This window comes from Acomys russatus, chromosome X (assembly GCF_903995435.1).
Source record: "Acomys russatus chromosome X, mAcoRus1.1, whole genome shotgun sequence".
NCBI lineage: Eukaryota > Metazoa > Chordata > Mammalia > Rodentia > Muridae > Acomys > Acomys russatus.
This window is the reverse complement of record NC_067169.1, coordinates 78,841,560-78,913,648: the sequence shown is the minus strand read 5'-3', so window position 1 is coordinate 78,913,648 and position 72,089 is coordinate 78,841,560. Positions and strand designations below refer to the sequence as shown.

The 72,089-nt window shown below is 42.1% G+C and overlaps 1 protein-coding gene, 1 long non-coding RNA gene and 1 other non-coding gene across 4 annotated transcripts; 1 reads left to right on the top strand and 2 right to left on the bottom strand.

Annotated features, from left to right (window-relative positions):
- Positions 1 to 7,833: 7,833 nt before the first annotated feature.
- On the top strand, positions 7,834 to 7,939 carry LOC127185984 (U6 spliceosomal RNA). Its single transcript, XR_007830248.1, has one exon. It is a non-coding gene; the product is annotated as a U6 spliceosomal RNA (small nuclear RNA).
- Positions 7,940 to 13,222: 5,283 nt separating this feature from the next.
- Positions 13,223 to 28,743, bottom strand: Plp1 (proteolipid protein 1). Of its 2 annotated transcripts, none has more exons than XM_051141620.1 (7): positions 28,597 to 28,743; positions 19,813 to 19,999; positions 18,857 to 19,118; positions 17,636 to 17,804; positions 17,044 to 17,117; positions 16,167 to 16,232; positions 13,223 to 15,236 (listed from the first exon to the last, which is right to left on the bottom strand). In XM_051141620.1, the coding sequence occupies exons 1-7, from the start codon at positions 28,598 to 28,600 to the stop codon at positions 15,165 to 15,167; spliced, it is 834 nt and encodes a 277-aa protein (XP_050997577.1). In that variant the 5' UTR covers positions 28,601 to 28,743; the 3' UTR covers positions 13,223 to 15,164. The 2 variants fall into 2 exon arrangements, with proteins under 2 accessions (XP_050997577.1, XP_050997578.1); XM_051141621.1 differs by having other exon boundaries at positions 18,962 to 19,118.
- A 3,568-nt stretch (positions 28,744 to 32,311) lies between these two features.
- LOC127185099 (uncharacterized) lies at positions 32,312 to 69,045 on the bottom strand. The gene is made up of 6 exons (XR_007830181.1): positions 68,976 to 69,045; positions 63,518 to 63,653; positions 54,854 to 54,994; positions 48,871 to 48,986; positions 34,972 to 35,120; positions 32,312 to 32,476 (listed from the first exon to the last, which is right to left on the bottom strand). It is a non-coding gene; the product is annotated as an uncharacterized LOC127185099 (long non-coding RNA).
- Between the last annotated feature and the right edge of the window lie 3,044 nt (positions 69,046 to 72,089).

Below are 72,089 nucleotides of genomic sequence, written 5' to 3'. Positions count from 1 at the left end.
TGTCAGATACTTGGGAGGCAGAGGCAAGGAGACTTCAAATTTAAAGCCCGCCTCTGGGTTACAGGGGGGAGTTTTTGGTCCCCTAAATATCGTAACACCTTGTCTCAAAAACAAAAGCAAAATAACTGGTGATATAGCTCAGAGGTAGGGCATATGCCCGACACACAAGAGACCCTAAATTCACAAGGTACACTGGATTACTTAGTACTGCAAAATAAAAAAAGAACTTCATTAGCTATGTTCTTGTAACCATTGGCAAAAAAATAAATGCAGTATTTGGTGGTTACAAAAAGTTCTTTTAAAAATAAATATGTTACTTAGGGGAGTTTAGAAAAGGGACAAGCGATCCCATGAAAAGCATGGTGATATGTATACCATTTTTAGAGTAAATGTTGGAACAGATTCTAAAGCAGGAAGATCCAAAATGCTAAAAATGTATTTGGAAGGATGAAAACAGATCACTATGGTAAGGAAGTAAACAAGAGAGAAAAAGAAAAGTAAGTTTTTGGGCTAGAGAGATGGCTCAGAGGTTAAGAGCACTCTTCCTAAAGGTCCTGAGTTCAATTCCTAGCAATCACGTGGTGGCTCACAACCATCTATAGTGAGATCTGGTGCCCTCTTCTGGTCTGCAGGTGTACATGCAGGCAAAACACTATACAAAATAAATAAATCTTAAAAATATATAAAAGAAAGGTAAGTTTTCAATTCTAAGCAAAGTAGGGTTTAGGCTTCAGACCAAATTTTATAAAAGAAAAGAAATCCCTGGTGGGGATGACTTCCAAGAGCCTATCCCACATTCTTTCATACAATACTTTATGTAAACATAGAATAAAGATGGTTATTAACAAAGTCAATCATGAAATTTCTGCTTAAGCAGTGACTATGCAGCAGTTGTTAGGTGCTGTGAACTACACTTAAAATTGTTATTTTGTCCTCTCTGTGATCATATTTGGAAGTGGAGCCTTTGGGATTGGGTTACGCAGGGTTAAAAGTGGTCAGGAACCGGGTAGAGTCTTCGTAATAGTGCCTTGTAAATAGAGGAAGCAATACACTTCTCTCTCTCTCTGTCTCTCTCTCTGTCTCTGTCTCTTTGTCTCTCTGTCTTTCTCTGTCTGTCTGTCTTTCTCTGTCTCTCTCTCTGTCTCTGTCTCTCTCTCTGTCTCTGTCTCTCTCTCTGTCTCTTTCTCTGTGTCTTTGTCTCCATGTCTCTGTCTCTGTCTCTATGTCTCTCTCTCTCTCTCTCTCTCTCTCTCTCTCTCTCTCTCTCTCTCTCTCTCTCTCTCTCTCTCTCCTCTCTCTCTCTCTCCCTACATGTGAGGGCACAATAAGATGGCATTTATCTAGGAAGAAGAGGATTTTTCTAGACATGGAATGAATCTGCCGCTTCAGTGATCTTACAATCCCCAGTATCCAGATGTGTTGCATGGTACCAGTTAGATTGTTAGGGATCTTTGTCTTAATAGGTATATTACACATTAAATAAAGCATGTAAGATATCTCTACTTGGTGCCCTTTTTTCTCTCTCACTATACTTTCTAGTTATTGTAGTGAGAATAGGTTTACCTCATGTTCTTCTTTACTGGAATTTATAATTTTCAATATTATGGAGAGGAATCATGTTCATAATGTTGTCCCCTGAATGCTATAGGGGCCAAATTTGCTTTCTGGATCACTGAAACAATAAGTGAGATTGTTGTAGACCTTTTTGTAGTAGGGAAAATAAGCATTCCATGTATGGTATGTGTAGCAATAGAAGTATGTATGTATGGTAACAGCCACATCTCTCTGTTTCCCTTGAATGCAAAGTTTATTTTATTTCCAATGTCACCTTGACTTCCTCCATAATACTTTTATTGGGGCAAGACAGAAAGTTGGAAAATTTAAAACATGAAGATGGAAAGGACCCACTCATGTTGCGATCTGGCTGAAGCCTCTTGACAGCTGAGTGTGTGAAAATGTTTTTAAATAAATATATAAAAATCAAATAAATATATAATATAAAAAGGATTCAATAATTTTATCACAACTAACAATTTAGAGGCAATGCTCCTTTTATAAAGAGATATTTCAAAAACAATGTTTCTGGCCTATAAACTTTTACTTTTTCATTATATATATATTTTTGGTTTTGGTCTCATGATACAGCCCAGACTGTCCTTGAACTCACTACCTAGTGAGGATGACCTTGAACTTCTGATTCCCCCTCTGCCCCCCAACTCCATTTCAGGAGTTCTGGGATTACATTCATGTCATACTGTGGATTTAAACCAGGACTTTATGTGTGCTTATGCAATCACTGTACCAATTGAGCTACATTCCCAGCCCAAACTTAAAATATTCTAGGAATTTCACAAGAAAACCCATTCACAGTGAAAGACATGCATTCACCCCCTTGTATAACCCTTGTGACCCGTGTTTTTGTCTTATTAGATTGCAGTCCTATCCAAGACGCCTCTGCAGCTACTCCATAATCTTATTTACCATAAATGAGGGGGGGGGGAAGAAAAATATGTTTCTTAGTAACTCTATGAGATATGTCTTGAAAACCATCAAAATCATATGTACAGCTGGCTACTTCTAAGACAGCTTCTCTAGGAAGTCTCATCCACAGGGGAGCGTGTTTTAGTCTTTCTCTGAGCACCTTTCCTTCTATTAACTGCCAGGTTTGAATCAGTGTTAAACTCTCTTCCCCAGAAAATTCAACTATACTTTCTAATGGCTCACTCTGAAATTCCTTTTTTTAACTTTAAAAAAAATTAAAAATATATTTATTCATTATGTATACAGGTCTCTGCCTGCATGTACATCTGCACGCCAGAAGAGGGCATCAGATCTCATTATCGATGGTTGTGAGCCACCTTGTGGTTGCTGGGAATTGAGATTAGGAGCCTTTGGAAGAGCCACCTCTCCAGCCCAACCTGAAGCTCCTTTTTTGGAGCAATAAGAAATCTTTTCATTTCAATAGAGATGGCTGAAAGAACTCTGCAGACTTCTTCAGGTAGCATCATTGAGCTTTCTCTCTCTCTCTCTCTCTCTCTCTCTCTCTCTCTCTCTCTCTCTCTCTCTCTCTCTCTCTCTCTCTGTCCTGTTCTCCAATGCCATTGGCAAAATTATTTTTAAAATGGTAGTTTATGGGTTGGGAATGTAGTATAGTAGAATGCTTACCTACTATGTTCAAGGCCCTGAGCTCCAGCACAAGAAAGAACAACAACAACAACAAAATCCAAGAGAACAGAAAGTGTGTTCTCATAAAAACTTGCACACGAATCTTCATTGCAGCATTATTCACAATACCAAGCAAGTGGGAAAACCACAAGTATATGTTAAGTGAAGAAACAAAATGTGGCATGTCCATGTGGTAGAATATACACTATTCAGAAGATTCACGGTGCATTCCTTGACAATAAAATGAACAAACTGCTGATATAAATGTGTGACACTGATAAACTTCAAAAATATTATGCCAAAGGAAAAAAATTCCCAAAAGATCACATATGACACCTTGCTATTTATATGACCTGTTTAGAATAGATAAATCCATGGGGACAGAGGTTAGATTAGAGCTAGCCTGGGCTGAGAGAATAAGCAGTAACTGCTAACGGATATGGAGTTTCTTTGAGTGTGCAGAAAATGTTCTAAATTTGATTGTAGACATGTGAGCATCCTAATATCCATTGAATTGTACATCAAAACAGATCAATTGTGTGTGTCACATTTCCATAAACTTGTTATAAACTAATATGTCACACAGTGATATTCTGTTGCATCTAAGTAGAAAGATAAGCAGAAACAATGAACAACTTAGTCAATTTCCAGTAAAGAAAAAGCTAAATCATTTCATCCTTGAGGTTATTGATTTATTTATTTCACATAACATAAGGCAGCAACACTTCTTCCTCTTCTCTGCACAGTGGCATTTGTGCTGATCCCTCAGCATTCCATTTTTTAAAATTTATTTTTAAAAGATTTATTTGGTTTTATTTTATGACTATGGATGTTTTGCTTGCATGTATGTCTATGCACCACATTTGTGCAGCACCAGCAGAGGAGACCAGAAGAGGGCACTAGATCCCCTGGAACTGGAGTTGCATAAGGTTGCCAGCCACCATGTGGGTATTCACGAGGAAAGCTCAGCCTCTGCAAGAGAAGCTAAGTGCCCTTAACTGCTGTGCCATCTCTCTAGCCCTCAGCATTCTATTCTTGCAAGTCTTATTTTGTCCTTGTTGGGTTTTTTTCTCTCACTATAGACAGGTCAGTTTTGTTATGCTATTTTTATTTAATTTATTCATCAGTGTGTATATGTTTCTGTGTGGGTGCATGCAGGTGCTAGAGTTACATGTGTTTGCAGGACATATGGCCGGTTATATGGATATTGGACTCTAAACTCCAGGCTTCCTGATTCTATAGCAATGCTCTTAGCTGCCAAGCCATCTTTCCAGACCCAGTTTTGTTACATAAAATGTTTGTGAATGTGTTTGTGTGCACATCTGCACATGTGCATTCAAGGTACATATGCATATATACAGTCAGATGTCAACATCAGATGTTTTCCTCTGTCACTTTTCAACTTCTGGTGAGGTGGATAGATGGCAGGCGCCAGGTCCAACATTGTATAGGCTATTTAAATCATGGTAAAACTCAGTCTTGCCTCAGTCTTTTCTGTAAGCCCAGGAAAGCGGGCATAGAAAACCTGAGGCAAAACCTACAGAGGAGTCACGCTTGTGGTAACTCTTTTAAAACTATACTGTGCACATATTTTAAAATTGAAAATCATCACTTATTTTATTTCATCTAAAATACACTAAGATATATGGCTTTAAAATAGAATTGTATTAAATCTTATATTTAGCATTTTTCCCTCATATTCCTTGAAACTTCAAATTGTTGAAGACGTTGAACATAGCTTTGGGAATTAGCCACTCTTAGTTTTTATTCTAAGCAGAATGGAATGAACACCACCAAAAGTCTTTGTCAGTCATGAGTAAATTATTGGGGCATTCGAGCTTTAGATTCCATTTTGCAAGTATTTCAGAAGTGTTTTCCAGATAAAATCCCTTCTATGTTAATTTAACAAAGTAAGCAAAATTCCTGAAGTACTTTATTAGGGCAGGAACATCAATCTTACTCAAGTCTGGTTGACAGAAATTAATTCATCAAACATGAGTCCATTTATTAAGTTACAGACAACTACATCTATGCTCAACACTTTTTTTCCAAGACAGGTTTTCTCTGTGTGGCCTTGGCTGGCCTGGACTCACTTTGTAGACCAGGCTGGCCTCGAACTCACAGCAATCGGCCTGCCTCAGCCTCTGCCTCTGCCTCTGCCTCCTAGAGTGCTGAGATTACAGGCGTGGACCACTGTGCCTGGCATAAGCTCGATACTTTAAGGAATTCTGAATATAGAGCTTGAAGTGAGTGAGGCTATTGATGAAGAGATCTATAACTATCTTCTTTCGATTCTCACTGTCCTGAGCACTGTTACAGAAAGGAGAAAGAGAATGAAAAAAGAATCTGATAAATTAGCTTGTTTTAAATTAATTGGAAGCATTTAGAAATAGAAACAATTGATGTGTCCACCCTCAGTTTCCAAAGCACAACTATATTAGCTGGCATGATGCCATTCATACTGAACTCTACCATTCAAAGTACATCTGTTTTGTTATTGAGACAATAGTGTAGTAATATCTCCTCTGCTGCTCCCTTGGTAGTATGAGTGATCTGCAAAAACATGGTGAGCAGAGCCTCTGGAGCGTAGGGTTGCATTTGAAAAACAACCCTTCCTGTAAGTCACTGCCATCACAAAATAGAGAAGTTCTTTAGAAATAATTCCATGAGAGCCACTGTGGAGCCACTCCAGTATGATGGCACTTGTTAGTCTGGCTTAATTCAGGAAGATGTTTTTGGTTCTAAGCCTTGCTCCTCAGTCCTTTGGAAGCTGGGGAATAAAATAAAGACAAGGATTCTCTATGTCCATTGGAACATCTAACACTGTGTATAGACGATGCAAATTCATTTTAATGTGCTACAGATTGTTGGTGGGTGAACTTAAGCAAGGGCAACAGTACATTTGGTGTGTGATATTCCTTTGTGAATGTCTAAAGTAAGAATTTGAGAGTGTGTTATTAAACTCAATGCAGTTTTAAAATATGTTCTCAACCAGTGGACTAGAATTGTAAGACCTGTTTTTAAAGTGGCCTTAGAAAGAGGTAGAGGAGCCGGGCGTGGTGGCGCACACCTTTAATCCCATCCCTTAGGAGGCAGAGGCAGGTGGATTGCTGTGAGTTCGAGGCTAGCCTGGTCTATAAAGTGAGTCCAGAACAGCCAAGGCTACACAGAGAAACCCTGTCCTGGGGGGGGGGGAGAAAAAAGAGGTGCAATATTTTTTCCTTTTCCTTTCCTTTCCTTTCCTTTTCCCTTTCTTTCTTTCTTTTTCTGTTTTTCTTCCCTCCCTTCTTTCCAATAAGTTCTTGCTATGTATTCCAGGATAGTCTTGAACTTACTACATAGCCCAAGATAATCTTTAACTTGAGATCCACACTTGGCTTAGAAATATTGCAATGTTTTGAATTTCTTATGCATTATGGTCCCTAATGTGAGATGTGTGCACTCTACAGAAGTTGTAGCATGATACATTATATGTAGTATTTATCAGTTTTAAATATTCATAAAAATTTATTAATATTAAATATAAAGACGGACTCTAGTATTCTCATTATAATCATCAAGGAAAGTTGTTTTTAATGAGTGAAAAAAATTCCTCCCAATAGTTATACGTTACAAAGAAAGCATTTAAAAATGTGCTTAGTCCTGATGTGACTTGATGTGATGGAGCGGGTTGGTGGTGGTGGGGCTCCCCTTTTCTGAGGAGAAGGGGAGGGGAAAAGGGGAAGAGAGTGGGATGGTGGGACCGAGAGGAGAGGAATGAAGGGGCTGCAATCGGGATGTTAAGTGAATAAAATAAATTAATTCATTTCTTTAATAAATGTTTGGGATGGAGAAATATAATTAAGTGCACTGGTACTTCCAGAGGACCTGGGTTTAGTTCCCAGCACCTACATGGTGGCTCACAACTGTCTGTAACTCCAGTTCCAGGGAATCAGATGCCCTCAGTGCTCATCAGGCCCACTCAGCACACATATACATGTAGGCAAAACACTCATATACTCAAAATCAAAATAAAATAAAACAAAACAGATATTTAGGGTCTGGAAGATGGCACAGCAGTTAAGAGTGCTTACTATTCTTGTAAATGATTCAGGTTTGGTTTGCAGTACCCACATGGTGGTTTACATCTTTAACTCCAGTTCTGGGGAATCTGATGCCCTCTTCAGGCCTTTGTGGGCACCAGGCATGCATATGGTACACAGACATACAAGCAGGCATTCACAGATACAAGTAAAATTAGTGTTTAAAAAGTAAAACTAAAAACAGATATTTAAAAAAGTTTTCATTGTTTTATAAGTATTGCTAAAAACTGAATCACCAATTTGTCCAACTTAAAAAAAATTATTTTTATTTTATGTTTATGTGTATGAATGTTTTGTCTGCATATGCATCTGTGCACTGTCTATGTGCCTGTTGGCCAAGGACTACAGGAAAGGTCACCAGATCCCTTTGAACTGAGGTTAAGGGCAGTAGTAAGCCACCATGTGGGTGTTGGAAACTAAACTCAAATTCTTTGTAAGAACAATGAGTGCTCTTAACCACTAAGCCATCTCTCTATCCCCTATTTGCCTTAACTTTAAAGTATAAAAAGCAATCGGGTGGTTTTCTTAAACTTCCTCAAAACTGTACATAATAGTTTAAACTCATTTATATTAATATTTTGCTTTGGTGCTCACTATGACGGCACATATACTTAAATTGGAATGGTACAGAGAAGATTAACTTGGTGCTTCCCAAGGATGACATGCAAATTCATGAAATGTATCATAGTTTTCTAGAACAGTTTGTTTGAAGATGCCATGATATCTATTTTTTTGCCATGATATCTAATACCTTGAATATTAATTAAATTTTTTTTAGAAACAAAAGGAGTTTGATAAGTAAACTACTCATTTTTATGTTGTCAGAGTCACTGATTAGATGTTAGGGAGAATGAAATTTAATAAATCAAATTTCACCTAAAAACTTTAAAATAACTGTACAGTAAAACTGAAAAAAATTCAGTGACACACTTTTCTGAACACATCTATATCTATTTACATACGTGAATCTTTGTGAGGTTTCATTTTCAGCTATGACATACATTCAAGGCAAGTATCAGTTTGAAATGAACTCAGCACTCTAGAATATTAAAGCATGGCTTCACAGTTAATGAATAGCATAGTCAGCTATACTGCCCCCACTAAAATATTAACACTAACACATTTAAGCTAAGATACATTCTATAGCCATCAAAGAAAAATCATTTAAGAGATAATTTCACATCTTTCTCACACTTTAAAATATTATTTTACATTAAATGTTAGTATAGAAGTACATCAGTACATGAATATGGTGATTTTGTTCCTTTAATTTATTCAATAAGCACCTGCCAAGCACTGCCAAGCCATGGGGGTCTACTTAAATCTGAAGGTCCATGGAGATACCGAGATAAACAAAGCAGAAAGGGGATTTGATGTGTCATGGTTCTGGTTCCTGTGGGAGAAAGGTCAACAGATAATCCTGAATAAAAAGAACAGACCAGAAAAAGTATGAGCCAAATACCTGAGCTATGTACATATCTTGAAGACAAACGTTTTTGACACAAATGAACATCTAACACAAAGAACCTGAGGTCAGAGTCGGCTTTGTGGTTTTTATCAGTAGAAAAGACAGTAGAAAAGTGAGGAGTAAGCTGAATCACACACAGGGTAGGAGATGAGCAAGGCAAGGCACAGGGAGGCCCTTGAAATCATCATTTTCAAATGTAATACAAATCGTTTGTATTAGTGACTTTTATCTGAAAAAAAAAAACCTGCTATTGACTATTGAAAGGAAGAAGGATTTATCTTATCTTGCCCACAGTTTCGGCGGGTTCAGTTCATCGTGGTGGAGAGGCTGTAAGTAGCCCACCCATGACCAGCACTGTTCCCTGTTCCCTCTGCTACAGTGGCATCGCTACCACCTTCGTTAAACTTTCCAGTGATGTCTTGGTTAAAAGATAAAATATCTTTCCCTGTCTCACATATTTAAACAATTGATCCCCAAGTGCTTATGAGACATTTAGAAAGTGGGGGCCTGCCTGGAGGATGGAGGACAGTGTATGTTTATGAGCTTTGAATCTCACATCTGCTTTGTTCTGGCTGTTTCCCTGACTCTCCCTCTCCTTGTGATTTTAAATAGTGTAAATATTAATGTTATCTATTTTAATGCATCTTATAAGATTAGACAGAGAAAAAAAACCAATTTTAATTACATAGATGTCATTGTGGGATATATACTGCTAAAAGCTGGTTTCTGTTCAGCGGCTTATCCTCATACCACATTTTAAAGCAGTAATGTCAAGTTTACTAATAGGGTTGCACAATTAGAAATGTTTGGAGATTGCTGAGAAAAATGAATTGACAGTGACTGGAGAGATGGCTCAGCAGTTAAGAGCGCCGCCTGCTCTTCCAGAGGTCCCAGCAACCACATGGTGGCTCACAGCCATCTATAATGTGATCTGCTGCCCTCTTCTGGCGTGCAGATATGAACTGACAACAGTTCTTTGCTTCTCTCAGCAGAGTTTTCGAAAGAAATGGAACTACCATCACTGCTTATTTATTTTTCTTTTTTTCTTTTCTTTTTTCTATTTTTTATACTTTTATTGAATGTCTATGATTTACACATCATGCACCAAAATCCCTCTCCTCCCCCCAGTAAAATAAAACAACAAACAAAAAGTCTTGTCACAGAAGCTGTAGTGTATCATGCAGTCTAGCCTTTTGTCCACATAGGTTTACTTTCTAATGTTCATTGTTACCAGTCATGGGTCTGGTTGGAGGCCTACACTATCATTACTGATCCTCCCTGGGACTGCTTTCAGATATCTCATTGTTGCTGTGTGTCAAGGAGATTTTTAATTTTTGAATCTGCAGGTCCAGCCCCTTTATGTAGGCTTTCTTTCCAACAATAATTAGCTGAGCCACATGTATCTGGTAGCATTATTTTTTAAGTTTTTAACTCTCCTGTGTGTGTGTGTGTGTGTATGTGTGTGTGTGTGATATGTGTGACAGAGTATGCATATTTGTAGGTCAGAGGACAACTTTGTGGAGTCAGTTGTCTGTCCTTTCACATTTATGTGGGAAATAGAAATCAAACTCAGATTAGGCTTGCACACTTAAGGGCTTCACTTGCCACGTCTTTGGACCTTTTAACCTTTTTGGTTTATTTTCTTTTTAATTTTTACATTATATTATTCTCATGCTTATGTGAATAAGTGCATGTGAGTGCAGGCATGTGCACAGGCACAGCACGCCTACGTGAATAACGTGCATGTGAGTGCAGGCATGTGCACAGGCACAGCACGCCTATGTGAATAACGTGCCTGTGAGTGCAGGCATGTGCACATGCACAGCACGCCTATGTGAATAACGTGCATGTGAGTGCAGGCATGTGCACATGCACAGCACGCCTATGTGAATAACGTGCCTGTGAGTGCAGGCATGTGCACATGCACAGCACGCCTATGTGAATAACGTGCATGTGAGTGCAGGCATGTGCACATGCACAGCACGCCTATGTGAATAACGTGCCTGTGAGTGCAGGCATGTGCACATGCACAGCACGCCTATGGAGGTTAGAGGACAATTGCTGTGCATCAGCTCTTGATATAGGACGGTAGTTGTTGCACTCTCATTTTTGTTAATTGTGGGCCAATCACATTACCCTTACTTTTTAAAAGGTTCTGCTCTATTAGGACTCAAATCATCTATGAGTTTTCAAGTATTAAATAGCTTGGTTTCAGTATTGAAACCCTTAGACTCCAATGTTGTGGCTTTCCTTTCTGATGTTTTCATGATAGCACTTCCCAAAATACATAGTGTCAGTGAAACTGGCTTCTCTGGAACCTCTATCCAGGTTAATTTTTATGTGGATAAGTGAAACAGTTCAAGGCTATTAGATATTTCTCAAATGCTAAGTATCATACCACAGCAGGCCTCCTTTTTCTACATACACACTTGCATTTCTATCATATTTTATGTCACCCGTTGTTTCCTTTGCTTCTCATATTAACCCTTGACTGAGAGAATGCGGCAGGCTGAATAGTTTACATAAGTACTGAGCCATGTGCCCTCTGACTTCTCAAATGACTACGTGGGTGGAAGCAAGAACATGCATTGTGCCAGTGTACGCATAAATGCTGTCACATGTAAGACAAGAAGCGGGGTGACATAATGCAAGTCACAAGTTGTCAGGAGCTCTAAATTGAAGTTTTGTTTTTATCAAGGTCCCAGAAAACCAAAGCCACATGAAGTCATGACCCTCAACCACTGCCTCTCCCACATACTGAAGGGCGGGATCAGATGCTCATTGCAGCCAACCAACCAGATTGGTTTTTCAAGCTCCCTGCTTCCACTCTAGTCCATGCTGGGAGACCCCTCTGCTATAGCTGAAGGGGACAGAGATTGAGTGTAAGACCATGTCTGTATGATTGTTTTACCCACAAAACCCCCAAACATGAACCTCCCAGGGTTCAGCACAAAGCTAGTTTTCTCAATGAATGTATACAGAATGAATGCATGTCTCTTTGGGGGGAAAAAAGGGGCAGCTTCCACACACAGTATAACTGCACTCAATACTGACCCTGAAGAAAAGCCATACAACTGATGTTGTAAAAAATATTTCTTGTTTCTACTGCTGTATTTTAATTTTTGTAGCTGATCTGAGCACAAAGAGAGTTCTTTCTGTTCAGAGAAAGGTTTATGGTGTGTGGGTGAGCTAAGAACAATGGCTCAATTGATAAACCAGAGATGCTCTCAGCTTCTGAGAGCCTGGAAACTCCATCTATAGACCCATCCCAGAGGGCAGAACTAAATAAGGACAGATGGAAAACACAGCTTTCTTGGCTTTTGCTCCTCTGAGGCAAAAGTACATTCACTCTGTAGCACCCCGAGTCAGTTTTCCAAAACGTGGTGCTGTGCCCTTGTTTTCCAGTGTCTAAAAATAAATCATATTTTTTTTACTCCCTTTGTCTTAAAGTTATTCGACCAGACTTACTTGCAGAATATTAATTGTGATGAAGCAGAAACTAGGAGACTACAATTGAACTACTTCTGAACAGAGCTCCTTCACTGATGGCTTACATGTTGCCTACAGCTAGTCTCCTTTCTTGTGTTCCTTGTCAGCCACAACTATGAGACAAATCTTATTTTAAGTTAGCTTTCTTCAGGCTGGTCATCAGACTTATGGTCCATGTTGTGTTAGGTGGCTTTGTGGGCTGGGCACTAGAGGGTAGTAGGTGTCACGAACTCGTTTTCCTCCTGAGCAGCCACAGCATGTTAGTTTATATCATCCTTGGTATATCTTCTCTGCCATAGACACTCAACTTCAAACCTTTTATTTACTACTTCCCAACTGAAACTGTGTATTTTTCAAGTGGGAAGCACCAGGGTATCTTTATTGAAATAGCTAAACAATTTTGAGAAATAGTAAAAATAATTTAATGGCACTTAGGCAAGTAAACCATGCTGAGTTGGCATGAGCAAGACACTATGAAACCCATGAGAAATTAAACATGAAATGAACTGGTACAGAGGCCTGGGTTCAGCCCAGCATGGTAGCACATGCTTTTAATTCTCTCTCTCAGGAGGCAGAGGCAGGCAGATCTCTATGAGCTCAAGGGCAGCCTGCTCTACATGGAGAATTTCAGGACAGCCAAGGATACATAATAAAAGCCTAGATAAAAAAAGAAAACCATATTCAAATTCAGAGAAGTATTTATTGGGTTTCTCTAGGTAAACTGTTTTGCATTTTGCAACTATTTCTTAGTATCTTTAGGTATAAAAAAAGAAGTTATGTATGTATCTATGACATTTTTCACAGTAGTGTAAGAATAACTTACATAGCCTGAAAAATCCATGTGCACCTTGAGCTAACTATAATTAAGTTCCTGTTAGTGAGGTCAAAGAGAACGATTCACTCAAAGGACACCATGTTTGATTGAGAACATTCTTAATTTTATTTTCTTTAATTTTATAAAATACATTTTGTAAGATGAGTTTCTAAACGTTTATTCTTTATGTTGTTAAAATCAAAATTCTATATCAGAAATGAAGGAAACACTTGCAGTTGATTAACTCTCTTTGTATGTGTATGTGCATGTGTGTGCGTGTACATGTGTGTGCATGTGAGGTCTTCAGGGAATGGTTGGTTATCTGTTATGCTATTAAATTAAAACAAAATAAAAGATATAGGTTATTTCACGTTTCTTGATCTTGATTGGTTTCTTACAGATCCTTTCCCATCTCACCACCCTTGTGCTTCCTGCTAATCTACCTTATATACCGGCCCAAGAATAACTCTCAAAATGTCTTCTTGCAAAGTCATATCTCCTTCAACACAGAAGAAACCACTTTGGGGAATAACAACACAAATCTACAATAAAAGGTCTATAATCGCTTTCCCATCAATCAAAACAGATCAAGGGTTTGTTTTTTAACCAAAAGTTAACAAATAGAGGGTAAGCCTGAAATCTGGGAGTTGTTCAGGTTTCAAATTCTTGCTGTCTGTCCTCTCCATGTCTTCAGATCTCTGTGGAAGCCTACCAACTGAACAGCTGACAGCTGGTACAACCTATTATGTGACCTATATATACCAAGAGATAACAACCTCTATGCTAAACCTAATTCTCAAAATACTGAGATAATATTAGCCAGTTAAATCATCTGTCATTTGTTAGGAAAGAAAATGTTGGACAGGTAACTCAAACTGAAGTTTAAATTTACCAAACAAACCTACTTCTACAAATGGCAGAATGTTTGTGGAAAACCCAATAAATTCATGGGACTAGACAATTTCAAATATTTTGTGATGCTTACTGTCCAGTTTTCCTTTTCCCCCAAAAAAGACCCATATTCAAAGAATCATTCTCCAAATCTTTCTGATACAACTCCAAAGAAGAGATAAACAATTGGAAAATATGAAGCATGAGTCATTCTGAAACGAATCAAGATCTTCAAATCACCTGCTATGAGTGAATGGATAAACCCCAGGAAAAGAGCACCATTGTGAAGATATGGACACAACTAAGTGACAGGGAAAGAAAGATATACTATGCAAAGAGTTAACTATCTTGCATCTACCCGAGGGCCAGCTCAAATTACACCTTTAGCCTCCACCCACTGCTGCTCCTTAGGTCACAGTCTTATTTCACATAAGCTAGTTTCCTTCTATTCTCAGCTCCTTGGAAACCACAGGGTTGTCATGGTAGCTGTTATCAAGGAGAAGGGAGTAAGAAGATCCTGACAACACTGCTTCTCTTCCTAATGAGGTGTAAGGACAAATGATGCCCCCTTTGTCTACACAGACACTGTGCTCCCTTATGCTGTAAGGCAGGTAGGCTGAGTGAGGGCTTAAATAGTCCAATGCCACTGGGGTCAAAGCTCTCTTTCTAAGGGTGAAAGATCCTTGCTTTGACCCCCTTCTCCCAGCTGCAGGAACACATTTGGGCAAATGGTATTGCTCTACTAGCATGCTTTTATTTTCTTCTGTCTTCAGTGGAAACAGGAAGATAAGAGTGAGTTCTTCATTTTGTGCATCAAGGAGAATATATTTGGCTCCTACTGATGACAAGGAGGCCAAGGACATTCCTGCTCTCTACCTGAGAATCTTTCTTTCCACTTTGTTTTCCTCAATGGAAGAGCCCTTTGAGAAGGAAGCACATCCTGGGCTTCAGGAGATGCTTGCAAACTCAACCAGAGCTTCCATTCCTCTGTGACTTGCAGCTGGGGAATCACCTTCTCAGGCGTCCCCCACTTCTAGCAGGAACCAGCTGTGGAGCAAAATGACTGAAAGAGGTACATGAGAGGGAGAGTCCACAGAGAGAGATTAATCACCACAAGACTCTCCTTTCTGGTTATACTCATCAAGTAAGAAGAGGGCCAATCAGTGGCAAAGGCAGAGTTAAGATAGGAGACACAACACTGTAGGCTGTGTGGTTAGAGCCTCGCTATTAGATCAAGGGGGATTTCTACGGGAAATCAGAACTTGGTGCCTCGGCCCATGAGTTTAAGGACGGCGAAGTTGTACGTGGCAGCAATCATGAAGGTAAGCTGTAGGGAACAGAAGAGAAAAGGTAAGTGACAGCAGAGAGGGAAGTTCTCTCTACTCAAAACCCTTTGGGAATGAGGGAGAATTGAAATCAAATCACAACTAAATGAAAGGTCTGTCTGCAAAAAAAAAAAAAAATGTAAAGAGCACATCCCTAGTGTTTTTTATTATATATATATATATGAACAGAGATCTTGAATTAGACACTTCCACAATAGCCCATTTCATCACGAACCTAATCAATAAAGATGTACTCCACAGACAGGTTCTGCTAACCACTGACCTGTCGTTCAGGAAGGTGGCTATGTCTGTGCTGTGTTCTTTCAAGATGTCTAAGCAACTTGGAGTCATAAAGTGTCTGCTGTATACACACAGCTACTTCATGCGGCACAGCCCTCCTCTCTCCTTTGCAGCAATTGATTTCACAGAGTAGAAGTGAGGGGGCTTTTTGTGAAGGCCTCTGCAGTAATGAGGATGCTTCTGGGAGATCCTCTTTGTAGTTAAGTGCTACCTCAGAGACTTGCGGTCCATCACCTTGCCCCATGGTACATGCGGTTTTGTATCTGCACAGTACACTACATTGGCACTGCACTTACATTATCCTCAGGACCTGGGGCACAGGATTGCAGCAGAGTGCTAGCAATTCTAATGTGAGGAGGTCCCTCCAGTTTCCCTGGGAGTAGTTATGCCCACTAGAGACTGTCTAAGATGTTTATACTCTCTAGACTCCTGGGATACGGCAAATCCTGTTTAGCCCTATGCTCTTGTCAGTACCTTGACAATGCACAGCAGACATACATAGCCCCACGCCTTGCTGCCCCTCTTCATAGCTTCTCTCCAGCCTTCCAAAGTTGGGAGGAGTCTTTCAGCTTAACACTACTCAAGCTACCCCTGGAGCATGCCTTTTCTAATAATATCTTAAAATAACTTACCAGGGAAACTAGTGTGGCTGCAGCACCCACAAACGCAGCAATAAACAGGTGGAAGGTCATTTGGAACTGTAGGAAAATGTGTGAGAGAGAATGATTTCTTACAACAGAAAAGCAAAGCACTCCATTGTAGTGAATGCAGTTGTCTGGATGGGCTGACATCTTTCCTGCACGTTGATTTTGTATCTATAAATTTTCACTTCCCTAAGTGTCAACCTCCCATTTGCAACTGTCTATTATGGTACCTCACACCCAGAGCATGTACAAGACTCAGAAAAGAGATTAATGATCCCAAATAGTCAATTCATTTCTTATAGTTCTTCCCAGGATCCCAAATCTTTTTTTCAAAGATGTTTTTCTGACTTCCTCCTCAGGATTGGCTTTTATTCCTTTGCTGTAATGGCACGTCTGTTCTCTTTTTTGCTTTTTCCAAATGTACTTATTTCACCTCTTATTGGAGATTAAGGAGTTCCAAATTAAAAATATTTGATAGAGCTCATGTGTGTGTCTGTACGTGGCTCATTTTCTTGGTAAGTTTTTAACCAAAATGGAAATTTTCATTAGGGAAATTTTATTACTAAGCACTACCTTTACTTAAGGCTCCACATTTTTCTTTTAATGAGGGGAGCCTGGGAAAGTAAGTGTTTCGGGGCAGCTCTGGGGTGAATAGGTGCTTGTTTGTACTTTAATCAGGATGCTCATTGGTTCAGGTACACTTAGCCATCAGTTTGCAGAAAGAAGTCTGCTAATTCAGAGTCCAACAAGGAGATACTATAACCCTTGAAGTTGAAGTTCATAAAGAGAAACTTCTGTTATAGGTAGGATTTTCTGTGTTATTAGCTAAACTATTTCAAAATCAGCCCACTCATCATTTGCTTACCTCAGCTGTTTTGCAGATGGAGAGGAGGTTGGAGCCACACACCTTGCCAGGGAAAGCATTCCATGGGAGAACACCTAAGGTGCAAAAGCAACCAGAGTAAACTTCATGTGGACTTTCCCCAGAGCCTTCTATCTTCTCTATGCTGCCTGTAAATCTCATATCGGCAGCAAGCATGACCCTGTTTTCTAAGACTTTACATGAAAGTAAAGGTGGTATTCGATGTCTGAGAAACTGTATAGTAGTGAAAGGGGCTGCTTTACATTCTTGATAGCAGTCAGAGAAAATGAGTGAGAGCAGCCAAGAAAAAGGAGAAGAGGAGGAGGAAGGAGAAGGCAGAAGAGGAGGAGGAGGAAGAAGAGAAGGAGGAGAGCAAAACAAAACCTCCCCAAACTTCCATATTTCCTTGATGTGTATGTGTGTGGGGGGGAGGGGGGAATCTTAGTTTCCATGGAATAAGATTAATAAACTAAGATGCATTTATTCATTATCTTATAATATTTCCACAATCACCATCCTCTTCACCCTAAAACAAAAACAAGTACATGTTGCTTCTCGAGATGTTAGGCAATTAAGGCTCCCACATCCCACTCACCATACATTCTGGCATCAGCGCAGAGACTGCCTATACTGGCAGAGGTCTTGCTAGGGAAGGCAATAGACTGACAGGTGGTCCAGGTATTGAAGTAAATGTACACAGGCACGGCAGAGCAGGCGAACACCAGGAGCCACACAACAGTCAGGGCATAGGTGATGCCCACAAACTAAAACAATTGACATGGGGTGGTTATTAATCAGCATCAATTTGCAGGCCTTGTAACAAAAACTGGGAGATCCTGGAGTGGCATGTGCCAATGAAGTCAGATTCCAGGCATCTCCCTCAAATGGAATTAGTGAGCGGGGCACTTCTGTGAGGTATCACTGGCAGTATCTCTTAGAGAACTGGCCCCAACTGCAATGGAGGGTAGAGTGAGTGGGTGGGAGTTGGAGAGAGGCGGATCCCTGGGTTAGAAGGGCTTCAGGGGATTTGGAGGGCAGAGAAGGTGTAAAAAAGTTAAAAAAAAAAAAGTCCTGAAAGAAAGTTGTGCCATTTTGTGCCTTAGGCTGAGCTTACAAGATGTTCTTTGCCACAGGATTTTTGTTCCCCAGTCACTGAACAATGCCAATAGGAGATTTAAATTTCAGATCTAAAACCATTCTAAGCTAACTGCTGGTCATAAAGGTCATCACCACAACACACTCATGTTCAGGCCCCAAAAGATCTTTAACTCTAGAGACTGAAAACCAATGGATGTCTTTCTAAAACACAGCTAGCCCAAAAGTGTGTGAAATATGCAGATCTAGCCTAATTCTCTCTGGAACCCCCAATAGTATAGGATCCCAGAATATCGTGAGTTGGAGTCAATTCTTTAATATCTATGATCCACCCTCCATTTCAAGTTGTGTGTCTACATTTAAATCCCCTGACTAGCATTTTAGATTCTTGTAGTCTGGCCCACTCTCGTAATCCTTGCTAGGAACAAAGTAAAGGGATACCAACAGATTGGTTAGAAATGGTCTTATTGTACAAAGATCCTACAAAATTCATGCTTTTCAGTTTGAGATGAAATTTTCTAGGGAACCTTTGAAAGGTGAGGCTAAGCCGGCCAGGCACCACGTTCTTCCTGACCATATCGTTCGGCTGTAGCCATCGCTTCCTCACTCAAAAGCCAGGCCTCTGGAGAGGACCCAACCTTGGGTGGGGATGAGGCCACAGACTCACGCCCACTTGTTCCCCCACCCCTTGTTATTGCCACAAAATCCTGAGGATGATCACCTTGTCGGGATGTCCTAGCCATTTTCCCAAACAATGACACACCCGCTCCAAAGAATGAGCTTGATGTTGGCCTCTGGAACCCCTCCCCTTCTGGCCCCCTGTTACCGTTGCGCTCAGGCCCTTCCCGCAGATGGTGGTCTTGTAGTCGCCAAAGATCTGCCTGACTGCGCCGGTGGTGTAGAAGCCCTCAGCCAGCAGAAGGGCCCCATAAAGGAAGAAGAAAGAGGCAGTTCCATAGATGACATACTGGAAAGCATGGATCCTGCATTGACAGACAGAAAAGTTCAGATAGCCTTCTGCAGAGGACACTGCTCTCCTCGTTACTTAGTAAGGTACATGCCTCAGTGGCTGGGGGTTCTTGAGAGGGATCACTAGGTTTTTCATATGTTGCAATAAATGGCGACAGAGCAGGTGGCCAAGGGTACATTTCCCCCCTATTCCGTATTACCCTGCACCCTAGAGAACCAAGTTTGCCACTCCTCGCTTGACAAGTGCTACTCCATAGGAGACATATGCTAGGCAAACGGAGAGATGCATGAAGGAACAGTAGCCTAACTTGTTCTAGGAGTGGGACAGACTTTACTACTACGACTGGGTACACATAAGAAGTATCAGACCAAAACCAGGGATTCCACTGTGCCCAGTCATTGGACTGTCACCTGCCACTGTGGAGACAATTCAAGCAACATTAAGCATACGTAGCAGAAATCAGGCCATGCATGAGAAAACAGGGAGGAGAAGAGGAAGACCTCCTTTCTGAATCTCACATTGTCTCCTTATTTAGAGCTTCCAACATGGCATGGTAAAACCTGTACACACAGAGATGTGTCAGGAATTCTATCTGGCTCCACACTGGTCTCCTACTAGTCACTAAGATGCTGATGTGTTTTATACCTCCAAGACAGGGTGAGGAAAAAAAGGAGATGAGCCTGGGTGTGGGGTGGGGAGGTACTTACACATTAATGAGATACTCGTAGTCCTGGTAGTTTTTGGAGAAATAGGTCTCAATGAGCTTTTCTGTACCAGTGAGAGCTTCATGTCCACATCCACAGAACAGTGCCACTCCAAAGAAACACAGTCCAGTGGCCACCAGGGAAGCAAACGGGGCCCCTACCAGACATCTTGCACAGCACTCTAGTAAGCCTAGGGAAGAAGAAGGGGAAAAGTCAGAGGTGCAGAAGAGTGAACTTGTCCACTCACACTACACTGCTGGGCCAAGACATCCATGCTACCAAGCACGGAGAGTGGTTATCTTGGTAGTTCTAAAGGAGACTCCATAGGTTTTAGCTTTGCGGATGTGAGACTGACCTACTTTTTGTTCCATTCTTAAAAATGAGCCCACATCGTCAATGCTCAGAATGTATGGGTTTTAAAGAGGAGTCAAACAATTCAAGTGGCAATTCAGGGAGGCAGTGAGATTAGCCCCTTTTGTAGTCTGTTGACTTGTTTTAGTTATTCATTGACTGGAATAAATGTGCCAAGCATTGTACATGGGATTTGAAAACAGGAAAGGTACAAACTCTGCCAGATTGAGTCTTTAGTTCACTGAAGAATGAATGAATGAAGTCAATGTAATATTTTCCACCAACAATTCCAGGAAAGCAAGTAAATGGCTCCAGAGAGTAAATCTATTTAGGATTTCAGAAGGGATGAGTGCTAACCATAGATGTCAGGGTTTTCAGACACAATTTGAACTGAACGAGCATCTCGGGTGGAAGATAGGATGGAAATGGCATGCTTCAGGATATTCCTACCCATGATGCAGATCTGTTGCAAGAAATGTCAAATCCTTCTTAGTCTAGATAGAAGGGAACAACCCAGAGAAGAGAGAAACTAGCACAGGACAAGGAGTGGTGCTAGGAAAGATGCTTTTGCACACAATAATAAAAATGCAGGTGTGGGGCTGGAGAGAAGATGGCTTGGTAGTTAAGAGTGCTTGCTGCTCTTCCACAGAATCCACATCAGACAGCTCACTGCTGCCTGTAACTCCAGCTTCAGAGGATGTGATGCCTTCTTCTACAAAAAATATTTGAATACAGGCTTGATGATTTTTCTTTCCACTCCCTGCTTGACCCTTCAGAAGCGCTAATCCATAGGAGACATTATGCTAGTCAAACTGAGAGACGCATGAAGGAACAGTAGCCCAACTTACTACTACACCTGGCTACACATAAGCAGTATCAGACCACCACAGCTTGGCCATTTTCTATACCACCCAAATGACATAGCTAGGTGTGGTGGCACATGACTGTAATCCAAGCACTCTGAGAGGCAGAGGCAGGCAGGTCTCTGTGAGTCAGGAGCCAGCTTGGTTTCCAAAGTGAGTCCAATACATTACCACACAGAGAAACCCTGTCTTGAAAAAACAAAATAAAACACCCTGAAGATTCTGTTAGTTCAGCCACAAAGAAACATTCTGTCATGGCCACAATGGCTTTCTGGCCTAAGGAAAACACACAGGTGTCTTAAAGTGTTAAGAGTGTCTGAGCTCCCAGACCTGGCACCTCTCAGCCCTGTGCTAGTGTTGCTGCGAAACAAGAAAGGTACATAAAGTAGTCATGGACTCTGGAAGCAGCTAGGGCCCAAGGTCTGGAATTATGTCAAATGAGACTTATCAAGTGCTAAGGAGATGGCTGATGAGACAGATAAACATGTGCTTCCTTCTGGCCTCTTGACCAGATCTGCAAATGGTGAATAAAATGAAAATGTTAAGATCTTTAAATAGAATGTATATGCATTTATAGATATGTCAGATAGTGTATATAGACACAATATATGTATGTGCATATATATGTATTTAGAATGTGTGCATATACATGTATGCATATATATGCCAGGTTGATTATATATCTATTCCTATAGTGCATGTACATGCAAATAATCAAAAAGTGTTCCTGAGAAAGTACTAGTATGTGATAAGTATGGTATAATTCCTTATCTCCTAATAGAACAAAATCAATTTTATATTCATGTATTGCTCCAAGCCAAGTTTAATGACTTACAAAACAGTACAAAGGGAAATAGAAGTCCTCTGCTTTATCCCCTTAACATGAGCTCAGTTTTTATTAAAACCCCAAATGCTTTAAAAATGTGATTTCCACAGGTAAGTTGAGCAATGTCAACAGATGTTGAAAGATCAAATTATGTGTATCATGGAAAAGTTGGGACAGATGCATTTGTCCTTTTTATCAGAACTGTAGAATAAGTGAACACTATTATCCACCATTCACTGAAACGACAGTCTTTCTTTCTTTGAAGTTCCTTGGACATTGCATTAGAGATAAGGCTCAGAAACCCAAGCCAAAGTATGTAGTAGACATTTGGTGCAATACCGGGTCCCTTTCACTTTCCTCAAACTGAAGCAGCCATGCCAGGAGATGCAGCCTCTCTGAGAAACACATGATGATGGGTTTGGAGCTGTGCTGCTCTGAGCAGAGGCTCAGTTCACTCAACATGAGCTTACCAAGAGAGGGTGCTCACTACTGGCCTATGATGGCATGTACACACTTACACACATGTGTACATGACACGCATGTGTCCACCAGAGAAAAAGGAAACAGCTGAAGCTGACCACTGCCTTGGGGAGACAATCCCAGAAGCAGATCTTTGCTATCATTAGGTTAAGGTGCTTGGAAGTAAACAGCACTACCATTTTCATTCTCTGCCCTTTTAACTTCTCTCCACCCTCCAACTCTTAGACTCTTGTAGTAAAGAAGGTCTCTGAGGCCTGAGGTGGGGGAGGGGAGGTTACTGACCCCACTGTTCCTTCTGTCTTCGGCAAAGGGTCAAGCCTTGGACACAGCCCTCCATAACTTTCCCCAGACAAAGAAGCCTTGTTTTCTCCTGAGATCTCAGGAGCCTCATTGGTATTCTGCAAGGCCTTGGAGGCCTGGGCGTGGGGAGGGGGTCAGATCCAGTAAACAATGGCAGGACTGTTTATTTAGCCCAGGGTAAAGACAGCCATCTACCCTAGCAAGTGGTCATCATGTGCCCATTCACTTACTCCAGCATTTTCACTATGGGATGGTTAATGATGAGGCAGGTGTGATCTGGAACTTGAGCTCTTACAAGCCTAACATAGAGAGCTACTCAATGCTTTAGCTGATGTCCCCTCTATATCATCTACACTAAGGACAACTTTTCCTTTTTATCATCAAGTGATGGAATACACAAAGTGATTTATCTTCTTGGACATATGATCATTTAGTAGTCATCAAAATAACCAGAAAACGTCACATTTAGTGTTTTTACTGGGTGACAAAACTTTGGGGGCAACTTGAGGTCATCACTTGATAGTTTATTTTCACACACATTTTTTATCAATTTTCTTAGAGCTCAGATAATAACTTGCCATTCCCCTTTCTGCTCTAGTGATGTTCAAAGCAGAGAACAAGGACATCGGCTTTGGTGAATGTCCAATGTGAAAGCCAATACAAATGCCCTTACAGATATCTATCACTGTTAGGTTATAAAATAGTTCAACAACATTAAAACAAGCATCAGATGTTAAAGTCCTCAACATTCAGATGAAATGTTTGCTCTAAGGGCATTTAAGTTCAATAGAACTAAAGAATTGCAGCTAGTCTGCCCAAACAAAAGTCAAAATTTGAATTCTAACAGGGGAAAACTCAGAACATATAAGAGATTGTCTTCTCATCAAAGTAGCTGACAGTCAAAGCATTCTGAATAAAAGTCCATTGGGTTCACTTCGATTTTTCACAATGAACTGGGCAATAACAGCCTAAAACTATAAGCTCTCTGTTTCAGAATGCCTCAGAGTCAACAGGGTTTTGAATGCTAAAAGGCATTCTGTCATTTCCCAGCTAAGAATAAACGGTGGAGTCAGTATAAAAGAATTACACAATACTAATGCTACTCAATGAGATTGAAAGGCCTCATTTTGATGTGTGATCACAGAACTAATGACCCTTTCTGATGCTTTCTTTTCCTTTGTGTTTAAGTGGCTTGAGGACAAACATTAAACACATTACTAGTAACAAAGATGTTGCAAGAAACAGAAAGAAAGTAGGAGCCCAATTTCTTTCCTCAGAAAGCTTCCAATCCTGTTTGGGAGAACAAATTTATTTCTTAAATTGAAAAGCAGAGCTACCTATTATCTAGCATTAAAATTGATGGAGCCAAATCCTCTGGTAAAAATATAAGTAAAGACAACAGTTTCAGACTGGGTTCTATTTATCTCCACATCCCCCAAACAAGCATGATCAGCTGTAATAGGACTTCTCATCTGTGTTTTCTGCTAAGATCAGCAGTACTACTGTGAGGCTCACATTAGCTCCCATTCCACTCACTGGCCTGATCCTGATGCTGTCTCTTTAAGCAGAAGCCAAATGCCTTAAGCCCTCCCTCCTTTCCCATGCCCTGGGCACACCTCAAGGACCAGCTCCATGATGGAAATTCAGTGTGAAATCTGGGAACTCATCAAAGGGAGGAGAGGAAGGGCTTTCATAGGAAGGAAGGGTAGAAAGAGACCAATTGTATCCCACACAATTCCCAGCTTGTCTGTTGAATCCAGCTGACAAAGGGAGAGATAGAAGAACCCTGTACAATAGAGCTAAACAACAGGCTAGCTCTTTGAGGGAGAAACTGGTCCCATCTCCCTAAGTCTCTAATCTACACTGCAGTCTTCCCCTCCTCCCAGAGTCCACCCCTTAACCTCAACCCATGAACAGAGGCTTCCTTGATCACAGTCTAGAGCCATTAACATGGCCATGATACTAGAGCCGCCGTGACTGGTACTAAAGATAGAAGGCGATCAGTGGGTGGGGGTTCTAGAAGTAAAACAACAATTATCAGGAGGTGACAGAGACAAAGACTTTTGCTGCTGGCCTGATCTTGTTAGGACAAAGCTCTGCCTATGATTTTGTCTTTCCTGTATGGTATTAGCACATATACCACATTCAAGAGTTCAAAGGGACTCTATAGGCACTGAGGCCTAGGGATTCAAGCCTGTTTGATAGTCAAGTCATGTGGACAAGGTTATATAAAAAAGAACTCCAACCTCCTTATTACACAGGGATTATTACCACTGCTGCTACTCCTAGTAGTACCCACTAGTAGTGGGAATTACAACTACAACCATCAGGAACAGCATCAGGACCACTTTTCTTCCTATATTCTTTTTCAGACAAAAACAGACACACAGACACACAGACACACACATACACGGGTAGGGGGGCAGAGAAAGGGGCCAATTTATGTGTAAACACTTGGAGGCCAAAATATAAGCTTGACTGTTAAAATCTGTTCCTTGAACATTGTTGTGGCCTTGTCCAGTATGAGGAAATAAAGAACAATGTGTCACTAGAGGTAAGTGTAGCTGCATCTTCTGGTATCATAGCCCCTCTTTCCTTGCTTAAAGTAGGATGACCTGTAGAATCTCACTCTCTTCGTGGTATGCCATTGACTCTTTTTTCAAAGCCTTAAACAACAAAGAGCTCTGAGGTCAATGACAGATCATTCCTAATCATTTGGCAAAGGCTAAGGAAGGTCTTGCTGAACTTTGATGTGACTCTGACACTGGGTAGGCCTGTGAGTGGCAAAAGATGGGAGTACTCTGTTCACTGACCATGGCTTATGACCTTTCCTTATCAGGTCACTCCTGACTTAATCTTCTGTGTCTTTTTCTTGCAAGACAAAAAGAACTGTACTCAAGGGATGATTTTTAAAACTATATAAACTCACACTCTCTCCCTTCTGTCTCTCTTTCTTTTCTGTCTGTCTCTCTGTCACTCTGTCTTTGCCTGTGTGTCTCTGTCTCTGCCTGTCTATCTCTATCTCTGTCACTCTGTCTCTGCCTGTCTCTTTGTCTTACACACACACACACACACACACACACACACACACACACACACACACACCCCAAATAAACAAACAACATAAAACAGGGAAAAACATGTCCCTGGCTTCCTGGCTTGGCTGGGACCTGAAGATGTTCCTGTTCCTATTCCTCATTCCCCTCCCTGGGTCAAAGATGTCACCACTCAGAAAGCTCCAAGAGAACCTTACCATCAACTAGATTTCCTGGTGTCCTGGCTCAGGGTCAAGGTGAAGCCCCTCAAAGCAGGGGCAAATCGCTTAGTCTCTCTAGCTTTTCAAGAGCTCCTGGCTAGGCACAACAAGGTAAAAAGTGGTGTGGTGAAGGTTGCCCTTGATCCTTTTAGTCTGTCTCTAGGAAGAGTTAGTTAACATGCTGGTCTAAATCTGCTTTCCTTTTTAAATTCTGGCATTCTTGTGGTGCCTTTGATGGGATCAGATAGTCTTCAGGTAGCTCATAGAACTCAGCCTCCTCTCTGCCTCCACAGTTTGTACTTCCAAGCCACACTTGGAGGGAAGCAGTGCAGTCTGGTTGCCAGGGTAACGGCCACTGTTCTCCGATGACAACAAGCTTGAGGAAGGCGATGTTTTGCTGCTTAGTGATGGCATTGTTATTGAGCAGAAAATATTCATTTTGGCTCTTTGGCTCTTTCTTAGTTTCACTGTTATTCCAAAGACCCATATGAAGCATCTCCCTGCTAAGTCTGGATGAAGTGTTACTAAGCTGGTTACACTGCCCATAACCTGTTTGCTCAGAGACCACTGGATTCAGTACTACTCCTCAGTTCCAATCCTAAGAGATTTTGTGGTTGAGGTAATGAGCTGCCTGCTTCTGGAGGTGATTAAGTAGAGACTTGTGTATTCTTAATTTTTTTGTCAAAGAAATGAATTCTGCATTGAAGGTTGGCTCAGACAACCTTTTTAAAAAGGAAAGTCTCCCTATGTCGTTTTGCCTTTTATACTGATTCTCCTGCCTCAGGTCCTAAGGTATTAAAGGCATGTAGGACCACGCAGAGTTCCACTTCAGATTAGTCCCAATGTTCCTTTCAATTCTGGAGTCTACAATTTGATTTATCTGTTGCCATGGTTAAACGGCAGTGAACTCCACATCAGAAGCAATCTCACATTACTACCTTGTCAGAGATGGCTGAAAACTCACTGTCTCAGACACTGTGTTACGGAGTGAATGTAAAGACAATGGCTACTGCATCATGTATCCCTAGTCTGTGTATTGCTTACCTAAACATACATCCTCAATGACACCTTACTCTATGCTATCCTTCCTTGGGAGGAAGTCATCCAGCTTCTGTTACCAGAAAATATTCCTGTGATCGTTTTCTTTCTTGTTGTCTCTATTTCTTCAAGGCTTTATCCCCTGAGGAAGTAGGATTCAACTTACACTCTTCCCCCACCCCCACCCCTGTTTTGCAGGAACAAACTTCTTCCCACATTACTTCTCCCCTTGCTGTACTTAGGTGATCAGATGGTTCTTACACAAACATAGCAGGTGCGCACAAAGAAAACCTAGTAACCTTGGAAAGGGGAACATCAGCTAGGCAATGCACTGTCGCAGAATACTGGGTGTCATCAGAATGTACAGTGGTTACAGGACTTGTCTACATTGACAGGACTGCCACATCATTATTACTCGATCTTCCACCCTGAAAGTAGACAGAAGAGTTATTGTTGCCCCTGTCTTGCAGATGGTGAAGTGGTGATTCATGGTGGCATAGACCAATTTGGCAGAGTTCATGAGAGACTGAGCTGAGATCCAGACCTGGCTGTTTAGACTCCTGGTCTAGTATGCTACCCTCCTAACTACCCTGCTTGCATATATGCTTCTAACATTCCCCGAGTGACTTGAGATGAAAACAACCCAAGGTTCACAACAGTTCAGTCTAAATAAAAAGAATGCTTTTGTGGCTCTTATCAATTTACTGGTTACTATGTTACATGGCGAATCACTGGGCAACTAAATCTCTTTTCATTCAGGATGTGTGCAGCTGCTACTATTATCTTTCCCAAACGTGGGCAATATGTGCGTATCTCTGAAGCATCGTGCCTAAGGCAAAGAAGGACACTTTTGTTCCACATACTGTACTCTGAACTGACAGTGCTAGACACTAAACTTCACAGCTTCCATCTTTGTGGCACATAGAAAAGCCCTCAGGTCTCAGTCAACGTAACAAGAGCCCTTAGATAGAAGCCACCTTGTTATAGCAGAAATTGAGGCTAGGTCCATGGTACTTACTAGAAACGTTGAGCTGCATGTGTGTTTGCTCACATGCATTCACACACACACACACACACACACACACACACACACACACACACACACACACACTCCATATCTGCTCCACTGGTAAAACCACCAGAAACTGTGCTTTCATCTTCTGAACCTATAATGTCCACTATAGGCACTGCCAAGTCTGAGCCCAGTTTTCCCCACTCCTCCACATCCTTATTGATGCCAAACCGGCTCCGAGGTTTGTATCAGGGAAGCAAGTATTCGATACATACGAGGGTTAGTCAATATTTAAGTTGTCTCCAGTGGAACTTGGAGATTCCAGATAACCTGACTATAAGCAGGGCCTTAAGATCAGGGGAAAGGAGAAAGGACAAGAAAGTGAAGTGGTAGGAATCCACATGGTCACATTGTCCTGTGGGCATTCTCTCCAAGGATCTGTGGGAATCCACATATACTGCTGGAATTCATTGGCAGTGAAGCATTATGTTCAGTACAGCAAAGAAGGAGTTAATACAATTAAATGCTAAGGAATTAAAACAGAAAATAAATGCCAAAACACAACTTATTTAAGCCATTGGAAACCCAAAGCCCCAAAGTTGGAAAATCTCTTTTGAATTCCTGTGCCTGCGTCTTCGATGTTAAAGTTTTTGAAACTCACCCATGTCTTTGGCACTCTGACTCCAATTGTAGCCTGCTGGCTAGTCTGCTTTGCGGCTGACTTTGTTCAGCTGGAAGGATCCTGGTCTCTCCAGTCTCCTTCTTCTGTCCTTTACTTTTTCTCTCTGAGTATCTTTGTCCTCTTCTCCTGCAATGAAAAGGGCTTTCTGATTGACAGCCAACCCCCTTAAAGAGACAGGCTCGCTTTCCTCCTCCTCTCCTCCTCCCCTTCTCCTCCCCTTGTCCCCACCTCCTTTGGGATACTCCCTTCTTTAAGGGTTCCATCTTCTCTTTCTGCCTTTCACTTCCCATTGTTTGCCTTTTGTTTTTGAGGGCTTTTTTTCCTCTCTTTTTTTTTTCTAAAGCTTCTCTAGAATTTTGTTTTGCTACAAAGAACTCTGGAAATATGAATTGGGGGTGAGAATTAAATAGAGGGGCCCTTGAATCCTCCAACTGATCTGTGGATCTATTTGACATGTCATACTTCAGTCTGAGCATGTAAAAACATATGAAATGGTAGCTCTGATGAAGGGGTCTGGATCAAAATCATACATGCTATACTACTAAATATGCCCCACCCAACCCTCACTGCTAGCTGCACTTGACCCTGGAACCCTTCCCGTCCTCTGGTAGCAAAAGGCATTCTTCCTCCTCTTGGCACTGGAAACACAAGAGGGAAGAAAAAAATTTGTCATTTAAAATAATTTCTTCAAAACCTTTGTTTTTAGATGAAGATAATAACTCCACGAACAGATTATGACCAAGCTCAAGAAGTCCAGAATTATAATGAATATGTAATTAGTAACAAAAATACAAAGGACAGGGCAAGATCTATGCCAAGTTCACAAGAGGAAAAAAAAAAAAAAAAAAAAAAAAAGGCCAGAGTGGACGATGCAGGCGATTTTCAATGAGAATTAACTTTGAGACAAGACATTGTCACAAAGTGGGACTCAGCTAGTTAAAACTCTTCCCAAGAAATAGAGAGTTCTCATCAGAAAGTGAAGATGACACTAGAGAAGCAAGGAGCATTTAGGGGAGCAGCACTCAGAGGTCGGGAGAGAAATAGATTCTTGTCTCAGAGAAAAGTCTATGAAAACACTGGTCATGCAGTAAAAACAGGGGAATGATATATGAAATATCTATACTGGTAAGAGTGAATTCTTAAGTCTGTGAAGGGACCTGAGTGCCTAATATAAAAGGTGATGTGAGCTAGGGCAAGTGTTCTAGAACTTTCTAGAACAGGTAAAGTTTAAGGAGCATTTACATGGGTTCTTTGTCAGTCCTCAGAACCCTGTGACAGTCATAGTCCTCTTGATGTAGAAGCAAGACCCAACTCCTGAGTGACTCTAAGGAAGGTTGGTCTATAAGAAGAGCAGAGCCTGTCATCTCTACACTCCTACAAAGGGAGATATGTCCTCCTGAGCTTGTCCTGTGGTTCTTCGTCTTGAGGTAAGAGACAACAGAAGGGGGAAACTGAGCAGAACCTAAACTTTTCTGTGGAAGAAAAGAACAGATACTGTGTGTTATGGACTTCTTTTGGGATTGTGATCTCCCACATGTTTCCAGCTGATTCCACTGGCGTCCAGAATTGTAGTGTATGAAGCTGGTCCTAGAATAAATCATTTGCTCTTATATAAGTCCTTGTACCTGTGTCTTGCAGAACAGGAAAGTAGTAGTTTCCCAGGGCAGACAGGACTAAGGCCATGACTGACGGTTGAGGGTCATAAGACCCATGCCTTTCCCAGGCCTGCCCTCCAGACACAGACTCTGCCTGCCATAGAAGTGCAGCTGTAGGATCTTCCTTATACTGATGGTCCTGGAGAAGGGGTGTGATGGCAAAAAGGACTGTCCCTAAACTTTGGGCATTCCGATGCAGGGCATGAGAAAGATGATCCTTACGGCTCAAATGGCCAAGGCAGATGTGTGGACAGGGAAAGTTGCTCAGATTGAGTTTTCTCATGTATCTCACCCATTCTTAACTATATCTCTAGGACTGTCTATACTACTTAGGAGAAAATAATTCCCCAGTAAACTCCCAGACACCAACTTGTCTACCACGGTCTCCTGAGGCCTCCTTTCTCCTTTCCATGATCTCTATTGTCTTATGCTTTATGTTATCTCTGTTCTCTTTCTCTTGTCCCCGCCTCTCTACCTTCTTCCTTTTCTCACTCCTCACTAGCGGGGAAGATCATCATGCTTTTTGCATTGCTCTTATGCCAATGGGTAGGAAAGGTACTCAGCCAGGTGATTACATCACACTCTCCCTGGTGCCCTGAGGTTCCCAGTTGCCTTGGTCTAATGTATTGCACTTGCTCTGTCCATCTGACAGTCTATCTGCACATTCCCTCTGCATCCTTCTTCTACACCCTTCCTACAGTTCTTAGAGGACTTCTTTCAGGTCTTCAAGAAGCCCCCCGACCCCATAAAACTCCATCCACCCTACCCGTGTTTATAATTCTGTTTTTATTGGGTCTCCTAAGTGTGCTCAACAAAATGCTTTCCATTCCAGCGGGGCTTCTGCAATGCCCAAAAATTCCTCCAGAGGGCACCAACAGCCTTCATGGTTCCACTCTGCTCCCTGCTTTGGGGGCCAGTGAGGAAGAACAAAGCAGGACTGTATTACACTAGAGAAGTGTGCCTCAAGCAGTTTCAGAAGGACCACCAGAGAATCTGAGCCCCCTTGATCATAGCTTAATTTAGTTGTGCAACTGTCTTCAATTAACCATCAAACATTTGGATGTTCCCTTCATTCTCTCCTCTATCATCCCACAACACCAGAACCCTGAAGGCCAGAAAGCAAGCATGTTTTCTTTGCTCCACTAAACTCGGACATCCAGAAAAATGCAATGACTTTCTCCATAAAAACTAGCAAAGCACACAGGTACCTAATCTGGTGATTCAGTGCTTCATGTCCACCTAGAAGATGAAAAAGGAAACAGGGAAGGCACAGTACCAATGAGTTCCCAGGCTCAACTGGTGGTATTTGAGGATCTGGAGCTGATGCTTCTCTTGTCCCACCCAAGACCATGTTATCACATGCCAAATTGGGAAAACGAGTGGCTGGTTTTACAGTTGTTTCCAGTCCTGACCCAGAAGGAGGGCAGAGTGGCAGGCAATGTGTAAAGTCCTGTATATTTGCCGATAGGACTTTCCACACCCAACTTTGTGCCGATTGGCTTGGCCATGCCTTTCTGGCCAAGAGAACTGAAGGCTGAGGGCCAGAGATGTTGCATTCTTTGATCATGCACAGTGTGTGTTGTGGGGGGGGGGTAGAGGGTGCTACTCTTCTGGTAATTTAAAGAGCAATGCAAGGATGGACACAGGGATGACTGGTAAACTGTGTCTATTTATCAGAGACAGATGCTAATGGTTTGGAATAGATTAAAGAAAGTAGCTTAAAAGCCAAGACATTCAGACAAATAAACTCAAGAAAAAAGCACCCAAGGAATGCCAAACAGCCAGTAGCACTGTGGAGCAACCAGCTGTCCATGTAACCCACTTAGAATCCTAAAAACTTGGCTGGCTTCGCTAGGGGTGCCCCTATAGAGAGGGGACATATATGTGAGCTCTAGCAACAGCAGAAATAACATTATTTCTGTTGTCAGTGCTCACCTAACTCTAGGGGGACACATTTTGGTTTTTCCATTTGAGTAACAGGGTACAGAGAAGCAGGTTCCCCAGGGCCACCTAATAGGCAAAAGACAAAACTACCTTTAGAAAATACCTATGTCCAGATTCACTGCTTGGAACTTGCTGGTGCAATTGTTTTGCTCTGAAAGAATGCTTGAATACAGAGCCTCTTCCTTCAGCAAGACTAGCCAAGGGGAGGATGGGCGGGCTTCTCGGGCTGCTGTGGCCCAAGCTTCTAACCCTTCATATGCCTGAAAGCAAAGCATGGAGTGAATGTTCAGAATGCAGTGGTTTTTTTTAATCTAACTAGTTGGATTTGAGATAAGCAGGAGTCAGAGGAGAGCACGTGCCAGCAGAGAAGGTTGGCAGGCTCGTCAGCCAGCGTAACACCAGGACTGACTGTGAGTGCGTGGCTAGAGATCCAACTCCAAGCCTCAGTATTCTAGGCAGACTCCTAAGCTGCATCTCCAGCTGTGAGGCTGCTTCTTAAAGACTTTTTACTTTAGAAATCTTTATGGCCAAATGTTACAAGCCCTGAGATTTTCCCACGCTGGAAAAATGCAGTAACAAGATTCAGTGAACTAATATCTGTCCAATTTTGATAATTACTACAACTGCAAGAAAACACGAAGGTTTATTCTGCTGTTTTCTCTACTTTGTGTATGATTCAAACATGAAGTCAGAAAAGGAAGAGTTGTTACAGTTAAAAATCAGACTAAGCCAGAAACAAAAATGAGACCATTCCCAAGGGGGATGTCTATTTCTGGAAGGGTGCCCTAGCCTGGTAAAGAGTGGCTGCTTTGGAGAAAGGGTGGGGATTTGGAGATGACAGGAAGCCTTTTTAACTCTATGCTCTTTAAAAAAATATTTTATTGATTTATTCGTATTATATCTCAATGGTTATCCCATCCCTTGTATTCTCCCATTTCTCCCTCCCTCCCATTTTCCCCTTACTCCCCTCCCCTATGACTGTGACTGAGGGGGACCTCCTCTGCCTGCATACACTCATAGGGTATCAAGTCTCTTCTTGGTAGCCTGCTATCCTTCCTCTGAGTGCTACCAGGTCTCCCCATCCAGGAGACGTGGTCAAATATGAGGCACCAGAGTTTGTGAGAAAGTCAGTCCCCACTCTCCACTCAACTGTGGAGAATGTCCTGTCCATTGGCTAGATCTGGGTAGGGGTTTGAAGTTTACAGCCTGTATTGTCCTTGGCTGGTGCCATAGTTTGAGCGGGACCCCTGGGCCCAAATCTGCCCATCATAATGTTCTTCTTGTAGGTTTCTAGGACCATTAGCTCTATGCTCTTTAGCACGGCACTAGTTGGTAATTAGATGTATTTCCAGGCTACCTTATTAAAATTTTCCTCTGAAAACTCCTTCATACAGCAGTCCATCCATCACTCAAGTCTTTCCCACTGATTTCAGGTAGCCCACAGCACAACGGTTTGGCTGGCCTCCACTGTCCCACTTAACATTCCCCCTGCCCACACCCATATTCTGATACACAGCCGATAAGGATGCTATTGTGAGTAGGAGATCTCAGAAAACACTATTAGGGCACAGCTGGTTGGGAAAGGAATGGCTGCCCTAGCTCTGCTTCCTGTGGCAGAAAGCATGTACACATACTGTCCAAAAAGCCCTTCACCCAGGAAGTACCCTGGCGGAGGCACAGAGCCTTTCTGCCTCCCTATGGGTCCCACCAGCTCTGAAGGCTGCACATGGCCCTTGAGGCTCTAACAGTTGCCTAGACATCCTCTTGATCCCACAGCCCTGGGCAGTCTTTTTGTTGTTGTTGTTGTTTGTTTTTCCAGACAGGGTCTCTATGTGTAGCCTTGGCTGTCCTGGACTCGCTTTGTAGACCAGGCTGGTCTCGAACTCACAGTGATCGACCTTCCTCTGCCTCCCAAGTGCTGGGATTAAAGTCGTGTGCCACCACCGCCCGGCTGCCCTGGGCAGTCTTTACAAAGATCAGCCTACCTGTCCACGTGCAGTGAAGGCAATAATAGAATTTGTTGGGCCTTTCAGAGATACAAAGGCAAGCATCTGGCTGCATAGCCAGCTGAAGGATCACTCCGAGCTGTGACCCTACAACTTCAAGTTGAGGTGCTATGGAGCAGATCACCTAATTTTGAAGCTAAGGTACCTTTTCCAGGAAACTAGGCCAACAGACAGAACTAAGAAGCAGAGGAAGCTGCAGGCAGCACAGTACTCCCTGCTGAGAGCTAAATGCCTCAGGTAAGTGCATGTCACGTTGCTGGAGCTCAGGGCAAGTGGGCCCTACAGACAGCCCTTTCTTTCCTGTCCCCCTCTCATGCCCCAGCTGTCCGAGGAGCCGATTTGCCCAGAAGCTGGTGCCTAAGTGACAGTTATAAGTTGGCACAGGGAAAGACAAGAACGCCTCTGTCTCCAGGTAGGATGGGACAGACTTTGGCCTATGTTGTGCTCTCCCACTCTCCCAACGACTGCTGCTCAAAGAACTTCACTCTTGTCGGGTTTTCTCTGTGAAACCATGCAGAAGATGAGGGGCCCTGGGCCCCGGAGCTGAACTCACCTCATGAGCCTGCTGAGTTGATGGCCAGCCCCTGAATCAGGAGGTGCTAATATATGCTCTCTGCTGGCCTAGCTTTTGAGGTCATGTGCATTCTGAGCCTCAAGGGAAAATGCTTTCTTTTTTAAAAGTGAAGTTGTCAAAAACTGCAAAGTCTAAGAAGTGTTCCTCTTGGAGGACTCGCCAAAGGGGGCCTTACCTGCTCCTTGGGTTACCCTTTTAAAATCCTTCAGAATTTGGAAGGCATTGCAATCTTTTCCACAGACTGAATCCAGAAGGGTTGGAAGGATTTCAAAGAGTACAATGGTAGCAGTTCCCTGTAGCGTCTCTTGCATGCCTGAAGCTCAACTATCAGAAAGAAAAACACAAAAGCAAAACCTTACCAGAATGCACTTTGACTGTGGCCTGGTCCTAGAAAGTCTATTCAGTACATTGCTTAAGAGACCTTAGAGGGGTCTGCCCCGAGCTCCAGCAACACGACATGCACCTTAGAGGGATCGATTAAGGAAGAGCCACCAGACCTAAGCCTAAAGAACCCCATCTTGGGGTTAGGAGCTGTTCTATTGTCCTCAAATTTCCATAAAAGGAAGAATAAGAGAGATGGCAGCAGGACTGGATCTTGCTGTACTTGGAGAAACTGTCTTTTCTTGTTGGGCTAACAGTCATCCTCTCTCCATGATAACTGGACAAAGACAAGGTCTTTGAATGGGAGCATTGGAGATTTGAGCGAGATACCAAGTGGCCTTCCACAGGGTCAGAGGTAGAGTCTAGTGATTCCAAACCTAGATTCTGGAGCTGAAGATGGAGCACAGCAACCGACTGCTTGTCAAGCATAGTGAAGCTCTTGGTTCAGTATTTTTACACATATCAAACATAACCCCAGCACCCTTCCTTCACAACATCCATAGCTTTGGTTAGTCAGCCCTGCCAGGGCTAGCTTATCTGCTCTAGGACAGTAGGCAATGGTTGAGCTTCTTAGTCTTTGCTTTTTATTCCTAGGAAGATATAATCATAAGGGTGAAGTAGAGATAAACCTGTTTTTGCTATGACCCCAAGTTTGGGATCGGAACGGTCTTGTGAGGTGAAGTTAATCCACTAGAAGACAAACCACCTCATGCAGGAGCTTGACTGTTGCCAGCTGAAAAGATCCCATGAACAAACTCTGGGAGGAGATCTATAAATGAGCCCAAAACTGGAGGTGGGGCCTTTGGAGGCTTGGGATAGTTTGGCTGTTCATTGCTCCACTTCAAGAAGCTCCTAGAAAGAACCACTTGAGGGAAGGCTTCGGGGCTCCAGGCTCCTGCTGAGGTTCTGGGTTCTGGTTACTCCAGGTTCCAGCAGGAGAATTCCTGTTGATTATGCCAGGAGAATCACTCCTCAGAACTGATATCCTTACGGTTTTGTTATTCTTTAATCCTCTTTTCCTATTGTTTTAGTTAGTCGGGTTATAAGGGACGTACGCTCGGTTAATAAGTTCATAATATATATTGGTTAAGAAAACTGAGCCTACATAATAGGGGTGACCTCATATGGTTACTAACTTCAGATACATCTTCTTTCTATTGTTATATTTTTGTTTGTTTCCAGGCAGATTTCTCTGTGTTCTGGCTGTCCTAGAACTCACTCTATACACCAGGGTGGACTTGAACTCACAGAGATCTGCCAACTTCTGTCTCCTGGATGCTTCTGGGATTAAAGGCATGCACCACCACTACCCTGTATTTCTATTATTATTACATTACTCAGGAATCGCTTGATAAACAACAAGTAGCAGAGGCTGGACTTTTGTGGCCCCTGGCACCAACACTTTCAGATCCAGGACCCCTAGAGGCCCTCCCCCCAACTTCCTATCTTTAAAACAATTAGGAAATGTGCTTGGTAGAAATATAGAAATGTCTTGGCACTCACTTAGCAGTTTCACAATTCATTTTTTTCCCCAAAGTCTCCAGCTCTTCTAAGTTTAAACCCATCACCAGTTGCCAATTTGTCAGCAAGAAAACTATTTCCCAAGATGCAGGTCTCTCACTGTGAAAACTAGTTACATCCTGAGGAACCTGAGACAGGTTTGTTAGCCTCCACCAGTGCGGGAAAACTACCCAAACTCTGCTTTTGACGCGGATGTCTCAAGAGTTGCCAGTCTTCACAGGTTACAAGGATCCCTGTGCTAAGGCTACTGTATGGGACATCCCCAAAGTCCCCATCGCTCCACTCTTTGAAACATTATATCCAGACAGAAAAGGCTTGACAGATTAAATGCACAATTGGATTTGTATTCCACATAAACTGAATGATTGTTTAATATGTGTGTCCTAAATGCCGGATGGAACATGCGCACATTTAAAAAGCCCATTGTTTATCCAAAAGTCAAATGTAACTGGTTATCTTTTGATTTGCTAATCTGGCAATCCTACATGTCAGGGCAGTCAGCTGGAGAGTTGCTAAGGAAGCATCCAACAAAAAACACAGTTCCTTATAGACAGACGCTCTACTCTAAATTCCAGCCCCAGTTCCTTCACCTGATGGGCCTGCCCTGGGCCTCTCAGTCCTACACTAATCTAGGGAAAGCTCATCTAGGGTAAGAGAAATGGAGATGGTCACTGAGATAGGCTACACAATGTTTGGGACTTGAGGCTTTGTGGTTAACCAAGTTGGGTTTCTAACCCACTCCAGCTTAGGAACCCACTCCAGCTTAGGAACCCACTCCAGCTTAGGCCACAGCACAGCACAGTAAGTAGCAACTATTGTTAATTCTTAGATCCTGACATTGCTCCCATTCCTCCCTCCCCATTCTTGGCTTGCACCCAACATTTTGTCAGACACTGGAGGAAGTGTAGAAAAATGGGATGGTTTGTAGATGTAGCACTTGTCAAGAAAGAGCTTAGGACTTCATTTGGAAAGGCTATTAGAAACGCTGAACCAAATGGAGATCCAGATACCACTGACAGAAAGGAGCGAGACTGCTGGGCCCTGTGCTTACATGAACACTTCAGCAGAAGTAAGTACAGGATCAGCTCGTCTTTTGGAATTCAAATAAAGTTGGCCCAAGTCCCCACTCTTACCCTTGTCAGGAATGTTTAGTGTCTTCTGTAGAGATTTCTTTGAAATCTTAAGGGCTCAGAATCCTATGTAATTCAGAATTGAGGCTTCTAGTAAACTTTCATATTCCACAGCTCATCTTCTATTTATTTTTTTGTCAGATGACAAGAACCATCAGGAACATTGTTCTCTGACTTATAATTAAAAAAAACCCATTCGTAGGGGCTGGAGAGATGGCTCAGAGGTTAAGAGCACTGACTGTTCTTCCAAAGGTCCTGAGTTCAATTCCCAGCAACCACATGGTAATGAGGTCTGTTGCCCTCTTCTGGCCTGCAGGTGCACATATGCAGGCAGAATACTGTACACATAATAAATAAATAAATAAATAAATAAATCTTAAAAAAAAAAAAAACCCATTCGTATGAAGGCTTCTGTAACTGACATATTGAAAGTGTTTATAGAGTGGAGGAGGCATATGTTATAACAATATAAACAATTAAAAACTACAATTACTATACATTTCATTGTCACTTGAACTTTCTCTGTAAACTCCAATATCTATCTATGGATTCATTCCTTTTCCTCCCTCTTGTCTCTCATTTTTTTGTTTTTTCCCTGGATCACCACCAATCCATGCTCACTTCTTGATGAATAACATCTTAACTCCATATGTACTATATTCCACTCCTTTTCACCAGATTCCTCCTCCCATAATTTTTTAAAAGATTTATTTATTTATTATATACATAGTATTTTGCCTTCATGTACACCTGCATGTTGGAAGAGGGCACCAGATCTCATTACAGATGGTTGTGAGCCACCATGTGGTTTCTGGGAATCAAACTCAGGACCTTTTGAAGAACAGCCAGTGCTCTTAACCACTAAGCCATCTCTCCAGCCTCCTCCTCCCATTATTTTGAGACAGTCTCTCCTTTTTTTTTCTTTTGACAGTTGGCCTTGGACTTAAGATCTTTCTGCCTCAGTTCCCCCAAGTGCTGCAATTACAGACGTGCACTACCATACCCCAAGCAAGAAATTCCTTAAGCAAAAGTTTGATGTGAGCTGAGGAAATAAGCATGTTTCTATTATAGCACTCTGGCACAATCATCATCAATATGGATCCAGCAACAGATGAGGCAGGGTTGCTTTACCTACTTCACAATGAACAAAGTGAAGTTTCTGAAGTAGTCCTGGGAGAGCTAGAATTCAACCCTAGCTCTTCCAAGTCTAGTATTTTATCCATTACTCAAGGAAGATGCTGTAGAAAAAAGTATTTCAGAAAATACTAAATTATGTATTAAAGGCAACTAGAGAAAAACAGATCAGAGATGGTAGGGGGAGAGATGCTCCCAGGTAGGGAGATTCTTTGGGAGTGAAAAAGAGTTTACCTGCTATAGGCTAGAACCTCTTTCTCTGGCCAGCTTCAAGAGCCAGCACTGCAAAACTCTCTGTAAACAACAAATCCCATCCCTACAGAGTCACTAGGTCACAATATTCCTGAGGTGTTCCATGTAGATGCCATCTTAAATATGGTCTAATGATCATATCTTTGTATGGTTTGCAGACAAATTTGTCTCAAGGTCTCACAGCAGTCTAAGGTGGATGCTGTTCCTATGTATAATTAACAGAAGAAATAGCAGCATCAGAGAACTCAAGTGACATGGTCCATCTAGTTAGAGGTCACAGAAGCCTGGCTGCTGGCTGCTTGCTTTCACATGCACATGTGTCAATGAGCATCAGTCGAGGATCATGAGGAATACATGTGGAGTGGCTAAAGCTAAAGGCAGCTTTGTCATGCACTGTGGCAAGTGAAAACACCCTACTGTCACCCACTGTGTGCATTACCCCCCCCCCCCCAAGAAGCAAGAGATTCAGCTGTGTCAAGCACAAATGTACTATTAGTGATCTCTGGCCGGGAGGCATTGATACAAACGGGGGTTGATCAATACTCACTGGAACTATCATTACCTTAGACCCAGACCTTCCATTTAGTGATCAAAGGGTTTCATGTTTACGGTTTAAGGAGGACACTGAGAAAGACTGTCCTTTTTATTCACGATTTATGAGAAAAGATAGTAACGCCACTGACAGACAGAAGTTTGCCAGTGGACTCTGAGGAGACATCAGCCCCAAACGGTGGAGGAGGAGTCCCTCCTGCACTTTTCACTGGAAGTGGGCCATGAAGGAAATGGAAAAGTTTCCCCTTTCCCTCTGAAATGGCCATCACTAGGGTAATCAATAAGTGCCCAGTTAAAGAATGTTATGTGTACAGTAAACATCTTTCATAGACATTGTAACCCTAGCTACCAGTGACCACACTTGAAATTCTTTCTATCTGCCTCTTTGAGATGACAGTCTGCCCACATGTTTAGGGGGGACGGTGTCTAAGTTCACACTCAATGGAACTTTGATGTCTCACTGAAGCCCTTCAATGTGGTTAACATGATTAATATTTTCATTTAATATTAGTTATATTCAAACATAATTAAAACCTTAAGATTATAACCTATTTTTCTTATATATATTTGTATATATATAAATACATACATATAAAGGTATAGTAATTATTCATTTCCTATACATTTTACAGGAACAAATTGCCAAAAGAGTAAAATTTCAACTTGGGTCACGTTTACAAACAATAACTGAATTATTTGATACCCAGCTTAGTTGTGGTCCCTCTCTCACCATGTGTATCTTTTGGGGTCTGGGTTAACTCACTCAGTATAATCATTTCTAGTTCTATCCATTTGCCCACAAATTTCAGGATTTCCTTGAATCTTTTCTACAGATCCTGAAGTCATTTTTAAAAGTCCTTACTAGTAAACCAAAATTAATACACATGTAGATATTGTTCACTCTGAATGACTTGCTGATGTTAGCTATGAATCTTTCTCAAGGTATGTAGGACTTATATCTTGCCCCTTAGAGTCCTAATTTTACTTCTCTGCAGTGCTTGAGGGAGAAATGTCCCTGGTAGGCTCATGTCTTTGAAGACTTGGTCCACTACTGGTGGCGCTATTTGAGAGAGGTTATGGAGCATTCGGAAGTGGAGACTTATTGGAAGAAGAGCATCATTGGAGGCAGATTTTGATGGTTTATAGCCTCACCTCACTGTTAGCTCCCTGCTTCCCATATGTGGACGAAACTGTAAGCAGGTGGCTTTCTGCTCTTGCCAGCATGACATCCCTTCCCCACCATTATGGATTCTAGCCATCTGGAACCATAAGCCAAAGTCAACTTTCCCTTCTTTAAGTTGGTTTTGGTCAAAGTATTGTCTCATAGCAACAGAAAAGTAACTAGTACCTCTTCCTGACTTCAGAATAATTAAATCATTAAATATTTCCTATGCATAAGCTATCTATGGGTTTTCTAAAGTGACCATTTAGGTGACACAATGATTTAGCATTTTACCCTACTATAAAAGAATGAATAAAAAGATGATTAAGTTTATCCAAGCTTCTCTTTGGATTAAGTCCAACTATTAAAAGAATTTTGTCATAATACTTAGTATCAAATAATCTGAGGAAAGCAGAATTCTTCAATCAGATATAAGTAAAGTGTGCAAATAAAAATTTATTTCAGTGGCTGCGGGTCTTCCTTCCACCCACTCCTTCCACCCAAGAGAAGTCGGGACGCAACAGTAGCATGAAGCCAGTGGAAAACGCTGGCAAAGATTTACCCGCCGCTGTAGAAAGTCTGTGTATATAATGTGAAAAAGCTGCTCTCAACCTTTCTCCCGACCCTCTTAAAGAGACTTTTTGCCTGAATCTGGACATCTAGCTGTAGAGATTGGCGACGCAGGGTAGAGGTAGGAAATCATCTTTAAAACAAGAAACATCATAGACATGTCTTCTAGAAGTGACTTTGAAATGGAATTGTTTAGGCCGCCTCTAGAAAGACCGCAGGAGTGACACCCGTCCTTCTTTGTTCAGTAGACCCAGCAGAAGGAAGAGGTCTGCAGCCAGACTGGTCACGTGAAGAAGACGTCTTTTTTTTTTTTTTTAATTCTAACTATTGTATTGTGTATGCATTCTGTTCCTCATTTCTTACTCCCACCCTGTGTTTGTGTGTCTGAAAAGCCAAGATTTTTTTTTTGAAACGTCTTTCTAGATGCTCTGAAGTGCCTGACATATTTTATAAGTAGTAGTAAAACATTATATAAAGATGTTTTTTGTTGGGATTCACCTGAAATATTGTTTGGGGAGGAATACACAAACCTCTCCTGAGTTGACCACATTGTGTTTGTGTGGAGGAAATGCAGAGCTCTGAGCCCCTGTGCTCCGTGGGTGGAAGAGGAACCATAGACCATTGTGTTTTGCTTTGCCGTGTACATAGTATATATAAAGGACAAAGGAGTCCCAATTTACAACATCTAGTCACTCTAGGTGTTAAAGAGGTTGCCAGTGTGTGACAAAGTAGAGTTAGTAGAACGGTACATTTTGTCCTTTTTGTAATTTTTAAAATTACTCTTGTTATACCTGTGCTGTTCACTGGACTGCTGTGTACATAGTGGACAACAGTCCTTACTTGAAACATCTGGTCTATCTAGATGTTTAGAAGTGCCCAACATATATTAAATGTAGAGGTAGTAAATATCACTTTGTAAATATCTTTTTTGCTAAAATTCTTTTAGGAGTGGAATTATAGGAGCCCCCTGAGCAGTACTGTCTGTACTTGCTGAGTGGCTTGGAGGAGGTGCTGGGAGGCAGCAACAAAGGTCATGTAGCAGTTTCTGACTGTCGCCTTTCTTAGGTGTGTGCAGTTTATTCACTGCACTGAACATATGCTGGGAAACCAACGTGCTTATTGGAAACATCTAATCTTTAGTCTTTGAAGTACATAATAGACTTTGGTGTGGTAATGCATGCCTTAACTTCTAGGCTGAGGCAGGTGGATCTCTGGGTTCCAGGCCAGCCAGGGCTATCTAGGCTTTGTCTCTAAATAGTAAGGAAATGTGCATAACAGACTGGTAGGGTGGCTCAGCCTGCAAAGGTGCTTGCCACCAACTGGGACCTGAGTTTGATCTCCAGGATCCACATGCTAGAAGGAGAAAACGGATTCTGTCATCTTTTAGCCTCCACACAAATGCAATGGCTCTCACTAATTCATATACGTAAAAAATGCACAGCATGGTAAAAATAGAGGTTGACACCACCTTCAAGGACTGTTTTGTGTCTCATACAGATAGTTACACTGGGGAAATGGAATTGTTAAACTTGGTCTTTAAGCAGATGCTGTTACCAGGTGGTGGAGGTGAGCTGGGGGGAAGGAATAGAGCTCAGAAAAAGGCACTGTACCTGCTGGCGCAGGTTGTCTAGCCATTGTTTAGGTGTGCATTTAGTTACTAGTGCCAGGTATTAGAGGATAAGTCCCAGCGCCCAAAGGATGTCAGAAGTATCAAAACACTCTGTCCTGCTAGCCTTTTGGGAGGGCTGTCCTCTTGCCTTGGCCTTTGTTAATCCTCTCCCTAGCATCTGCACACTGAGAGTAGTGTAGAGAAGAGGATGGGTGAGGGAAGGGCTTTTGCTAGAGCCCCCACATCCAGAGGACAGTTTATAACTGTATCCAGAGGGTCATATGTGCATTTCTGGTAAAATACTCATGTTTATAAATGTTCTAAAGGAGAGCATATGGTTAAAAGGATAGTTGATATGGTAGAATTGACAGAAAAGGTTCCTTTTGAACATAAAATTGTTAAGCCATGTCTGGACTGTGTGAGTTAATTCATGTTGCTAGGCTGACTGTGGAGGGGCAGAGAGCAGCTCCAGAGGCAAGATCTGCAGCCCTGTGTTGAGACTTACATCTTAGCTGGGCTGTGGTGGCACATGCCTTTAATCCCAGCAGAGGCAAAGGAAGGCAGAATGATGTGAGTTCAAGGCCAGCCTGGTCTACAAAGCGAGTTCCAGGACAGCCAAGGCTACACAGAGAAACCCTGTCTCGAAAAACCAAAAAAAGAAAGACTGACTGGCATCCCAAGAGCCCCTGCCACAGGCACATCTTCCAGATACTCCATAGGAATACACTTATTGAATGGGAACACCCCTTCTTCCTCATATGTTAGTATACAGATCTGATGATAAATTTAAGAATGCTGTTGCTTTGTGTTTCCTTGTAAGCTGAGCACTGAGAGAACGCAGAATTTAAATTGTAACTTTGCCAATACGTCTATCTAGAGGCCTGCTGCCATTTTTGTCTTCTATGAAATTTTTGTCAAGGAAGACAGGATTGCAATTTTGTCTGACAGATTAAGATGGTATGGTGTATTCTTGGGAATCAAAATGCTCATGTAGTGTGGAGTTTTTAGTTGGCGAATATTCATGATGTGGGGGAAAGCATGACACATGCTATATAATCTCAATTACCCAAGTGTATGTACAAGTCGCAGAATCTAGAACACACTAGCTGAGCTACTTGTAACAGGGTGACTTAGTTCTTGGATTCTTGTGTTTTGTTTCCTGTAATGCACGTATTAAAAAATAAAAAATTCTTTAAAAGCTTAAAAAATAAAATTACCAAATTTTATATTATAATATAAAATGCCCAATTACCCCCAAAGTGAGGCACACATGGGATTCTTTCAGAACTCCCAAAAGGAGGCCTAATTTCCTTTTCATGCCCACCATACAAGCTGTCAATCTCACAGCAGGAATAACACAACTGAAAGAAATGATTACCACTGATCCCTAGATAACATTTACTCATAATTAGCATTCTACTATAAAAGCACAACAAACTATTCTAAACAACTCACATTTATGATTTTTTATGACTAGTCATATTATCCTCACTAACATGGATTTCCTCTTAACTAGTCAAGGGAATCTTATGCTGTAACAAGTAATTGCCTATATGCTAGGAGGCAAACAAAACCACTAATCATTTCATTTCTGAAAACTGCTAGTAATAAACTACGTACTGTCCAGTTTCAAATGCTGCCACATTCCCACTGTCTTCTGAGCAGGCTCACCATCTCATCCTGCCGCATACGGAACAGAAGAAACTAACGATATTCTTAGTACAGGCCATGTTCTCTAAACAAAACCTTGGTGGTGTTGAAAGCCTGTCTATGATTGATTCAGGTCCAGCAGTCTGACCATGCTTGTCCTTGGCAAAAAGCGAATAACTAAGAAACAGCCCCTAAACCGAGAACCTGCCCTGGTCCTCCCAGTTGGCCCTTGCCAAGCAAAGTCAACAGAATGTTAACATCAGATAAAGCCATGGTCTGGGACCATGAAATAAAAAGACTATGGTACAACCAGATCTGAATGCAGACAAAATACAATGTTTAAACCATAGACATGACAGAACTTGCCACTATCCTCACTAAAATGAACTGCTGCTCCTTTATTTTTGCTTTCATATTTCTCCCTTACAGCAGTTATTACTAACATGCCTTATTATAGAAATACTTGCTTGCTGAATGGAGACAGGAGGATTCCTTCAGCTCATCAGCCTGCCAGCCTAACAGAATCAATAAGCTCTAGGTTCAATAAGAAACCCTGTCTCAAAAGCTAAGGTCTGGAGAGCTGGTTCAGTAGGTAAAGTGCTTTCTGTGCAAACCTGAAGACCTGTTTGGATTCTCTGCCCCAAAGGCAAAGCCAGGCATGGTAACACATGCATATAACTCTAGCACTAGGGAACAGAGACAGGAGGATCCCTGAGGCTTACTGACCAGCCACACTAGACAAAGTTGTCAGCTTCAGTTCAAGCGAGAGTGCCTGCGTCAGAGATTAAGGTGTCAAAGCAATTGAAGAAGATATCCTCACCTTAGCTGCTGGCCTCCATACACATCTGTGTGGGTGAGCATACCCATGCACCTGTGCATACCACATATACATACATGCATGTGTGTGCTGGAACACAGATACACAGACACACACACAGACACACAGACACACACACACACACACACAAATGTATAACATGGATTGTGATCTAGGAAGACATCTGATGCCAACCTCTGACCTTCATATACACATGTGCACACGTGCACATCCATGCATACATACAAAAACATAAAGTGCTGTTATACACAAGGAGGGAGGTAGAAGAGGGGGGCATGCTTTGAGACCCTGCTTCTTGAAAGCATCCAATCTAGAGCAAAGCTTCCATAGGCCTTCCTCACTATTACATTAGGACAAATCCTATGACAGTCCTAACACCATTGAATAGGTATAATCTACTTCTCTCTTGTTGCAATGAATAACACATATATCATTTCACTTTTATTGCTCTCATCTTACAGATAATAAAATGAGGCCCCAAATTTAAATAACTTCTTCAAACTATTCAGCAAATAAAGTAAGAAACTCATGCAATAATATAAGATTTTCTCTTTGTACTGGCAACACTGCCCTTAAAACGGCACATAAGTATGCCAGGCAGTGGTGGCACATGCCTTTAATCCCAGCCCTCAGGAGGCAGAGACAGGCAGATCTCTTTGAGTTTAAGGTTAGCCTGGTCTACAGAGAGAGTCTAGGACAGCCAGGGCTACACAGAAAAACCCTGTCTTGAAAAACCAACCAACCAAAAACACATAAGTAGAAATTCTACTATGTTCCTGGCAGTTCTTTGAAAGAAAATTCCACTTAATGACAAGTTACCTCTTAAGCTCTTATTACACATTCCTGGCCTTGCCAGGAGCTGGAAAGACGGCTTGGTGGTTAAGAGTACATATGGCTCTTCCAGGACTCAAGTTCAGGTCCCAGCATTCACATCAGGTGGCTCACCACTTCCTGTAACTCCTATTCTTGAGGATTATCACACCCTTCTTTCTTCTGTGGGCACCTGAGCTATTCCATATGCACCCACATGTTTTCTTTAACTAAATAATAAAAATATTTTTAAAAGACCATCCTTAGCAATTTTAAATGCTCAAATTTGTCTCAATCACAGTAGTAGGTCATTAAATTGTGCCTGTATGTACATCCAAGATATGAAACCAGCTGAGGTATTCATATGCCAAAAACATGGTATATATACACAATGGAATTATATTCAGTAGTGGGAAAATGAAATTACAACATCTGAAGGAACTGTAGGCTACTTCAGAACATATTAAATAAAATAAGTCAGTGTAAAAACACAAATGTTGCATATTTTCTCCATATGCAGAATTAAGGTTTGAATATATAATACTGATATAGTCTGCATTTTTTAAAAAAAGTACCTCCTGCCTGGTGGTGGTGGCACACACCTTTAATCCCAGCACTCGAGAGGCAGAGGCAGGCGATCGCTGTGAGTTCGAGGCCAGCCTGGACTACAAAGTGAGACTAGGAGAGCCAAGGCTACACAGAGAAACCCTGTCTCAAAAAACCAAAAAAAAAAAAAAAAAAGTACCTCCTTCCACCTTTTCCAAATATATATATGTATATATGTATTCAGGACATAGAAACTGAAAGAGAACTATAAGAGGGGAGAAAGAGAACTAAATGGAGGAAGAGGAAAAAAACAAAAGAGGGTAATGGAATGTATATGACATTAAGAGGTGAAGGGGAGGGCCTTGAGAATGGACAGGGATGAGCAATGGGAGAGGATAGGTAGGGAGGGCAGCGGGGACAAGTAAGAATAAAACAATAATATTTATTAGAAAGATGTCACAATGAAACCTATTTTTGTATGCTAACCAGTAAGTATACAAAAGGAAAGTGGTGTGTATGTGTATGTATTCGTGCGTGTGTGCATGTGTGTGTGTATCCGTGCATGTGTGTGTGTGTGTATTCGTGCATGTGTGCATGTGCGTGTATTCGTGCATGCGTGCATGTGCGTGTATTCATGCGTGCGTGCATGTGTGCGTGTGTGTGTGTATTCGTGGTTACGTGCATGCGTGTGTGTGTGTGTGTGCGCGTGCGCACACTTACATGCATTCACATGTGTATTATGGTTTCTGATGCACTGTGATATGTGGCCTGATTTCTTCTGGGGTTTCACCCTGTTAATAAACTCATTGTGACTGTATTTGCACAGTACAAAAACAGGGAGAGCTCTCTCTCTTTTTCAGGTCTCTTTGAGGCTCATGCTGATAGAGGTTAGGAGCTCTGCAGCCGTGGTGAGGCTGCTGCTAGCTCAGCACAGGACTTTCCAGGGAGACTGAAGGGAGGGGCCAGCGCTCCTGCTGCAGAATGTCTAGTAAGTGCTGATGGAGAACAATTACAGCTAGTCTTGCAACAAGGATGGAGTGAGTCCTCACTGCTGTCAGCCTCTTGCCCACTTTGTGAGAGACACAAGAGTGGGGGGGGGGGGGGGGAGGGCGGACCCACCCTTAGGAAGCAGTGGAAGACATGACTTCTGCTCTAAGGAACTGACTGTAGACTCCCTGCAATGGGTATCATTTTCTCTTCTGCCTTTCCCAACTGGGAACAAGCATAGCAATACTGAAGAAAGCTCTTGGTGAGAGGGAGGGGGCATGTGCTGGCTGATGTAGGCATGAAGCCTGGCTGTGTCAGGATTCACTGACCTAGGATAACTACAGTGCACAAAAGCTCCCATGGTTGGGGAGGAACACAGAAAGAGAACAAAGTGTGTTCAGCAGAGCCTTAGGGGCAGCAATCTAATATGTGCATTAGGAGGATGGGGAGGTGGTGCCTAGAGGCTGCATTCATTAAATCCACTTCATTTTGATCCTTCTTTAGTTTGGATTGGCTAGGTAAGCAGGTGACGAATCACATTAGAAGGGAAGTGAAACTGCCCCAGCCACCCATGCTTCCAGGTGTTAGGAGAGAGGCTAGGGTCTGGAGTCTGGAAGGGGAGCCACTGGATCAAATTATTTCAGATACAAGGGATACTTCTTAGGACTCAGGTGACACAGTGCTGCCATGGACTCCCTATGAGCACAATCAGGACCTTCCCATAAAGGCCAGGGGTTGTACTAGGTAGTTCTAACGTGGAGAGGTTATAGGGATCCTCTCCTCAGAAGACCATAGACGAGGACAGTTCCTTGGCGTGGCTTTTTTTTTTTTTTTTATTAAACAATCAGAGAGCACCATAGACAGAGGAGAGGCATGGGATAGGTAGGATGGTCCACATGTTCCAGAGCTTTTACCCTCCAGACTTCACTCACAGTTTCCAGTGCAGGGCTGACGTTGTCCATCTGGACTACTAGTCTGTTGTTCCTCTCACAGCCACCAAATACAGCCACCATTCTGGTTTCTGCTCCTTCCAGTGGAAAGCTCCAACCTTGACAAAGACACAATTCTTCATTGTCCAGCTCCAGCAGTCCCAACTATGTAGTTTGTATTATTTTTAAGTACTTTTCTTTAGTATTCATAATGCATACAAATGTGTTTTCATCCGCCAACCCCAAATTCCATCCCCTCTAACTCCTCTCCTATCCCTTCTACCACTTTTCCCTCCCACCTGCAGTCACTTAAATAAAAATGTAATAGCCACTGAATTCAGGTAGTGCTGCTGTATGTAGGGCTCGCATCCCTATGGATACATGGATCTTCCTCAGCAGACATCCAGTTGTCAGTAGCTTCTCAGCTAGGGGTGGGGCCTCATGAGACCCTCCTCCATCCATGCTGGGATTTTGGCTGGCTTCATCTTGTGAATTAGTTTACATTTTAAAATAGGAACCTAGGTTGGACATGTTGATACTTGCCTTTAGTCCCAGCACTTGGGAGACAGAGAAAGGTAGATCTCTGTGAGTTCAAGGCCAGCCTGGTCTACATAGACCATTCCAGTAGAGTTACGTAATGAGATCTTGTCTCAAAGAAGGGGAGAAAAAAAACTCTCTCCACCTGCCCTCCAAACAAGATAATGAATGGGAAAGAAGTTATCCATTAAAAACCAATGAAAACATTGCCAAAGCACTGATAAATTTTATTAGGGCCATCACTGGAGGGAGAAAACATTCCCAAAGGTTTGGAGAATGACATTTCCACTGAATAGTGAAAGGTTGGACGCCCTTGCAAAGTGCAGTTGGCTTGTCTTCAGAATGTGAGTAGAGGTACTTCAATCCCGTGCAGCCCGCAGAGTGGCTGTATGTCCCGGTTACCTTGAACTGTCAACTTGGCACAGCCTAGAGTCACACCTGAGAAGGTGGTCTCAATCCATGTATTTCCCAGATCAGACTGGCTTGTGGGCACGGTTATGGCGGACAGTATTGATTGATGATCAATTGATATAGGAAGACCCAGCCTAATGTGGGCCAAAGGATTTTGGGCTGTATATCCCCCAGTAAAACAAAATCACAGCCCAGACAGGAAGCCATTGAAGAGAACTCTTAAAAATTGTGATAAGGATGCTGAAGCGTAGCTCTCCAAAACTGATGGCTTCTGGCAGGGGTGTGGGTGGCGAAGGGCAGTTTTCTTTAAAGGGATGACCACTGGGACTTGGACTATGCTCCAGTGAGTATATGGGCAACACAAATTGGACTTGGTTTTCTTCTTCTTTTGGTGGTGGGTGGGTCACAAGCAGGGTGGAGCTGGGAAGACTGGGAAGTGAATGTGATCTGTATGTTGGAAAAAGCTAACTAAGGTGGGTGTGTGAGGAAGCCATCATGCAGCATTCCTCCAAGGTCTCTGCCTTGCTTTCCTGGCTCTGAGTGCCCTAGCTAAAGGAACACTGCTGTGTGGAATAGCCTTCAAGTTCATGCTGGGATTCCTGTTCTGATTTCCCTCAGTGACAGATTATGACCAAGGTGTAAACAAAACAAAACAAAACATAACAAAAAATCCCAAAACTTTCCACTCCTAAGTTGTTTTCTGCTCAGAGTGTTTGTCACCACAACAGAGTTGAAACTAGAATGGTATGCCTCCTCCAAATTTTTTCTCACCAGTTGGCAGAATTCAGGGTGCACAGTAAAGAACCTCAAAGATATCAAACATGTCCAAGCAATACTATTGGAAGAGCCTGGGCCCAGAATGACTGTGTAGATTAAAGCCCAGCACATTACCCCATCTATTTCCTCTCTAAGCAGCACTGGACTGTGACTAGGCTGTGAAATCTATTGTTTTTAAAATTATCTGTATTAACTGTAGGCCCAGCTAGCAAGCAATCAAGACATAGACACTTGTTATACTTTAAAATAGCCTTGGTTAACCTGGGGCAGGGCAGATATCTATCCCCTAAACTACTTTCCATAGTAGGGCAGGCATGGAATCCCTGTCTCAGTCTCACATCATTTGTTTCTAATAACTTCTATCAAGCTACCTCCCATCCATAAGCCCAAATACTTGTTAATGTTTTTTATCTGGGCTGGATTTTCCATCCATGCCGCTAGCCATGTGCTTTTCCTCTAGCTAACCCATGGTGGCTTTTCTCTTTTTACTTTAGGTCTCTCTCCTTACTCCTGGTGGAGGTCTTCTTCCCAGAATTCCTCTCTCTCAGCCCTACCTATCTCCTCTGCCCTGCTCAGGTGGGATGACTTTTTATTAAGCAAAAGGTGGGTCAGAGACAACAAGCAGTAATTAGCACTAAAATACATCAGGCTATCCCCCAACAGAAATCACTACAGACTGTACTAAACCACTAAATGGGTGTTACTTGTTACAATATTTATCCTGTTCTACTGTGACCAATGCAATCAAGACTTTTTTTCTGTAGCTTCTCCTGGGAGAAAAGCTTTTGAAGTGTTTATGTACTCTGAGGAATGGCAGTGTAGCATAGTGAGTGCCAGATTTCAAGTCAGACAGAACTATATTCAAATCCCAATGCACAGCAACTGTGTAATATTGGGTGATTTACTGAGTTTGTGTTGTCCTATTTCAAAGTGGAAATGTTAATGTCCAACTCACAGAGCTGGTGGAAAGACTGAATGAGATCGTATGCACAAAGTGCCCAGCACATAGCAGATGCTCACTTGAAGAGCAACAATTATCATTACTGGGAAGCCCTGATACACTATGTGAGGCTCAATAATACCAAGGTCTCATAAAAAGAAATAGTAGTTTCTGTAGTTCCTTCCCAAACCCTGGTAACAAAGTGATTGGCTTGGCATACACTTGTCCCAATTACCACCTTCCCAGCTTCCCCCTGGTTAGTGTCTTTTAAGCAGTATCTTTCTTTACCTCATCCTAGTTGATGCTCAGTGTTTCATCCTCCTCATGGTCCAACCAATACAAAAGATACAAGTGAAGCTACACTCTACTGAGTCAGTCCCTGCCTCCTTAGAAGGCTCTGTGGGGGTAAATCTGGTCTCTCTCTAGACTTAGGCTGTCAGCTCCATGTCCTCTGAGATGACTCCTATGGGTGGAATAGGCCAGGGCTCTATTGCTCCCTCTCTACCCTCAGTGTTCAATTTCATGCTGTCATCATTGCTCAGAGATCAGCTGTGGACTGTTTACGTGTCAGCCAACACAATGCTACTGAACGTTCTGAAAGGCATCCCCAAGCACTCTGCAAAGAGCAGAAATTATAAGTACTGCAGGCTCAGAGCTTGAGGGCAATTCTGGTGGCAAGGGAATGATCAATCGAGGGTGCTACATGGCCAATGTGGACAGTGGTACAAAAGATTGAATCCATACTTGCCTATCCATTCCTGAAAGAGAGTAAAATAAATATTTATTTTCTTGTCTCTTAAGAATTTTTATTTAAGCTTTATGTTTTAAAACGTAACTTATTAAATCATCCCTATCCCCTATTACACCTCCCATCCTCCTATCAGTCTTTTCTCTTAACTTCCTGTGCTCTTTTTAAAGAACACATAGTGTTGCCAGTATGTGGGTGGGTAACTGGCCATCTATGGGAGCATGCCATTTGCTGTGCTGCTGAGGATCCAACCTAAGGTGTCTTGCATACTAGGCAAGTGCTGCACCACTGCACTATAACTACAGCCATAAACATGTTTTGTGCAACCCGTCTAGTTCTAGTCCCCAATACTTTCCCAATTTCTCCCCACCCAACACACACACACACACACACACACACACACACACACACACACACACACACACAAAAGGTCAGCTATTTTTAATTCTCAGTTTCTCAAAGTTGGCCTGGATCTCTTATCTGTTTTTCCTCTTCTCTCTATATTGGTGTTAGCATTGATTTGAGGCTTTTGCATTCCCGTAGGCTCTGGGCTGGTAAACCTCTTGAGTAAGGCAACTACTTTGTTTGAACCACACTGGTAGCTAGTGTTGTAGAGCTTGTTCTTACTGAGGAAAGAGACAGCTTCTCACTTCCTGCAGGCAATGACCACCTCCCCACCTTAAACCACTCCCCCTGCTTTTTCCTGCAAGTCTTACAGACCCTTCCACAATTGAGACTATTATGTGCTCTGTGCAGAGAAGTTCCTCAAACAATGACAGTATTGGCACTGGCCCAGAAAACACTTCTTAGAGATCCCCACAGCTTCGATGCTGATCATACTGGGTTGCAGCTGAGGTTCTGTCTGATGCACAGACAGAAATCTTTCAGAGTTGTCATGGTCCTTCATCTGGGCAGGAATGTGTCTAATGGGAGCTCTTAGAGCTTGGAATTTAGAAACAAATTCTCCTGAGCCTCGCCCTTAAAGGCAGACTCAAATTACTTAAATCCAAGGAAAGTTATATAAGTATTGTTATATTTCCTAATTTAAAGGCAGAGGTAACTGAAGCTGTAAGAGATTATATAGCCAGGAGGCCATAAAACATTGTTCACTTAACTATTCTGCCTCTAAAGCCTACATCCCTTACTACTAGGTCCATCACCGGACTAAAATGCCCCTCCTGGGCCCTCTACCTTTTGAGTTAGTCCTAGTCCTTTACTCAGGCATGTATCCCACTTCCCAGAGGCATCATCCACTTCAGAGAGAGCCCTACATTTCACCCTGGTAGGGTTCTGTAACAGTGTGGCCTTAGGGGCACAGGGAAACCCCAATCAGGAATGTGAGAAGGACCAGGAAATAAAAGAAGGGAAGGAAGCAAAATCAAGTATCTGGAGAAAGAAGCAGTTAGCAAGGTAACTGGAAAGCAGAAAGAAACCTCATCTCGCCCCAGGCCATCAGCAGTTGACCCTACTTTCCCCACATGCAAGTACATGCACATTGTCACGTGTGCATGCTGCTGTGCTCAATTATTCCAGCAGAAGAGCTACCAGAGAAGAGAGTGCTTGTTAGCAGAGGAACATCGTGCCAGATGAGCCCTCCAGCTCTGCTTCTGAAAGAAGCTAGAGCGTTGGGGGCTGGGTGACCTGCAGAACTCTTGGAGCTCAGAAAACACCTCCGGTGAGGGCAGATGCTGAGAAAACCATCAGCTGCTCAGCAGGACTGGCTCATTCGAGACACTATGTGTAGAACTTCAAAGGGCACCCGGTACACATCTATTACGGTACCCTAAGTCGGGCTCCATAGGTATACCCAGAAGAAGTCCTAATCCGTCTTGACTCTGTTTATCCTGTTCAGTCCCCATCAGTTCTGCAAGCTTTCATTCCACTGTGTAAATGCTCACACTTTAGTGATCCCCCAGTTCTTGCAGAATAAGATAGCTTAACAGTAAACCATCCCCACGTCCCTCTTTCAATCGCACACCATTTTGTATTTGGAATCTGTATGTCACATACTATTAGCCATCTTTGCAATTGACACTCTTTTTGAAGCTCTTACTTCCACAGGCACATTGTTTTGCATGTTTAGTTTCCGCATCTGAGAAATGAAGATGACACTGTTCCAGCTCCTCAAAGGTTTTGAGAAGGTGACAAGAAACAATTCTCAAGGTTCTGGTCAAGTACACAGGATGCTACAACGTTCAAGGACTTGCTTGTTTCACCACCAGCTAGTAAGCTTCTTATCTGCCTTATAAAATAGGTCCCTTCTTAATGCCAAGCAGAGTACCACGTACACAGCACATTTGCCATAGAGTCAGGTTGTATGATGTAAAGATTTAACTAGGAGCACAGCATTATAGGATATTCATGATTGTCGAGCTTCTATTTTACAACCCAAGCCTTGGACTACATCTTTCACCTCTTCCTAAGAACAGCATCAGGTGACAGTAAATGAAGGCAATGGCACTCATTTTTATTTAGGGAGCATAGAGGAGTGCAATTGCATTATGATATAAGATTGAGCCAAAGCACAGCTTTTCTCTCTGATTAACAACAAGGAGGTGAATATGGGTAATTACTAAGATCAAGACTGGTAGCAGAGGTTAATAGAAGAGCCTGTTTAGTCTTTCCTTGTTTGTTGCAAACCATTTGAGGCTCAGTCATTATAAGCATACCAAAGAAAAGTTGAATAGGACCAATTCTCTGCAGCATCAGATAGCCTGTTCAAAACAAGGAAACTGATCAAAGAGCCACAGAACTGCATGGTGCCCTTGAACCCACTTTCTTCTTTTTATGCTGAGGCCCAGAAACCTACAGTGATTCATCAAACACCACCAAACAGTGAAGGGCAATGCCATCACTGAAACTTAGGCAACCAGATCTGGGGCCAGTGTTCATTTCACTACCTCTTTCCAACCCAAAGGAAAAACTCTTCTTCCATACTCCTAGCCAACTTTGACATTACTATAAGCCTCAGGCTTGGGAGAACAAAGGTTCTTTCTCTTTACTTTATGGCAGAGGAAACTGAGGCCCAGGAAGAATTTTATCTCACTAGCCACACATGTTTGTAGCACAGCTTCTAACATGGCAACACTGTAGCTGGAGTCAGGAAACCTGGGTTTGAATCATAGCTCTGCAGTCCTATCATGGTTATAGCCACATTGTAGCTACGCTGCTCCTACCCAATGGGTATTTCTTGCCCTCTGTATTCTGCTATCCTCAGTGCCTCACTCCAGGAAGAACCAAACAGGAGGAGGAGGAAGAGGGGAAGTTGATAACAAAAGCTGAACTTTGCATCATACAACTAGCAGCTAGCCCCCTTCCCTCCCTCCCTTAATCTACCAAGGACATTGGACAAAAGAGTATCCAAAGTGGACTGGCACTCCCTGTGCCATTTGTGTTCCTGGGCAGGCAGCCTACAAAATATTTACAAAAATTTAAAAATCAGCAAATCCCAATCGTCTGACCTTGGAGGCAAAGACAGACAGAAAGACAACAGATGTAGAGCCAGGAGGACTGAGGGCCCCACAGCTTGGGTGTGGGGGGGAGGAAGTAGAGAGAAAAGCAAAGTCAAGGAGACCCATGTACATAAATATGAATGCTTACCACACAATCAAGTCTGTTTTCCTGCAGAAAGACAGATGACCAGCTCTGCAGAGTGGTAGGGCTAGGACTCTCAGTTCTTTTAGTACCACTAAAATCAAGGTCAATGTCAAGTCCTTACACTGGTTCAGTGAGAATCCTAACCAGAGAACTTGACTCAGAAGAAATGAAATGAAAAATGAGAGGCAACTGCTCTTTCTAGAAGTGTTTCCCTTTTATGCCCTCACGTATACTTATCTGCTCTTTCCCGGTCTATATTGTTTTCCAGGTTTGTAGGAAATTGGCTTAGGTTTTGTCTTGGGACTAGTACAACAGCCTGTTAGTCTCCAGATTTAAAACAGAGCCGGGCAAGTCTGGAAATGTGCACCACTACCTAGTTACCCCCTTCGCCATGAATCAGGAGGTCATAAGCTGGTCTTGCTTAAGCTATGCCTTTGGAATGAGGGCTCTTCCCATCACTTCTCTTCTCTTTTCTGCCAACAAGTCGCTAAGGGCTTCTACCTCCAGAATGTCTTCTGGCTCATCCAGACTTGCTTAAATCTGACGGACTCTCAGCAATGGAGATTGAGGTAAATGAGGCAGTCCTTCTTGAGACCCTTCAGTTTGGGTTCATTTTCTGTGACCCTGTATAAGGTAGTTCCCTTAAATGAGATGCCAAGTTTCTTAGCTGCAAGATTCATGAGATAAATATGTATCTCCCAGGGAAATCTTCAGGCATATATGGCACTGGCTCTTAGAAGAACAGGTACAGTTCCTCCCTTTCCTTGAGCAAATGAAGATGCTGCTCTCACTGAAAGATGATTGTCAGACAGACAGCCCTTCTGGTTAGGCTTCTTGACTCAAGTTCTCAGTACAAAGGTGGAAAGACTGGGAACATGAGAAGCCAAATCCCACATTCTAATGAGACACATACAGAATGTGGAGGGTCCTTAAAGGTCTTAGCTAAGGTACCTTGTTTCATTTTAGACGCTCTTCAACAGAGACACTTCCTCCAGGGAGACCAACAGAATCCAAAAATATGTGCAGATACATGGGTTATTTAGCCTGAATGTGTCCTTCCTAAACACATGTGTTAGAAATTTAAATGCCTAAGGAAAAAAATGTTTGAAGGTGGATAAATACTACCATTAAAAAAAAAAAAAAAAGATTGTTGGGGTGAACTCAGTATTTCTTATCCTTCTACTTTCTTCTATGTGAAGAAATAATTGTTTTCTGTTGTGGAGGATGCAACAGCAAGGGGAGACCATCTGTACCTTAAGTTGAATTTCCTAGTTTGAAAACAGTAAGACATTTTTCTGTGTTTTTTTCCCAGTCTGTAGTATCCTGTTACAGCAGCACAAACTACACTAAGCTATCAGGTGTTTGGCTTCATGGCCTGTCCCTAGGACTCCCTGTTCACTACCACTTCCTGATGTAAGAAGAAAGAGGTATAGGAGAAGAGAGCAAACACTTGCTGAGTAAATGCTTGTAAATAGATACTGCTCTGAATATTTTCTATACTGTATCTTTGCTTTTCCTCCTTTGCTCCTTTCTTTCCTCCCTTTTTCCTCGATTGGAGCTGCTCACCAGGGGCAAAGGTTTGCCATTATTGAAATTCTGGTCGAGTCACACTATCACTATTAGTTCATTGATAGCTCATTTCATTTAAGTTTATTTCTAGTTATTCTTCAATTAAGTTCATTCCATTTACTTCCCTCTTTATCATTGTTCCAATGTCCACTGATTTTCCTGGGGGATACTCTTGTCTATCTAGATTACATAAATAGTATTATTCTGTATATCACTTGCTGTTTGTTTCATGCAACACAATAACTATTGAGCAAGTTCCACTGATATCTATGAATTTAATGTGCTTGTTTGAACTACAGCCCATGTTTTATATATGTCAAATTTTATTCATCTAGTCTCTTGTTTTTGGATATTTAAGCCGATTCCAATATACCTTATTACAATATTACAAAAAACACATTTTCATGCAAGTCACTGAGTGTAATTTGAATGTGCTTCTTAGTGTGTATAATCAGAAACAGAATTGCTCTGTCAAGGATTAGATAAACACTCAAATTCCACCGGGCATGGTGGCACACACCTTTATTCCAGCACTCTGGGAAGACAGAGGCAGGTGGATCTCTGTGAGTTCAAGGCCAGCCTGGTCTATAAAACAAATCCAAGAGAGCCAGGGCTACCTAGAGAAACCCTGTCTAAAAAAAAAAAAAAAAAAGAATAAATAAAACCTTCAAATCCCCCTAAATTTCACTCCAAAATGATTGTATGTATTCGCACAATCCTTAGCAGTATGTGAGGATCCTGATCCTCCCATTTTGTTGTCAACATTGTAAATATTTCACCAGTCTGATGTGTATGAAATAATAATCTCCCTGATTATGAGATTCAGTGGCTTCTTCTGTTTATTTGGACTTCCCCCCTTTTTAGGTTGTCTGTTTGTACATTTGCTGCTTTTTCTATCTGGCTTCCTTTTTCTTGCTCATTTATTTCCTTAGTGGAACAGAGATCTTTATTTTTGATGGGCTGCAGCTAAAAAAAAAAAAATCATCCACTTTTCCCTTATGGGTTGTGCTTTCTACACTTTAAGAAAATTTCTGAACCTTAACATAGTAAAGAAATCCCTCTTACATTTTCTACTAATAATTCTACAATTTTGCCTTTCATGTTAAAGTCTTCAATATTTCTAGAGTTTATTTTACATCTAGCAAGTGATACGTATTTAGCCATATTTTATCTATGGAACAAGCAATTTTTCCTAATATCACATATTATATGCACCACAGGCCTTCACTGTGTCTCTCAGACCAGAATCAGGAGGTTAACACACACTCTCTGAGCTCCTATGATATTTAGATCCTTCAAGAGTGATTCTGGTAGATTTTATGATCAGAACCTGCCTTTAGGAAACAGGCCATCTATTAGGGATAATAAAGATGGACACAAGAAAAAGATTTGAGAGTATATCGTCACAAATTCACACATAGGTGAGAATAAGAAAGCAATTTGGAGAATCTACATTTGGAGACTTAAAAAGAAATGCTTATTTCTATAATGGGATGGATAAAAGGGCTTGAAATCTTTTACTCTACTATATTCATCCAGTCCAGGTAGCATTATGCAATTAGCATAGAGTGCAAGAGAGAATAGACACTGAAACTCCTACACATGCCATGATCTGCCTTTTCTGGTGTGCCCAGGATTTCCTTCTCTTCATACTGCTCCTCTTTCAGCCCCAGGGTACCAATTAAGAAGGAAGCGAGGTCAGTTTGCACTGCAGTCCAGTCCACAAAATCTTCCTGAGTCAGCTGTCTCCTTTTTTTCAGAAACATGGATTGAATCGAAGGGACTTATTTATAAAATAATAATAGGGATAACAATAATTATTACATAATGTGTGCACGGTCCTTCCAGAAACCACAGTTTCTCTACAAATGTGTTCTATCCTGGTCAGCAGTGGGAGAGAAGATTGTTAATTGAGGAAATTTGTGTGGCCTGGATATTTGGACCTGTCAAAACAAAACAAAACCTCGAATCCCTTGGGGTATGAAGACACAGGCCAAAACTTCCAGGACTGAGCTGTCTCCTTTTTTCCTCAGGAGTCCTTTCCCTGTCTCAGGATGCTGCACCATGCCACAAAGGCATAACAACTTGTATTTCAAACTTGGTCCTCCCAAGAGTCTGCATTGCCAAATACATCCCAATTATCCTCAGCAGGGCAGCCTGTATTTGGTATAGCCTGCATCGGGACTGGTTTTGCTCTTAGTAATCTCCTTCTGCTTTAGTGATTAGAGACTCTGGAGGGGTAAGCGGAGGGGAGCAGAAGAGAAGGAGATATGGGGGATAAAGCAAACAGAACTCATCAAAACCAACAAACAAAAAAGCTCAAGCTCCCAGCTTCTTAATCCTCTCAGGGCATACTCTTCTCCATGGCAACCAGTAAGCCTCCAGGCTTCCTCATCTTCCACCCAGTTGACAGTGATGAACAGGGGCTGGCTGCTTTGCTTTGCTTGGGCTTGGTAAAATTATGCCGGTTCTGAGGTGATATGAAAGCTGAAGGGGGGAAACAACAGAGAGAACCAGGGGAAGATTGAGGTAAGGAATTGAAGGCTTTCATTAGGCAGCATCCCTAAGGAATCCTCTTGGGAAGGTGGTGAGGGGGCCTCCAATGCCAACTTGTATTAAGATTCAATAGTCTTGGTGATGAAGATGAACCCTGACCATTTTCTTCCTAAGCCTCCAAAGGAAGATTCTATAGTCTAAAAGAAATGCTGAGCATGTGCACTGACCAGTCAGCCCTTTGCAGCACACAGTCATTTGTTCCTTCCTTGGATAAAAGCAAGAAGAGGAAATAGAGTTTAAAAAAATGAAGAAATGAAGATGTACAATCCTCAGGAAATGGAAATAGAGTAAAAAAAAAAAGAAGGAATGAAGACGTACAATCCTCAGGCTTTGACTTAAAAATAAGACATGTGGCTAATGCTTGTGTAGTGCTTATGGTCCTATACTGAAGAGGAATGGTTAAATTCCTAAGTTTACTAAACTCAATTACTAAACAAAGAAGGCTGGAAAGTATGCAAGGAACACTCAGGGGTAGGGAGCTGAGAGTGCACATTCACAGGTAGTAAAAGGTTACTTGCTCAACTTATCTTAATGAAGTTGATGTCTTCACTTGCAAATGGACACAACACCCTCCTTAAAAATGCACCTTCCTTCCTGTGTCCTTTCCTCAGTGCCTGATATAATTTACATACTCTACTTTTTATCCTGAATAGCTGAATCTCACAATCTGAAAAAAATCACCTCTTCATCCACAACTTCTAGGACTTAATACATGCATAGAATCCTTCTTTCATCCATCAAACACTTGTTGAGACTCATTGGACTCTGTGAAGGCAAATGATTTTGCTCACCATTGTCTTTAGTACTCCTAGGTACACAATATTCAAGCGAATATTTACAAAATTATGTCTATTATGTATATAAAGCAATTTACTGATCACTTTAAACAGCAATATCATGTATACACTGAATCTTTCATTTATTGAGCAATTACTATGTGTCAGTGTACTATATGTACAATTACTATGTACACTCAAATTTAACACTAGGAAAATACTAGAGGTAGAAAATATTAGTTCTATTCCATAGATAATAATAATGAGACTCAGAGATATTAAATATGTTTTCTAAATTCATATGACTAATAAATGGCAGAGCCTGGCACCAAACTCAGGCCCCTTAGACTCTAAAGCTTCCCTCTTCTGCATCCCTGGTGATGGGAATGTGCTGTTGATAATAAATTCATTAATTGACAACTAGCTAATTGTCATGTCAGTTAGCTTGGCACAGACAGTTCATTAGCCACATTCTTTGCTCTGAATTCTAGCAAATCAGTCTGAGTCTGGCCAAAGGGTCTCAGGTGAGTACTCAGAGGTTGTTGCATGTACCTTTCTACCTATACATATCCCAAACACAAGGGTCCAATCTCATTTGTAAACACACACACACACACACACACACACACACACACACAGAGAGAGAGAGAGAGAGAGAGAGAGAGAGAGAGAGAGAGAGAGAGAGAGAGAGAGAGAGAAGGGGAGGAGACTGAGACCATCTATTATGCTAACTGTTACTTGTTTTACAGATAACAACAGTGAGGCTTAGGAAGATTGCACCACTTTCCTAGGGTCACTTGGTTAAGGAGTAGGAAAGCTGGGTTCAAATCCATTCTTTTCTGATTCTAGAACACTAGAACCTAAGCCACTAAACAGGACCTTCTTGGCACTGAAAGCCCTAGAAACCCTGCTTTTGTCATGCTGATATCCCTATGAAGAGACTGACACTTTTTCCAAACAGTGGTGAAGGCCCCAGTGCCCTGTCCTAAGCTGTCAATTGGCGAAATACTCTCCATGCTCTAACAGAATTAGAGCCACATTAGCTTGCAGGAAAAAACAGTTTCTGTCTTAGCTCCAAAGGGGCTGTCTAAGGATGACCTCATAGCTCCTGCCCACCCGGGAGGGGCTTATGCCCAGATACAGTATGAGCAGCAAGGTGCTTCTACGCCATTTGCTTTTCTATCCTGCTGCATAAACAAGAAATCGAGCCTTGGGGGAAGGGCTGTAATATGAATCTTCATGGAAGAGGGAATGAAAAGATCGTAATAGGCATATAGCATCAAGGAAACAGTGCATTCCAGACATAACAGCAGCTGCACATATGAAGTCACAGAGACCGCAACAGCCTGGACATGACCCGCACAAGCTACAGCCAGACAATATCCAGCACACAAGGGAGAAGGCAGGCACGAAGTCCCACCATTAGTTGGAGCTATTGGCATTGGATAGCTGCCAGGAGAGGGCGAGATGGTTTTCCTTATGATGTGACCCCTGCTAGGTTGATCCATATCAGGACAGGCCCCACTCCCAAGAATAGCAGGGAAAGAAGGTAAAAACAAAGAAATAAAGGTGGGAAAGCATGGGAGGGTGGAGAAGGTGGTATGGTAGGAGTTCAAAATACATTGTATGAAACTCTCAAAGAATGAATTAAATAACTGCTTAAGACAAACTTGAATACATGTCCGAACTTCCCTTTTGTCCCGTTCCTCCTCTTAGCAATTTTAATCATTTTGAAAATGCAACGAACTCAGAAAACAGGTTACCTCCCACCTAGAGATGACAGCACTGTTCTTTGGAGATAGACAATGGTCATTAAGAGACTGCTGCTTTACCAGGCAAAAGCCACTGAGTAGTGGAGATTTTAGAGCAGCTTAAATTGGCTTAGTTCCAAAATGGCAAGGAGATTTTGACAAGGATCTCTTAGCTTTCTGCTAGTGACGCCTGTGTAGATGCCTGCTCTTCCCATAAGATGCAGTACTTCTCTCTCGGCTTCTCCCACACTGTCAAAGGAATCTGCACTGGAGTGCTAACATTGCCGGCCTTCCTTTGCTGAATTATTCATTTTTGCTGCCTGGGTATAACCAAATACCTCTCATTAAAAGCCCTGGATAGGGGTGACAAACTCCATCTAGCCCCACAGCTAGGCAGAGGGAAAGCCTAAGAGGAAGGTAAATGGTAGCAGGGCTGGCAGCTGTTGCCTAAGAAAGGAAGGCTGAAAGGCACCTCTGGAAGGTGGCAGCCACAGGGTAGTGATGATGGTGCTGGTAGGTGCTGAGATCCTTCTCCAGTATGTTGGTCCAACTCGTGGACTCACAGTCCCCAATCACAGTCGATATAGCCCTAGGATTTAGGAGACCTCAGTGCCCTGTCTAGATTGGTTGTATCCTATGTGACTGGAGACACAGGACAAGTTCTTATTAGCGTCATTAGAGACACTGGGGTCATGAGACAGAGAGGAGATGAAGAGGGGAGGGACATCTAATTGCTGCCTCTAGCTCTAGCATTAACTGGCCTGAATCCAGGACCATGGCGGGTGGCGGGCCTCACTTTGCCCACGTCCTTTCCTTACACAGGAGACAGCACACACTTTTAGAAAGGGATTCTGATCATGAGCTTGATGTATAGGACATGAGGATCATTGTCTAACTCTGGTTCCCGAATGTGTAATGGCGACAACCCATCCACTCTGCCAAAGCGTCAGTCTCCGCATCTACAAAGGGTGCCAACAGTAGCGCTTACCTCAAAGGGTGCTGAAGACATGTGTAAAGCAGCCATTGCTGGGCCCTGGTGAACACTCAGAAATGCTGGGTGCTCATCAGAGGCCATAGGTCCTTGATCCTTAGAGCTTCACCTTTCAAGGTGCTCTCAGTTGTCTCTGCAGAGGAAACATGACATTTGCTTGCAAGTTGCCTGAGGCAGCCCTTCAGAATATGCGCAACCTTGGGAATGCTGCATGGGACCAGTGCTCCCATTTCTCACCAGACAGCAGACAATAAATACTGAGTGTTCTTTCAGGGGCCGAGAAGGCTGAGCAGGCAGGATAAGAGGTACAGCAAGAAAAATACTGTCTCCTGCCCTCAGTTATTTACCTGGCCAGCAGGAGCTGAGTCTTCCCTTTTTTTCTCTTTCCCAAAATGTTGGTTTTATTGTGAATACAATAGAAGACTGTCTTTAAACACTGGAACCCGTGTAGAAGGGGCCCAGCACCAGCTGCTTTCTACTTGTATTTCTCTTTGGCTCTTTTTCTGATGTTTGTTTCTTTCTTTTTTTTAAAGATTTATTTATTTATTATGTATACAGTGCTCTGCCTGCATGTACACCTGCAGGCCAGAAGAGGGCATCATATCACATTATGGATGGCTGTGAGCCACCACATGGTTGCTGGGAATTGAACTCAGGACTTCTGGATGAGCAGGTAGTGCTCTTAACCTCTGAGCCATCTCTGCAGCTCTATGTTGGTTTCTTTTGTCACCTTTTAAACCACTACACCATTTGTGTGTATGTGTGGTGTATGCTTGTTTGTGTATATGTGGGGTGGGGTGGGGTACAAGTGTGGAAGCCAGAAATGTCCTCTTCTGCTCTCTGTCTTATTTTCTTGAGACAAGGTCTCTCAGTCTCTCACTGAAATTGGAGATTGTATTTGCTATGCTGGCAGCCAGCAAGTTCCAGACATCTCTCTGCCCACACCCTACCCAAGTCCTGGGGATACACAAGTATACAGCCATGCTACCTTTTTTATGTAGGTGCTGTGAATCTGAAGGCAGGTCCTCCTGCTTGTGAAGTAAGCTCTCTAAGACACCTAGACATTTCCCCAGAACCATGAATGGTTTTGTGGACAAATGTTTATGAAATTCATATGCTGAATCCCTTCATCTCACTCAGCATGTTACTTAAAATTGAAGACTTTGGAACGTAATGAATGTGGGGTCCTCACAGTGGGATTAGTGTCATGAGAGGAGGAAGAAAACAGACTTGAGATTCTTAGTCTTTTCCCTGTCCCCTTCACCCATGTTAGGACACACTGGGCAGCAGCCACATTCCAATCTGGGCAAGGTAGTTTTGCAAAGGACTTGCAAAGAGAGCACCTAGGACTGGCCCTATAGAAATACCGTCTTTCAGCATAATTCCACGGGCTGAGACAGACCCCAGTGCTTCTTTGTCAACTCTGTCATTCATGTATTGATTCAGCAATACAGTATTTTTCAGACAATAAGATGCACCTGACCAGAAGATGCACCCATTTTTAGAGCAGTAAAACAAGAAAAACAGTAAAAACAGCAATCGGACCACAAGGCACACCCGAAATCTCCCCCTACTTTGGTGGGGGGGGAGTACGTCTCATGGTCTGAAAAATACAGTACTTAGCTGTCATGCTAGATGCTGCAAGTGCACAGGACTGAGAAAAACAGGCCTGGTCTCCACTCTATGGAGTCTAAGTCTAGTAGGGAAGGGCACCTATGTTCACAGGGGTGTGGGATTACAAATTCTAACAAGTGCAACGAAACAAAGAGACACAGTGTAAGACAAGGTAAGAGACCAGGGAAGTGGACATGTTGTTTAAGCCTCATTCCCATGGAAAAACAAAGCAGCATTCGGACAGGCATGGAGGGAAGGTGAGTATAGATGGAAAACACAGCAGCCTCCACCGTGGGGCCAAGGTGTTTGCACAGCTTTTCTATTGGGGAAATCAAGATCTCTGAAGTCTGGGGGCCCCTTGAGTTTCATTTGTCTAAAAAGCATCCCCCCGTTTGAACGCATGTCATATTTTGTGGAAGTGATCTCATGAGGAACACTTGAGAAAGTACAGATGCCTGGACTGCACTGTGACAGAAACTTTGACTAAGCAGATCACAATGGGGTCCTGAAGTTTTCATTTTTTTCACATCCCAGCTGGTTTCAATATTTGAACTCAGAGAATCACCTGATGTATAATAAACAAGGTGTGGATGGTAGGGTGATGGCAAAAACTAAACTACGAAATCATTGCCCATGTTCGAGTACCACAGTCAAATTGTGAATTTGCTTCATAAGCCTTGTTTAATCTTTGTGTCTACTTGAAATTTATGAGATTTTCCATAGGCGGTGCAACCATCTTGGTTTGGCTAATATCTGCTCAGTTTGATAATAACATTGAAAATTCAAAAATTGCTTCTATGGAAATCCCTTAGTCTTGAACAAACCAAGATGTTTGTTGACCCAAATTTTCTAGGGAAGTGCTCACCTTAATTTATCTTAAAAAGGGAGTGCTCACCTTAATTTATCTTAAAAAGGGAGGTGTTACAAAATGTTCTCAAATCTCCCCATCTGTGAGGTGCTGCTGGCCTGCTAACCATGCCTTCCCATTTATCCGAAAGGATGTACATAAGCTTCTGCCTCGAGATTCCCAGTATGTAATTTGTCCATTGGCTTCCTAGATGCAGAACTTAACAAAAGGGAGCTAGACAACAGGGAGTACGTGTCACAGCATAACAAAAATATTGGTGATGAAAACACCAATATTTCACCAAGGGATAAGTCATGGTGTTAGCAACCAAAGCAGAAAAAAACCATCTGCTGACAGATTCACAAGGTAATAGAATTGAAGCCATATAGCATCACCACAGCAACCATCTGCCAAAGGCCTCCAGCATCTACTCCTTTCTATATGAGACAGCAGGTTGCCAAGAAGAGACTTGATACCCCATGAGCATATACAGGGGGAGGTAATCCCCCTCAGGAACAGTCATAGGGGAGGGGAATAATGGGAAAATGGGAGGGAGGGAAGAATGGGAGGATACAAGGGATGGGATAAACATTGAGATGTAACAAGAATAAATTAATAAAAAAAAAATAAAATTAAAATTAAAAAAAGAGAGATTTCCCTAAACAAGATTATTTCCTACTTTCTTGTTTGTTAACTTTATTTCCCCTCATTTGTACTTAATGTTCAGGAGCAATTTAGTGGCTGTTTAGTTCTACTCCTTCACTATCTTTTGTCAAGCTTTTCTTCTTGTTTCTCTATTTTTCCTTTCCCTGTTATGTCTCCTTTGCTTTTTTTCTCTGTCCTCTCATTTTCAGTCCTCTGTACCCTTAGCAATATTTCTACCTCTCTTCTGCCAGAGCTACAACCGAATCTAGGATCCTTTATCAGCCATAGTACCAATGGCCTAGTAAGCATTGGCTATTTAAATGGTATTCTTTTTAATGCTCACATTCTTGGTTCTGGTATATCCTCACCACTAAGCTAGGGACACAGTAGAGCGGAACTATTTCAGACCACAGAGCAAATGAAAGGAAAGAAAGGCTCCAGGGTTCAGACTTATAATTATCACTTATCAAATGCTGTGTGTCTGACCCTGTTCTACTGCTTAATATCTCTTACTCCACTTAATATTCACAACCATCTGAATGGAGTTTATTTTCTCACTCAACAAGCAGAGGCAGAGAATGAGCTGTGGTGAGGCATGCATGTACTCCTAACAGTGGAGAGATCGGGGAGAAAGATCATGAGTCCAAAGGTAGTCTGTGGTACATAGAGTTACAGGTCAGCATGGACTACAGAGCAAGATCTTGTCTAAAAACAAAGCAAGACAAGTAAGACAAAACTGAGGACAAAGGCACTTAGGAAAGTTACTTAAAATGCTTGTAAAAGCTGACATAATAAGGAGCAGAAGAAGGATTTGAACCCAAGTGGACTACCCAGACCTGCCCACTCTGTCCACTTTCTGAAGAGAGTTAAGGAATATACTGTCCTGACTTCCATAATACAAATAATGGAGCCAAAGAAAATACATTAATCGCCACTATTTGAAGTATGTGTTGGATAGTATAAAGATTCTGAACAATAATAAATAGGTTAAGACCCACTCCCCATACACACCACCACCAAAAATAGCACAAAATGATGTGTCTTTTGCTGAAGTCCGCAGGAAAAGTAGAGTGGAAAAGGAGTGGAGGAACCCTAGCTGTAAGCCATTTCTTTCTTCAGACAGTTCCGGCAAACACTCATTCTTCATTCACCAAACACACATACAGTGAGTGTCCCCTATAAGCCAGGCTCTGGTGATCTTAGAGCTCCACATGTACTGAGAAGAGGCTGTTAGGGGCCAAGCGTCCTGTCTATGAGACCTAGATGTTCAGTTGTTACTTCTGAGCTTGTTTCTAGGAATTGGGACACTTATGAATCAACCAAACTGATGGCTATGGAAGGAAGTACCATATAAAGTGTCTAGCACACAGAGGTCAACTTTGTAGGGGCAAACTTCCTTCTACATAAGAAAGTTCCCAATACAACCAATGGGGATGCTGCATTCTCCCAGAGATGGATGTATCTGTGGGTACTGTATCATCTACAAATGCTCTTAGGGCGAGCTTTCTTTGTTTTGCATTTTGCTTCTAGAGACAAGGTTTCCATGTAGTCCAGGCTGGCCTCACGCTTTTATATAGCTGAAGTAGCTTAGAACCACTGATCCACTTGATTCTACCTCCCAAATGCTAGGATTACAAGCCTCCACCACCATGCCCAGTAAGGTTGGGTTGTCTTAAAGCATGAAACTCAAAAACTGCTCATTGCAAGTGCCTACTTACCCCTTGGAGAAGGAAGCACCTCGCTATAGGTTACTTACTTCTTGTTGCTAAATAAGACCCTCTCTGCCCACTATGACACAACACGGCATTCCAAAACCATGCTGAGGAGGTTTCTATATAGAGACACTGCCAAAACATTATTGTCATCAATATATTGAGATAATAGATGCCAGAAATGCAAAGGATGGTTGCCCCAAAGAATACAGTTTAAAAAAATGGTTCAGAAGGCTGAGTAGACAACTGAGTAGGTAAGAGTGCTTCCCTGCACAAACATGAGGACCTGATTTTGAATGCCCAGCACCCACATAAAGAATGTCATGGCTGTGCATGCCTGTAAACCCAGCATTGGGTTACTGAGACAAGGAATCCTTCATCTCTTTGGCCTAGCCAATATGGTATGTGTCCAGTTCAGTGAGAGACCCTGTCTCAAGTTAATAAGGCAGACAATTAGGCAGACGACAACAGAGGAAGATACTTGATGTCCTCTTTAGGCCTCCGCATGCATTCACACAGGTGTATACACAAAAACCCCACAACACACATACAATATATACACTATACTGCCTTCATTGCCTTTCTATTGCTGTGAAGAAACACCATGTCCAAAATATTTAATTGGAGGCTTGCTTACAGTTTCAGAGAGTGAGTCCATATCACCATGGTGGGGAGCAAGGCAACAGTCAGACAATAATGGCCCTAGGACAGCAGGTGAACGCTTGCATCTGATCTGCAAGAGCAGCTAGAGAAGATAACAGGTAATGGCATTGGTTTTTGAAACTTCGAAGCCAACCCCCAGTGACACACCTCCTCCCACAAGGCCACACCTCCTAATCCTTCCTTAAACAGTTTTCAACAACTAGAGCACAAGCATTCAAATCTACGAGCATATGAGAATCATTCTCATTTAAACTACCATACACACAAGACAGACAGACAGACAGACAGACAGACAGACAGACACACACACACACACACACACACACACACACACACACACACACACACACTATGGTTTGGGTAAATGGGAAGAGTGTCAAGAAATTTGCAGGAAATTGATCCAATTCCGTTTTTCTTTCTCCTTTTTAATCTTAGCTCTGATTTTATTTTAAGAACAGGCTACTGAGTAATGAGTGGAGGATTCATATTACAGATACATAATTTGACTGGCTTGTGGCTTAATATAAAGCGCCTTCCTTGGCCCTTTCCTAAAAACTGGAAACTCAGGATGGCCACATTTCCTGAACCTCTGCTGTACCAAGAGGAGGTCATTGCTATGAAGTGCAGTACACAGTATAGCTGTATATGTACATGTCTTTTGAGGTGGGAAATACTGGAAATGTAAAAGAGCATAAAGCAGACTAGTTTGAGCTTTTGGTGGGAGGGAGCAATCTATAAGAAACAGATAATGCAGAAACCAAAACTTCAGATCTCACCCAATATGGTCACTAAATTCTTGGGTCATCTTGAGCCATGCACTTCAGTGACTATACTGGTCACATGGGGCCTTCAGAAAGAAAGGCTTGCATTTGGTCAAGACCTGGCCACATCTTACTTGATGTGTGTGTAAGATTTGGGAGAGTATAAGAAGTCTAAGCTTTCTTGCTTCCCCACGTGAAAAAGCCTTTCCTCTCAAATCTTAGCCTTTCCTCCCAGTTCATCACCAAAACAATGTTTCAGTTGTCAAACAAAAGACAGAAAGCATGTCTAAATCACCTATGAGGACAGTGAATTTTACTGACATTTCTGATCATGGTTCGAGGTTAGGTAAGCTACTAGGCAGAACTGAGGAGAACTAGTATCATGGGGATGAGGCTTTGGAGAGAAGAGACCTTTAGAAGAACTGCATTAATTTTTATCCATGGTTCATCTTGTAATTGAAAGGATATCCTTACTGGGATTGAGACAACTTTATCACGAACTATAGAAGAGTTTGGTAAGCAAACAGGCATTGATTTTGACTACTGCCCCTTAGTATTTTAAGCAAACATTAAACTTATAGTTTATTTTTGCTTGACCTTGAATAGATAATCAAAGCCTGGCTGGCTTTATCTCCTGAATTCATGGTAGGTTGTTTGACCTTTGGAAAAAAGGCCTATTCCACAATCACATTCTGGGGAATGCAGGGTGAAAGGTGTAGTTGCTTTGTATAAAAGCATGCAGGGTGGCATTAGATTCCTTCAAAAGTTGAATGCTGTCTCTTTTCCACTTTCTATTCGTCTCCTGAGACCATGGGAGGTGCACAGTAGAATAAACTCCAATGATGAATCAAACATTCTGTACTTCCTGCTGCCTGATTTGCTAAATGAAAAGATTGCCATTGATCATCTTGTTGGGCAGCAGAAGAATTTAGTCAATCTACAGAAGAGGACACTCTGAAATACCTTGTTACTACAGAGCAGTGGAGAGACAGAACACAGACTTAGAACATTAGATAGAAGTATTTCCTGGCCACTAGCTATAGAATAGATGCTTTATATAATCTCCATTGCCTACCTTGATTTTTTTGCCAAATTGTAAACATTGCATAGTTATGTTTGGGGAAATCAAAGTGGGATAATAGTGCAAATATAAAAAGGTAGACATATAGTATTCTGAGATTTTGTTTGCCCATTTGCAAAATGAATCAAGGAAGGACTAATGACAGCATGTCAGATTGAAACAGGATGCTGAAGTGTATCAGATAATTCTTCTGTATCTCACCATCCTGGAACAAAGACCTCTTTACCCCCTGATAATTTGAGCACATTTAAATGCCTGAAACTTCCCTTAAAACAACTCTGCTTTTTCTACAGGATAAGGTAATCCACTCAGGAGAGTGGCTTGGGGAGCATCCTTTGGAGGTAGACTAAATGCTGCAACAGTATTCAATCAATGCAATTAACATGAAAGGAGAATTTCTAGAACCTGACCACTTCACCAGTGATTAAAAGCTTTTCCAGGAGACTGAATCCTGGTATTTTGGTTGTGGAGGAGGAGTGGATTTTTATTGTTGTTGTGAGTTTTGTTTTGTTTGTGTACATTTTAATCATTTCTTTTGTCTTGTTAACAGGGTCTTGCTACATTGCCCAAACCGGGCTCATGCTCTCTATGTATGCCACACTGACCTCAAACCTACTATCCTCCTGCTTCTGTCTCCCAAGTGCTGAAAATGAAGGCATGCATGCCAATCCAAGGCTAATCACTTGAGCTTTCTCTTCTGACTGCTGCTGACTGCTATGTGATTTTGAATGGATTCACAGCTAACATTTTGTTGGCATCAGGGCCATTTAAAAAACAGATAAAAAAGGGAAAAGAGAAAAGAAAATTTTTTCCTTCAAGTATACTCGCATATGCTGAACTCCCTTGCTTTCAGTCCCAGTTTCCTCATGGGTGCTTCTCTGCAGTGCTAAAATGTTTACCTCTTCTCAGTGAGCCTTCTAAACAGTTTTCTTTTCTTCCATTCTGCCATTTCATAGACCTAGCGATATACATGGAGAACACATGGTCCCCCAAGTCCCTTTGCCTAAGGTGATACAGCTGAGCAGACTTCCTGCCTCTGTGCTCCTGCTTGCCTGAAAATATCAAGACCTCAGCATCCTATTTGTCTCTCCTGAAACTGGACCATAATTGAGGCTAGTTGTACTGGGTTTGCAGTTGTGAAAGAGCACCTGCCTTTGACTCAGCAGTGGGCACACTGCTGTGGAAAGTGAGGGGATTATAGAACACGTGGGATGCAATGCATGGTAGAAAGGCAATGTGAAGGTTA

Excerpts from the sequence above, each read along its gene's own strand:
- Plp1 (XM_051141620.1), bottom strand. Across the intron at positions 17,805-18,856 it reads GGCTAGGACATCCCGACAAG|TTTGTGGGCATCACCTATGC; the intron begins GTGATCATCCTC and ends CAATTGTTTTAG. Across the intron at positions 15,237-16,166 it reads CAGCCACACTAGTTTCCCTG|CTTACCTTCATGATTGCTGC; the intron begins GTAAGTTATTTT and ends TGTTCCCTACAG.